Here is a 72,089-nt window from a genome sequence, read left to right on the forward strand (position 1 = left end):
GGTATAATTATTCCATTATGTTTTCCTGTGAAGTGTGAAAACTCTCTTTACCAATCCTCTTAAATTAGTAAAATATAATATTCAGCGAGACAGGAGACAGAGCAATGTTAATTGAAAGTGGAGAGGTGTTTATAGGTTGATGTGGTGCAGCCAACTGTGACTAAAATTAATGTCTGGGGGTTCCTGCAACAGCGGGATGCCCTCAAGTTTATCCTGCATTTCCAATAACAAATCCTGGCACCCAGAGAGTCTCGTTTAGTGTGTCATGATTCCAGCCTTGGAGAAGATTTCCTTAAACTAGGTCTGAGAATTTTAATTACATTCCATTTGTAAATTTCTTTTTTTGCCTGATGAGGTGTTGAGGATAATGTGAAATTTTTCTGAAACTTCAGCTTACACCTAGTGAGTTACCGGCGGAAACATTGCTCAGCCTGTTTGTGGACTTTTTCAGAGCCCTTCCATGCTGGGCCTGTTCTCATCACAGCCAAACCACAGTTGGGGTCTTTTGCATTATGGAAAAATTGGAATCATAAGACAAAGGCCAGTCAACGGGCTTGGTTCTGCCTCTTCCTTTGCCGTTGGCAATGCCCAGCAACTCCTTATGCTGTTTCTGCTTGACAGTGGGTTCCTTGACTGTGTGAACAGTGCAGAGTTCTCTTACCCACTTTGCTGAGAGAATAAATGTCAGGTCTGTAACCCCAGACACCGGGCTGAGCCCACCTAGCAGAGCTTGACCACATGGTCAGCCATCTCAGCAGTGTGAGCAGACCTGGTTTGATCCTTTGCTTTGTTTTGCTAGGACAGAAATTATGGGTCCTTGCTGGCTTCCAGTCACATGGTTGTTTATTTCAAGTGCCCAGCTTAATGGTCATGACTCTTTTTTAAAGAATGGCCTGACTGGTCTGGTAGAGAAGAAACAAAGGAGCACAGGAAATGGAGAGATGCTTTTATTCTCCCCCTACTGGGCAGATGCTTTTATTGTCTAGATTTGGAGAAGAAACCTAGTTATTAGCATAGCTGGCTGAGGTCCGCTAGCTAAAAATCACAGTACTTATACCATTTATTTCCATAAACAAGAAAATTGTTACACAGTAATGTCACTGGGTCATGTACCCAGTGGGTACAAAGGTATCAAGTGTCCCCAAAGGTGTCAAGGCCACATTGTTTCAGCTTTACACTGACTTTAGCTTTATGCTTAGAACAAGGGCATTTCTTTCCCTTTAGGAGGGTTAATAGACAGGTTACTGACGCAATCAACTTTGAGACATCTTCTCAGTCACACTTCTACTTCTGAAGCATTTTTATCCTTCAGACCCCCAAATATTCTCCTGACTACAGTTAATTCATCCTTTTCCCCCTGAAGACACATCTCACCATTAGTAACATAGTCTAATTCCCAATGCCACTTTTGAGTGCATTTTATTTTTATAGAGACCTTCAAAGGAGCTTTATTTCTTTGTTAATTTTTGTTTTCTTTTCACTAGAGTGCAAAGCTCTCTGTCCAAATGTGACCTTTAGTCATAGGTCTTTCAGTCTTGGCCTCTTACATAAAAATCACAGGATAATTGAATATGAATTTCACTGAGGAGCAAACAGGAAGAAATGGAGGCATTTAAAAAGAAAGTAAACTCCAGGGAGAGAAATGGGGAAGCTCTGGGATGACCTGAGAGAGATGCTGTGTACAATCCATCAGTGGAGGATCGTGTTAGAAGGTCCAGGTCTGGGCCAGAGACACGTCTACAAGAGCCCCCTGAAGCATGGAGGCGGGTACCCAAAAGAACATAAACACTAGACTATTGGAGGGTCTAATAACTCACTGAAAGAATGGCACTGTTTATAATTAATTCAAAAGCCACATTTTCCATCTGTAGAAATAAAGGCATAAGGACACAATCAGTTTCTTTTCACTCAGCAGTCTTGGATGGTGGAGTCCAGACAACTGTCCATAGGGATCTCATTTCATACAAGAGACCGAGTCATCTAGATTGCTAAGAGAAATCAAGAATTCCCTCCATCCGCTGTTGTCTTTATCAACACAGCTGACCCAACATTTATCTAGCTCTCTGCGTTCCAGGCCAACCCACAGGCACCTTTCTCTACCCCTATATTCCCAGGCCATTGCTGTAACCAGTGCTCAGTAGAGCAACCATTTGTAAAGATCTGTTCTACATTTTTGTCAATACCTTTGCTTGTTTTTCCCCCCTAAGCACTGGACAGGACACCACTCAGGCTCACTGTGCATTTATGCCCAGCTTGAGTAGTTCTTTGGGATTAGATCTAATGCCTCAACTCACAAGTCCACAAAGATCACAAGTATAAATGCATTGTTAAGATCTTATTTCATTCATTCATTTCATGCTCTTCCAGATGTCTTTGAGATTATCTTGGAGAATGCATTTGCATTGGCATGTTTAAGAATTCTTACTGTTTCTTGTCCTTGTATATTATGAGAATGTTCTGGGGTCTATTAAAGGTCTTCTCAGTAGCTTTTCTGTTTCACCGATGTGAAAGGAGAGGTCTGTTCATCCCTTGTTCTTCAGGGTCTTAGATACCCACCTCTTACTCCATGGATGTACTAATAAATGGAAAAGATTTTCAAAATCTTTTCCCAATAACTTCTCTATTGCAGGTATGTACCCTACTTCTTGTGAATTGTTTTCAGGTCCAGCCTCTATTTGAAATTAGATATGATATGAATGTAAACTGTTCAAAAGTCATTAGAAAGTCATAAATAGAGAGAGAGAGTTGGAAATCTGGATCATAAGACAAAGAAGTGACTCTGGAAGACTGTTAAGCCCTTGTCCTTCAAATGTGAACAGTATCTCTTGGGGTGAATAATGTGACCATTGCTCTGGTCACCAGAGGGTAAACATGCTACTTATACCTTTAGAATGCTGCCTTCCAAGGGCCTCTCTGGGTATAGGGTGGAGTTTGTTAGAATGGGAAGCAAAGTCTGGAGGTTCCATGGGTGTTAGAAGGAGCCTTTCACAATCTATACCTACAATAGTTCATCTTGGGGGGGGGGGTAACTTGGTTGGATTGATCCCTAAGACTTTAGTAAATGTCTATAGGTGTCTTTAAGGGTGTCTCCAGAGTTGATAAGCTTATGAGGCCTCTGACTTCATTAACAGTTTAGTTCCTTGATGCATTCAGAGTTTGAATAGATAATAAGGAGATGGTAGCCCTTTAGGAGGTAGGGCCTGGTTGGAGGAAGCAGGTTATAGGGTATATGTCCTCGGGATCTATAATCTTGCCCTGGTAGCTTCTTGTTGCAGTTCACCTGTGTTTCACCAGTTTCACTGGTGACAATGAACTGAAACATCTAATACCACAAGCAAAATTTATCTTCTGCTCATTAAGTTGTTCTTCTATGCATTGTTCTCAGCTATGATGAAAGTAGGTTTATCCTCTAACCCTTCATTCAGCTAAGTTCCATCTACACCCAGTTTTTCCTAAAGGTGAAGCATCTTCACAGCTCCCAGAGCACTTTGGCTACCTGGCCTACCTTCTTCGCCTCTCTTCTCTACAGCCTCATTCCTTATGAATTCCAGCTGCCTGGAAGACCATCTCATATATTTCCTATGGTGTTTGAATATAGTAGTTTATTTAGATATAATTGTTACCCTGTCAGCGAGCTATGTCTATAGAGGTTTTGGTATTATGAAGACAGGACTGACTGCCTCTGTCTTCAAAGCCTCATCTTCTCCAGTCTTGTCCAGCTGCAATTCCCTCCCCTTTTCCTGTTGGCATAGCCAGTCTTACTCCCCAAGCCTTTGTGATCAGATCAGGGGCTCCCATTTGGAGACAGGCCACTAGATGGAGTCTTGCTACCATAGAGCTGCCTGACCAGCAACTTAGATCTCTGGCATGCATTGAGCCAAGTGTTCTTTGAACTTTTAGCCATGACTCCGGCTCCATGATTGCAATAGTGACTCTTTTCTGTTTGGCTCTTATTCATATCTGTTCCTTGAAAACTGATAGGAAAAGCCCTCTCCTTGCACACTCCAACCCTGCCTTCATGCCTGTTCCAAAACCACGATCTAGAGTCTTCCAATAGTGAAGAGACCACCCTCAACTACTGTTCTCTATTTTCCTGGGAGCATTTGAGAATTTTCTTTGGATTGACCTACCTTCCCCTACACAGGATGATACAATATCTAAACCAGGCTTTGTTACCTAGAAGCAGGCTTATTACCCTGGGTTTGGTATTTTGGGAACCTTAGGGAATCAAGGAGAAACTGTTGCAAGGATGGAAGTAGGCATTAGAAAGATCTAGTTTCAAGTCCCATATTACAGAGTAACTTTGTAACCTCAGGGAATCTCCCCAAGCCTCAGTTTCCTTATGCATAGAATAGGAATAGCATCTGTGCACACTATAGCCTCGTGTGGTGATTAAATAATATAAAATACTTGGTATGGTATCTACAATTATGGTCAGGGTGGGGGAAAGATATGGTGTTGATGACAATAATGGAGATGGTGATTATGATGACGGAAGTAGTGGTGATAGTGATGATGGAGTGTTGATAGTGGTAATAATGGCGGTGGTGGTGATAACGGAGGTGATTGATGGTGATGACAGTGGTGATGGTGATAATGAAGAAGGCATGTCCTGTGGGACATGCTGCTTTGCTTATTTCTCTCCTGCCTTCTCTGTACCCGTACTTGGGCTTTCTCTATTGTCTGGCTCAGTTGTCCTAATTTGGGGCATGCCTTCATCAGCCCAGTGTCACACAGCCCGTGGTCCCTAGCTAACTCAGACCCTTGTGTAGGTGCACAGGTCCACCTTTTGTTCAAGGCCAGTGCCATTTCCTGCTCACAGCTGCTCTCCACCGTCACTCTGCTATGTTTGTATCTCCTTGTATCTCTGCCGCTGCTTCTCAGGCATTGCAACGGGAAAACTCAAGGTCAGAACAAACAAACACATAAAATCAATTTTACCTTGGGAACTAACTTTTTTCCAGAGCAGCTGTCTGATAGTCATCGCCTTGGCCCAGACTCTGTTCTCGGTGTGATGGCAGTGCCGTGAGGATGTGTGCTCCCTGGACCCTTGCAGGGAAGCGCATTACAAACGGACCCATCCACTAGAGGGTGTGCACACACACACACATCCACAGGGTGAGCATGCAGGGAATAGCTTGCTTTCCCCCTCTTCTCTCTTGCTCTTTGCCTCCCTCTGTGTTTCCCTCTCTGCTCTGATTCTTTGAGCCATCTCTCTGCTTTTTCTTTTGTTTTCTTTCTGTCTCCCCCGAGTTTTCCCCCTTCATCTCTTCTCTCCAGCTCTCTTTGTTTTGTGTCTTTCTTCACTTCTCTGTTCTTCTCCTTCTGACATTCCTGACCTCTCCTCCCCTCTTCTCTGGCTGATGTCTTTTTTTTTTTTCACGCCTCTTTGTCACAGTCTGTCTCCTGAGACATTAGCTGTTTCTTTTGCAACAATTATCATGATCTTTTCTCCTTCTGGAAATGAAAAGATTCCTGGATGTCCTGGACCTGAAACTGGGGCATGCTGGGTTGTCTTAGTTACACTGAATAGTTGTGTGTGAGATCACTCCATGGATAGCAGGGGGCAGACTCGGGCCTTGCAGAGAGGGATAGACATGACCAAAAGCATTTGATGCCGTGTGGAGACTTAGACACAGTGTAGATGGGTGGATGGCTGCCTTCTGGTACATTGTATCACACAAGTCAGTCCGCATGTGCAGCCATCTCCCACCTGCCAGGGGAAACTACTGTTAGCCTATACCATGATTGCTGCCCTGAAATTAACTTTGTTCCAAACAAGAGGTAGGTAGGACTACAGGAACTTTGAGATCAGGCGAATCTTTTAAAGGGTTGATTACCCTCTATACCCCTGTCTGCAAAATGGGACTCCTTGTCTCTGTTTCACTTCCTGGAGATTCTGCGAGCATGGCTGTTGATACTACAGTCTGTGTTCACCTTTCAGAATCTGTGATTCATTGGTGCGAATGAGTGATGTGTATTGGGGAAATAGGTAACTGAAATAGTCAGTCTTAAGAGGGGTGTTTTCCTCATTTATTTATTTTTTATCAAAATTAAACATGGCTTGTAAAAATATATGCTAATAAACATATATTTGTATACAAGCAGACTTTAAAATCTCTTTCTCCACATATATTAATATATAATTAATACTTTATGCATAGATTATATGTAGTTTGGATCTGTTTTTATAGTGTTGGGAATTATATTTAGAAATTTTATCTCTTCCAGGAGTGAGCCTGCTGGGCTGGAGAGAGGACTCAGTTGGTAGGTGCTTGTCATGTAAGCGTGAAGACTGAGTCTGAGCCCCATCATCCACATGAACAAAACAAAGCCAATGTGGCAGTGTGCAGTCATAACCAGTACTGGGGTCAGGAGGATCCCAGTGACTGCTGGCCAGGCCGACTAGTGAAGTTCATGTGCTCCAGATTCAACGAGAAACTGTCTCAAAATATCAGGAGGAGAGGAATAGAGGAAGACACTCAATACTGATTCAATACTAATCTCTGACTCCATATACACACACACACACACATATGTGCACACATGCATGAGCACACCACACACATACCACACACATACACACACACATACACAGAGAGAGAGAGAGAGAGACAGACACACTGTCTTTCCAAAAGCCACTTCATCACCACAGAAGAGGAGTTTATGTAAACATGACTACTAGAACTTTCTAAAGGTATATGCCCATGTTAGTGATACCCCTTCTCAAGAGAGGCAGACACAAAGAGAGTAATCAGTCCCACAGCCAGGTTTGACACCAAGTGAGCCTGTGTTCAAGTTGACGCTGTTGCCAAGTTGGCACTGACTGGAACTTACTTTGCAGGGAGACATGCTCTGGTCTGCCCCCTTTCTTGACCTGATTAAAGAAATCAAAGGGGAGTTAAGCTCCCTGGTTGGAGCACTTGTCCTTGTCCTGTTGGGAACCGGCTTGTGTCTCTGATATTCATTCAGAGGCTATAAGCTGGCAGAATTTCTCAAAGAATTTCTCAAAGTGTCTGGTGACCTTGCACTGCAGACACTTTCTGTCCTTCATGCCGACCACTCGCCTCTCCACGATCTTCTTACAGCCCTGAACCCTGGATGCTCTTAAGAACTGCGCATGTTCAGATCCCAGGGCAGACATGGCCGAGGACTTTACGTGGACTCCTGTGCCAGGACCGATTGCAGAGGATGCCAAAGCCCTGCTTCTGCTTCTAAGGTGAAGGAAACAAAACGAGAGCTAACAATGTGGAAGTGCTGGTGTCCTTACACTCCAGTCATAGTCGCTGAAACCAGAGAGCAGGGTGGGGCCTAGATTCAGCACAACAGAATCTGAGAGAGAGAGAGAGAGAGAGAGAGAGAGAGAGAGAGAGAGAGAGAGAGAGAGAGAGAATAATTTGCATGCCTGAATGTGGATTGTTCCTAAAGTGACACCCCCCAACCCTTACCCCATTTTAAGGCTGCCTGACATGGCTGGAACTCAGGATATGGCAGTGGCTGTGATGAATGGTTTATTCAATGCATTGGCTCATTTCTACTTTCCAGAAGCTTCAAGAAGGGGTCCTCTTGTACTCTGTGTTGAAGGTGAGGAAGTAAAAGTCCAGGGGAGGCAGTGGGAGCAAGGCAGAGCTGAGAAAGGAAGGTGCATTTCCTAAGGCCAAATTCCAAGCTCCTCACCACTGTCCCATACCATACCCCCCTACTACCCATCGCAGTGTGCGGTGATTCCACAGCTGGGGTTATCCAGGGAAATACAACACACTTAAGAACACACACATGCACACACAAACACACACACGCGCGTGCACATGTGTGCATGCACGCACACGTGAGTGCATTGATCTTTAATAGGAAGTGTCCCCAACAGGCTCAAATGTCTGAAAGTGAGGTCCTTGCCTGGCAATGCTGTTTTGGTAGGCTGTGGAAGCTTCGGGAGATGGGACCTAGCTGTCAGTCATGGCGGACAGGTTCCTGGTAACTGTTCTCTCTAGCCACTTCCTGTTTCTGTCTGCTTCTTGCCACTATGGTAAGACCTGAGCGTCTTCAACATGTCTTCCTCTATCATGATATCCCAGGTCAGCGCTGGTCACTATAAAGAAAGTAACTAGTACATACATCATAAATCACTTAATCTACTCTAAGGAATTGACTCATACTGTTGCGGGGCCTGTGAAGTTCTCCATCCTGCTGTCTACCAGCTGGGGAGACTCATGAGAGCTGGTGGCATAGTGTGAAGGCCCGAGAGTCAGACTAATGGCACTCACTGCAGCCTAACTCTAAAGACCCGAGAGCCAGGAATGACACGGGAGGAGATGGGTCTCCCAGCTCAAGCAGCCAGGCAGGTGGCAAACCCAGCCGCTCTAGCTTTTACCGTTTGGGCTTTCTGCCTTCCCTGCATTTGGCATTGCCAAGGTAAGCTGGGTGTCTGCTCCATTCTGCCCATTATTTCCAATGCTAACTGCACAGATGTGCCTGGGAACAATGGTTAAGCAGCTATCTTGACATCCCACAACTTAGTCAAATTGACTCCAATGGTTCAGGTCTGGAATGTTTCCCAGAAGCTCATGCGCTGAAGATTTAGTCCAGCTTGGCATGACTGGGAGGTGGTGGAACTTCTGAGACAAAGGGTCGTGTAGGAGGTTTGCAGGCCATTGGAGCAGGTGGGTGAAGAGGATTGTGGGATTCTTGTTCTCTCTTTTCCTGCTCTGCAATGAAGGGAATGACTTTCTCTGTCACGTGTTCCCACCATGAAGCGCTGTCTCATGTCTGTCACAGGCCTGAAACCAGTGGGGCTGCATGGTCATGACATGGATCCTGCAGGAATCTTTCTTTATAGTGATTTTGTCAAGTATTTGATACAGAGACAAAAAAAAAAAACCCGATGACCACATTCATGTACAGTAAGTAGCCCCTTCTCTTGCATTTGGCAGACTTTGAACCCCCAATGTATGTATGAGTTGAGTGACCTATTAGCACGTGGCTCTGGGGGGCAGGCCTGGGTTACATCATGAGAGTATGCATATATGAAACACTACTGAGGACACTGGTGCACCACAGTATACTGTAGGCAGCTAGATACAGAACACTGGTCTCAAGGGATAAGGTGAGGAAGGCACAATAAGTGTCTAGGTCTCTTGGGATGGTCCAGGTTACCATCCAAGTCCATCATGAAACTCTGATGTCCCATGTACAGATTTGCTATGAAATTGACTCCCAATGACCATCTATAAGGTCACAAATGTCCCTGCTGCTCCCAAGACACTGTAAGAGTGCCATCCTGGAACAGTGGTGATCTTTCCCTTCCTCGCCAGCATGCCAGGGAATCTCTCCCAGTCTGTGTATCCTTCCTGAGTTTTGTCTGGAGCCACCAGCCAGAGACCCCAAGGATGGTTTCCAGGGATCTAACAATGAATGCAAGCCACCTCAATCTCACTCTCTTCCTGAATTCTCCCTCTGCTTAGCACGTGGGGTTAACAAGGTCTCGGTGTGACCACCAGGGCCTTCTGCTTCCCACAGATACAAAAAAATAAAAAAGAAAGAAAAAAGAATCCTGAATGCTTCCCCTCTCTCCTGCCAGCCCTGCAGGCCTGTGGTGGTGCACTGAGTCGGCAAAGCCGGTGCACCAGCTTCTGCCGCTGTGCAGAGAGGCGAGAAGGTCAGGGGTGTCTATGGGAAGGAGGCGATGCCTTCCAGGGACATTAATTTTTCAGTTTGTGTGTTCAGATGCGTGGCAGCTTAAGGCTGGCAGGCTTGCAGGCTTCTGTCAGGCTCAGAGCTGAAGGATGGCTCTGGGTCTAGAATGTAATTTAGTTTCAAGCAGGTCCTCTGGCTGTCTGCTGAGGCCAGCACTGGCGGGTGGGCAGGCAGGTGGGCAGGCGGGAGAAGTGCACCAATGGGGGTCCCTACTCCCAGGGGGATTGCACACAATTTCACTGGGTGAGTCATCAGCGCTTCTAAGAGGTAGTCAGCATCCACTCCAAATTAGACCTGAGAAAACTTGAGGTTTGGGTAGGTCCTCAACATACTGTGTGACTGTGCTCATTCTTGTAGCAAATATTGATGAGAAATTACTTTATGCCAGGAAGCATGTCAATCACCGGGGACCCAGTCCTTGGTAGTGTGAATCGTTTTTAGTCTCCTGTGTTATGATACATGATCTTTGACATTTAAATTTTTTATTTACATATTTGTGGGTGTCTTTCTCAGTGTATACGCCTCCTACGTGGGGGCCCACGGAGGTCAGGAGAGAGTCAGCTCTCCTGGAGCTAGAGATACAGTGGTTGTGGACTGCCCCATGTCGGTGTTAGGAACTGAACACGGGTCCACTAGAAGAACAGCCAGTGTACTTCAATTCTGACCCATCTCTCTAGCCACACAAAGCCCGATTTGAAAGGTAAACCATTTAAAGGAGGAAAGATTTGTTTAGTCTCATCCATTTGTGGTCACTTGGTTCTGTTGTATCTGGGCCTGTGACAAGGTGGGACATGATGGCAGAAGAGCATGACAGTGGGAAACAGCCGAGAAGCAGAGGTGGGAGAAGCCAGGGGAAGAACACAGTCCTAAGAACATGTCTTGATGACATGGTACCTTCATCTAGGTCCTGCTTCCCAAACATCCACTCTGAAATCCCTGATGGCTTATGAGATCAGAGTTCTCCTATTTGCTTCTCCCAAACCAAACCTCTGGACAACGCTATGCTGGAGACTAAACTTTCAGCACAAGAGCCCTTGAGTACTATCTCAGCTAGGATCTTGGTTTTAGTCTTTGATAAGACGCCAAGACCCAAATCAACTTGGGGAGAATATGGTTTAGTTCGCTTCACAGCTGGTTCTATCATTCAGGGAAGTCAGGGCAGGAACTCAAGACAGACAGCTGAAGACAGGAACCGAAATAGAGGTCGTGAAGATTGCTACTTACTGGTTTGCTCCCCATGGCCTGCCCTACCTGCTTTCTTCAACAACCCTAGGACCATGTGCCCAAGGGCAACACCACCCACAATGGACCTCCCATTTCAATTGCAGTCAAAAAATACATCAGTCTTGCCTACAGGCCAACCTTAAGGAGCACTTTCTCAGTGAAGATTCTCTCTAAGCCTGTGTCTCTAGTGTGTGTCAAGTTGACATTAAACTAGCCAGCACAGCTCTAAGCTATGACATTTCCCCATGCAGATGTGCCCAGAAATAGGTGCTGGGCATAATTTGAGAAGCACAGCTTCTTGGGGCCAAGATAATGGGAGGAAATTTACTTTACAGAGGTCTCTCTGGCGGCCTCTGAGAAGGTGCTGAACTGGGAAGGGGCAAGCCCATGAAGAGAGTGATCTCCAGGGGCAAGAACATAGCAAGGGGAAGACTCTGAGAAGCCCAGCACCTGGAGGAAGATCCACGTGACTGTTTACAGTGAGCCCGTGGGAGACGGGAGGCAAGCAGGTTCTGAACACAATGTTTTACAGACAACCATGACCAGCTTGGGATTAGTTGGCACAGCATCCAGTAAAGCGGAAGATTTCACCCAGACTCGCTGATTTCAAAGCTATGCTTTTTCTCCACGACAGTAATAATTTTCAAAGCAGTAGATTTTCAAAGCAGTAGAGCCCTTTTATCGACGAAACCTTACAATCACCCTTCCAAAATGCAAAGCTCGTCTGAGAGACGTCAATCGGTTGAAGCATGGGTTAAGGGATCCCTGGATCTACCAATGCTTCCTCTGCCCGACCTCCTGTAATGGGCCCTGACACACCAGCGTCTGGTAGGTAAGAGGAGTAATTCATTCATTTGGTCGTTTATCCACGTATTCTGTTGACATGTTACAATGTACAAAGTGTGTATCAGGCATAGGCACGTGGGACAGTACAATGGACAGAGATTCCACCCTTGATGTCTTGAGGGCAGGGTTCTGGAGGAGGATCCTGCATGGAGCAAGGTGTTTCTTGGGGCTCAGCAGGGTGTTTAAAGGATTAGGATCCAGGGCTGACTAAAGTGGACTGGGGTCCCTAACCTATACTCCAGGGAAGGGAAGTCTGGAATCAGGGAGCCATGCCAGCTGCTTCCCTGCTTCTGCCTTTTCTTGGGAAGCCACCATTTCCTCATTTCCTGCCCCATTCCTGACTCTCTTTCCGATTCATCTTGAGTACCACCTCCTCCACAAAGCCCACCATGCTTTCCCATGCTGAGTGTACATTCACCTCTGTTTTGATGTAAGGTAACTATATCCATTGGTTGTTAAATTGTAACTGTGTCACCTGCATAGTCTGTCCAATTATTATTTAACTGTCGCAATAACTCAGGGAGGACAGCGAAGTCAAGAGAGGTGTCACTTGCTCAGTCTGATACAGCTTTAATGAGGAAACATTTTTGGTCCTGATTAATCCTCAGAGCCCATTACTAACTGCCCTGTCTCCTTGTCCTTTATCCTGCTTACTGTTTTCCCATGGTTCCATAAGACTGTCCTACCTGAACTCATGAGCATCTGTAGGCATGGATGTACCCTGTAGGCAGTATCTGTACCCTGTGACATTTGCCAAAACCCAGAATATGGTAAACTGTGCATAGAATTCTGTTAACACAAATCCCAAGAGTGATGTCTTCTGAATGCAACTTGGCCACTTAGGAGAACAGCCCAGTTCATTAAAAATACACTCCCAGGTTATGTTTTGATCCCCATCCATATCCCACCCCTCCTCACCCCCGCATCCTCATCTGTACCCTAGAAACTAACAGTGTGGATATGGTACCTGAATCTAGCTCCTACACTTTGAATGCTTTATGAAAGGAGCAGGAAAACATGGATTTTAGATGAATATTCTGAGAAGGGTTGGGTTTGCAGGGAGAACCTGAAGTGCATGTTGAGCTCGGCTCTCAGTACCTCTGGTTCCCAGGCTTTGAAGGTAGACTTAGAGAAGCCCTCAATTTGTGACGGTCTTGGGGTAGGAGGCATCAGAGCTAGGCTGTCTACGTGCACGGTACCGCTGATTTAGTAAAACGTGGGCAATGATCAGACATGGGACTTTTAGGTAAGGGCCTTACAGAAGGTGAACCTTGAGAAAGCTGCCACGGGCCATGCTTAGTAGGTGGCAGAAGGCAGCCAGGTCTGCTCTGGGAGAACATTGGAAGAATTAGAACCTTTGCTGGCTATATGTCTAATTAAGCGAGTGTGGCGCTCTGACTCCACTGTTGAGTGTGGGGTAAACACTAGGACACAGTGTACCCTCTTCCAGCCTCACTGTGGCCACATGGGAAATAGAAAGGGTCGTGTGCTTCACAGCAGCGTGACCGTGAACACGTGGTGCCACAGAGGAAGGAAGGCTGCTAGTTTCTTTTGTTCCCTCATTCCTTTCTTCCCTTCGTCTTTCCCTGCTTCCCCCCTCTGTCCAGCATGCGGATCAAGATGAGCAGATACAAACCTAGGCCCTGAGTCCAAGGACTGGACTCGTGGGTCAGACCTTAAAACCTTTGGTAGAAAGTAGAAAGGGCTTGCTGGGGTTCTGATTTCCAGAAACCTTGAGTCCTGGGGGCCTGAGCTGGGTCTGAACCATTTTTACCTCAACTCTTACTGCTTGGGGATGGCTTTTCATTCGGACCCACAGCCAGTCCTTCAGATCTCTGGATACCCACTAGGTGGCCCAGACAGTAAATAACCAGGACCAGGACAAACCCCAAAATTGCAGTCTCAGTCTTAGGAAACTTCTGTCACTAGCTGCACTTTTCAAGTTGCTGCGTTCCCTTTTCACCTTTAAGAACTTCATGCTGGAAGTCATGGATGAAGGCCAAATGTGGGCTTTGTAACATTGCGGGCCTTGAGACCTACTGTGACAAGAAAAGATGAAAGTTAGGTAGAAGTCGCAGTCATGGTCTGTACTAACCAATCAGATGTAAGGAGCAAGCCAGAGGCTCCAAAATGCTCCAGTGAGCTGCCTAGGGGCAGGCTTTCGTGGTTGATTGGCAGTAGGAACTTGGACTGAGTAGAGTTGAGGCCTGTGAGTTCTTCAGTCTGTGAGTTCCTCAGTCCACAGACCCTGTCACATTCTTTCTTGGAGGCTTTGCATTTTCTTTGCATCTCCCACGGATACAAGCTTTGGTGCTGGGGTAACCTGGAGAATGGGATGGAGCTTCCATGAGCAGCATAATCGAATCATTAGCCTGTGGGGTTATCAACTAGCCATGAAGCCGAAGCGCTGTGTAACTGAGATGACTTGGTGGGCGATGGCCTAGCTACCTGTGCTGTAGATGCATCAGCAGTGGTCCCTGCCTGTTTTCCGCTTTCCTTGGGAAAAAAATCTGAGATCACTGTGGTGATGGTGGTTGTAGGCATGACCCAGATTATCTTCTAGGCTCTGTGAGGAGACAGAGGTCATCCTTGTGAACTCCCTTACACCTCAGGCAGGACTTCATGGGCTGTGCTACCATCCTGCTACCAGCCTGGCTCAGTCACCAGCCTGCCTTCTCATCCTATTTTCACACTCCCTTTGCCACATCCAAACCATCCTCTGCAAACAGAAGCAGGGTGGCTTCTGGCTCCAGTCATTCATCACTTCCCCATCGACAAGTGTGCACTGCCCATCTCAATCTTTGCTCACACCTAGCTACAAGAACAGGTAAAATGCACATTTGGTCCCAGCCATTCACACAAGCACCTAAGAGTACATTTTACTCACAAAAAAATCCAAACACATAGAAATAGGCATGGGCCTCAGTCAGTCATGTGTAAAATGCCAGCCTGGCCTTCCAGAGAGTGTTTAAGACAGGGTGGAGGCCATTGATGAGATGCTGGTGGTATTATTTCAGGGAGCTCGAACACACACACACACACACACACACACACACACACACACAGCCTTTCCAGACAGTGAGACTCTTTCCTCTGCAGCGAAAAATACAAAAGCATGATGTTTATTAGGTGGGAAATATAATAACCCAAAGCATATTATGCTGGGGAACCAGTCTGCCTTTGCCATGTAGCCAAGCTGTCTGAAAACCCTATTTCTTGTTTGGATTTCGAGGGGGGATCAATCTCCCTTTTGTTTGGAGAGATGAGGCTGTGCTTTCTCTTGTGCCAACATGGAGATACCCCCTACTGAAGGCCATCAGCAACACCATTTATCCAATTCCCTCTTCCAAACACAAAGTGCCTTTAGCATTCAGTTTGGCAGTCTTCAACGCTAATTAGCACCAAGTGCTTGGCATAGTTTTCAGCATTGTACTTTGTTGGTCTGTGTGACTTTTCCTGGAGAGACATAAATGTCTAGTCACCTGAGATGGAGAGGGTAGAGACAGACCAAGAACAGGATCCTGTCCAAGTCCAACTAAGTGAAGCAACTAAGTGTGGCTCACTGGGGCCACATACAGGGGTATAGGTGGCTCACAGACACCCCTGAGAAGTCCCATCCCCGTCAACTGTTCACTTCTTGTATTATCTTGGGGAGAGGGTTAGATGCCTCATGAGTTTTGGAAGCTTCTCTCTCCACAATGGGGTGTTAACTGGCCTGATCTTGTAAAGATCCCCTGTGGTCCTCACAGCTTCTCTGCCTCAAGACAGCGATGACCTTTTCCAACCTGGAAGGAACAGTCATACTACAATTGCATTAAGTCATTTCGCCCTGCATCATCCCTAGGTTATTCCTATGATTATAAATCCATTCTGTTTGCAGAGAAACCGAAGTACAGAGAAATGAAACAGCTTTGCCCACAGAAGCAACAAGGATGGAAATCGACTCTGAGAATCTGGCTTCAGCATCTGAGTTTTTCAGTGTGCTATAATGTCTAGATGGATAGGGGGAGCTGTATAAAGATTGAACATCTCCAGGGGTGCAGAGACAGGGCTTCTCTAAAATTACCCCTCGGGACTCCTGGACATGCTCAGTAGAGACATATATATGAATCCCTCTCACTCGCCACCGGACATGCGCGGTAGAGACATATAGATGAATCTCTCCCGCTCACCAGGAGGTGCTTGCAAGTGTCAGCTGGCAGTTGGAGGCAGCAGGTGAGTCCTCTTCCTCTGCATCTTCTTTCTCTCATGAAGAACCGTTCCAAAGAAACCCACATGTTTATATTACAGCATCTTGGAGACTCCAGTTGTCCTGTTTTCTGGGAAGGCCACTTTGGATGAAGTTCTAACAGCGTCTGCTAGGGCCCAGGTTTGGCTCACTTCTGCTTTTCTCTGTTTCTGCTGGGCTCCTACTGTTGCTTGTATGCATCCTCGGGAGTCCAGACATACTCACTCCTGATGACCCTGTGAAACAAAGTCTACAAATCACCTTTAAGAGCCTCCCAGTTTGACAATTTTACTCATTGTGCCAAAAAGCACTTTTTGTTGTTGTGGTGGTGGTGGTTGTTAGCAAAATTGAATCTTCTTTTCCAGTCAAACTTTGCAGAAGACGATGGTCAAGGGATGTCAGGGAAGCATGTGTTGCTCTGTGTGGCCCTCAGCACTATCTTTTAAAAAGAACACCAAAGACATGGGGTCTGGAGAATAGAATCATAGGCTCAAGGTGTCTATTGCTCTTGCAGAGGACCTGAGTTCAATTTCTCGTACCCACACTGCTGGCTTAGAACTGCCTGTAAGAAGTTCCAGGGAGATCAGATGCTTTTGGCCTCCAATAAAGTACATATACCCAAACACACACACACACACACACACACACACACACACACACACACACACACACACTCATATACACATGTGCATGATTAAAAATAAAATAAGTGTCAAAAATAACCCAACAATAAACACTGCTGCTCCCTTGATCCCAGGCTGCCTGATTCCACATCCTCTGTGTATGACATGCATCATGCAGATGTTACAGTCCTTTGGCCTCATGGACCTGGTCTCCTGTTAACTGACTCCTGATCTGTAGTTGTGATGTGGGAGTCCCATCTGTTTGCTGTGATTACCATTAATGAATAAAGAAACTGCCTTGGCCTGTTTATAGGGCAGAAATTAGGTAGATGGAGAAGACGGAACTGAATGTTGGGAGGAAGAAGGCAGAGTCTATGAGAAGCTATGAAGCCGCCCACCAGAGTCAGACATGCCAGAACTTTAGCTGGTAAGCCACTGCCACGTGGAGATACAAAGATTAACAGAAATGGGTTAAATTAAGATGTAGGAGTTAGCCAACAAGAAGCTAGAGCTAATGGGTCAAGCAGCGTTATAATTACTATAGTTTCTGTGTGGTTATTCAGCTGGGACAAACAAGTGGGCCTTCCTCCTACATAGTTAAACCTGGCTCTCCGTTATACAATACACTAATGCCAAAGGGATCCCTCTAAACTGTGTAGCAGATCACGTCTCAAGTCTAGTTAAGAAATTCACACTCACCCATCATTTCTCACTGGTTCTTGAGGTTCAAGAAAAAGTCCTCAGCGAAGTTGAAAAGATGCATTTGTTTGGGACCAGATTTTGTTGTATCACCCAGGCTGGTCTAGAACTCCAAATCCACATTCAGTGGTCTGAGTGCTATGATTATTAAATTAGTCCTGGGCTGTGTCTTTGCTAGAGCATGCCTGCTTCGTTGGGAAGCATTTCTGATCATATCCAGGTCCTGGTCAATTACCTGGTCTTGGAAGACAGACCTTAGTTCCTGATGCTGTGTTCTGCTCCTCCACACCCCAGCAGCCATACCACAGGTCACTTGGGAAACTTCAGCCTTCTGCAAGAGAGAAGAGTTCAGCTCTAAGGAGGATTTATTGCACAGATTAGATGCTGCCAAAACCTTCAATATCAGCTCCCATCTGAAGGCAGCCAGGAATAGGAATGCGCTCAAGCTGACTCTTTAGGAGCTTTCGTGAGCTCCTGGAAGCTACTGCCTGTCTGAGAAGATTGATTTGAAGGGCTGTGGCAAGGAAGCCTGGTCGTCCAGTGATGAGGCATGCCCTTACCAAGTGTTTTCACATCACAAAATCCACCAAGACAATGTCATCTGAGTCACCTTTGTTCATAGTTGCAGAGTCTGAACTATGGTGATTCTCTATTATTATTTCCTGTTTAAAACCATTATTTCCTACTTAAGATGAAGACAGCTTTATACGACTGAGCTCATAATGATGAAAAAAATATCTTTTTAATGATAAGATATCTTTATTTTTTAAAAAGAGAAACAATTTGTAACGTGTGTAAGAAATGTAGCTAAGAATTAGGGGGAGACTGACAAAATGAAATGACCCACAGGTGCCAAGCAATAAAGTTCCCGCAAGCAGGGTGAAGTGAAAATAGAGGAAAAATTCTCAAAACTCAAGCAGTTGGAATTGAACCATTCTCAGCAGAGGGTGAGAGAGAATGAGTCAGAAGAGAAGTTTAACTGTGACCTTGAACGTCGTGGCTCTAGGCTGCCTCTGTGCCTATCTGTAAGGCAGGCCTAGACATTGCAGTGTCCTTCTGACTTCCCTGCAGAACTTCCCTAGGTAAAAATCCCCACTGTGTTCATTTCTGGAAGAAGTCAGTTCCTGTATCCCGGACCATGGTTATTAGTCAGACACAGAGCAAATGATTGGAGTCTTTTTTTTTCCTACCAAGGTTGGTACCCCTGTTGCTGTTGAACCTCTGCCATCATCATTGACAACCTGCTTAGGCTGGGTATTGGAGGAAGAGAGATGTAAGCAGACCTGGTACACTGTCATTGCCTCAACTTCTAGTTAATCGTGTTTCAGATACGCCAATGTCACCCCATTAAGACTGGCAGAGCAACCGGCTGACCCTCAGCTGGCCAGCAACATGATGAGCCTATGTATTTTTACTGCAGTGCTGTAGCCCGATACCTTTGTGACAGCAGGCTGCTGGTGCGCCCTGTGACTACATTTCCTGCGCTCAGAGTTGATATTGGATTCTTCTGGAACAATCAGCACAGAAAATGCCATTTCTTTTTCTGCTAGTATTGTTTTGATAAGACTGTAGCCAAGAACAACAGAGTGCCCTGTTTTAGAGAGAACTCAAGCCTGAAGCCAGGCCTGAAGAACTGAACAAAGATGCGAGGGGAAATCCCAGCCAGGTCTGAAACAATTAGAAGTGGCTTTTCTAGGCAACATAAATGGTGCCTTCTACTTTTTCTTTTCTCCTAGAATCAACTTACTTTGGAATATTTTGAGGGTTTATAAGTTGTATATGTGCCTCAGTTAAAAGAGCAGAGTCTAGGGAAGCACCGCTGTCTCCCTGAGGTTTCACGCAGCAGAAACATTTATTTCCATAGTTAATTTCTATGGATACTGGGGCCCATGTGAGTTCACCTGTCACCGTGTTAGTCATAAAGTGGCAATTATGACTGTTGCCCCCACTAGATCTCAGAATTCTTAGAAGTGGGTGACTCATTCCTTACTCAGACTTGGGGAACACAAGGGCATAGTGATTCTGAGAAAGATGTGGCAGGATGTTCCTCTGAGCCAGAAGCTTAATTTATGCCCTTGAAGAAAAAAAGAAAAGAAAAGAAAACAACCATTTTGTATCTGATGAGATGGCAAATATAATTTCACTAAAGACTCAGTGACTTATCAAGGAGGGAATGGAAGCCGGAAAGGGTGTGGGGAGAGTACTGGTGCCATTCTGTGTGTGGGGAAGGGCCCTGGAGGTAGAGAGGCACAGAGTGTATTTCTGAGGTATTGTCTATAAACTTAGCTACCTGGGATTCAGAGCCCCTATCACCTCCATTCCCACTGTTGTAAAATGGAAAAGGGGTACCATACAGGAATAGAAGAATTCATTTGCAGCTGTTTTAGGAGCTGCCATGGCAGACTGCACTTGACAGTTTTGTTCCAAAAAATAAAGTGCAGGAGGGAAGAAATGCTAACTCTGTACACAAGACCCTGGCGGAGGGGAGAAACCCTAACTCCTTAGAGAAGAACCTGGGAGACCACCTGACCCCTGTGCTGGATGTTAACATGTCCAGTATACTGTATGATCACCACATATATGTTATGATGTGACAGGGGGCACCCCATCTTCGCAGTGCTGTCCCCTCAAACCATGAAAAATACTCCAGTGAACTCGGATCCACAGTGCTCTGAAGAGCACTGGTTGATGCTGACGAAACTGACAACCCACCCAAGAACGATCAGAGGAGATGAGATATGAAAGATCAGAGGAGATGAGATATGCCACAGTTTAGTGAAATAGGGTGCCTTTAAGTGGACCCCAGAACACAGAAGTGATGCTAGCAGAGAAGTAACAAGGAAGTGTAGTAGTGAATTGATAATTCTGGACCAAAATCACTGGTTTTCCAGTTGTGATTCCCAAGGTCACGTATGATGTTGACAACAGGAAACTAGGTGAGTGAGTGTATATGGGAAGGGTCTATGGGATGCCTAAAGCCATTTTACACATCTATAATTATTTACAAAGAAAAAAGTCATATGTTTTTAAAAATAAAAATTCAAAATTACTTGGACATATTCATTGCACAAAATGACTAGCTTCGTTTCAGCATCTTTACAACTGTCTGTCACGTACTTAGCTCATACTTATCCCATATTGATCTCTCCTTTCGACTGTCTATAATTTGTCTTGTTCCCTTTCTTCCCAAATAATTTTCCATCTACTTTGACGTCATGGATATAGTAGTACATTATGTATATGCACATAGAGACACACATACATATGAATGTAGACTGCATGTGAGAGAACATGATTCTTCTCTTTCTGAGCCTGGCTGACTTGGCTTTAACATGACAATGTCAATTCCAGACATTTTCCTGCAAGTGGCATGATTTTGCTCTTTACAGCTAAATAAAACTCAATTATGTATATCTACAGCACATTTTTGTGTACTTAAACTTGCAAGACAAAATGTTGAGCTGAATGTGATCCAATTACGGTGGTAGATATTAGTTCCATTTTCTAGTCACACACGCTCACATCCTCTGTATCTCCAGTGATTCAACTCAGTGGCTGCACTTGTCCTGATGTAGCTGTTGGAAAATCTCTCTGTGCCTACTCTAACCTAGACAACGTTCCTCCAGCAGGATGTGCAGCCAGAAGGTTGGCCAATGACTTGTTAGCTTTGGGTCATTTGGATTTATGGACAAAGCATGCCATTAACATCGCTTGGTGAAAGCAGAGTCATAATGATTGCATTGTTGTAAGTCCCCAGGGTCATGTTTTATGCATATAATCCCATGGAAATCCTTGCAGTGTGGAACATCAGGGAGAGGGGGCCTGAGTCCCTGAGAGGATCTTGTTGACTTCACAACCAGAAAGGAGAGGACAAAGCATGGCCCTCATATGCTCTGTGCCATACTGTTCGAAGAGAACACCCCAGAACTTGGGGAGTCCCTGAGATATCAATGAATACAGAGATCTTAAATTGTGACTTATGAGCTCCCTATACTCCTGGCTAACACCAGGTTCGATCCACCATCCTCAGATATTATATGGTGCTATATGGTTGATTTTATTTGGCTTATTTTATTGCTACTGCTGCTTCCATTTTAGATGGAATCTATTGCTATTTGAAAATAAAGATATTTGATTTTCAAATTTCAGACAAACAAGGCGGAAAATGGGACACCGGTCACATTAGGTGTCCATTGTTGTCTTAAGGCAAACGTGACTCCCAGTTAGGAGTCCAACCCTCCACAATTCCCCATCCCAGTACACTCTGGGTTTCCTTTTTTAACCTGGCCCCTGGCATTCCCAGACCTGAACTTTGGTTAATTTATTGTAGAGAAAATTGCCCATTGGTGGGGTGGTGATGGTCAGAAGTTACCCAACAGGCATGAGTAGACAACATTCCAGGAGATCCCGCTAACATTGGTGGTAGATCCTAGGGACAGATGAGCTTCTGTGATCTCTGGCTTCCTGTCTTTGGGGTCCTTCTGCTGTCTTTGCTGCTGACTTGCTTAGTTTCCCATCACAAAACTTTAAGTCACATCTTTCTCTTTTGGGCACTCTAAGAGGGGCTGCCTGATTTCAAATATATCCCCAACAAGCAAGCGGAAAGTCATCCCCATCAGGAGGATGGGGAACTAACTAGGAAATTTGAAAATTTCACTCTATCTTAAAGCAACGGATGGGAGAAAGAGGGTGAAATAAAGGGAAAGAGAGAAATGAAGGAGGAAGGGAGGGAAGAAAGAAAGAATTAATAAACGAGTAGAGAGAGGCAGAGAGGGAGAAGAGACCAGAACCTCAATTGAGGGCTGCAGAGATGGTTCCTCACTGGCTGCTGCTCCAGCCAACAGGCGTTCAGTTCTCAGCACCCAAAACAGGCGGCTCACAATCACCTGTAACTCCAGCTCCAGGGCAGCCAAGACCGTCACACATGCCCACAGGCCCATATGATCTGAGCAGTTCCTCAACCGAGATTCCTTTCTCACATGATTTTAGGTGGTGTCTAGCTACAGTTAACTAAGATGACAAGGACTGTGCTCACGCATGCCACACCTAGTTCCCGTGTCATTCATTCGCTTCACTGTTCCTATACTTTTCACTGCTAGAAAACCAACGTTAACCTTATTCTTGGCTAAGTTATTGCCATTATTGGGATTCTCTTAGTTTTTCTCTAATATGCCTTATAGTGGGGATGGACGTGGAGAGACAAGAAGGAGAGGTGGGCTGATGGGGAAGGAGAAGAAGGGAGACAATCCCTGATTTGATGCCAAGCAGGTACCATTGTCCTGTGTGTCTCGCTTTCCATTACTTAAGGCTGGGCTCAGTAAAATTGACCCAATCCTACACATTAATCTGTGATATTGAAAAGATTGCATTATTACTTTTTCTTTTAGACTGTAGCTGAATGAGTTTCCTGGCATCATTAATTTCAGCAGGATTCGCTTAGCAAAAGACTGCACACATTGGATTCAAGACATTTCAGAATTTGGATGCTTTTACAAAGTGTTTGATTTATCTTTGTAATGACCCAAGGTTTAATTTCGGTTTCCCAGTTATTCATTTTTTAAAAAGTAAATGGATTATGCCATTAGCACACAAAGTAACACATGGATAATGTTTTTTTCTGGAAGTTGGTACACACACAGAGAAAGAGAGAGACAGAGGCGAGAGATAGGGAGTCAGTGAGGGGATAACAGTGAAATCTTTATTAGACCAATCCCATCCTGCTGATTTCACTACTGTTCCACAGTTAGAGAATACATAGAGTGCAGAGCCAGCTGAAGCACACACAGGACAATCCAGTGTGGTTTCTTTGCAACTTCCTGTGAATTGATATCTCAAATTAACAGTTTAGAAAAATTAATTGGAATGATTCAAGTCCTGGATTTTGTGGCCAGGAACACAAAATAAAGAAAGGAGTTAAAATTTTATAAAGGAAGAGATCCAACAGCCATTATTTGCAGATAACATGGCTGTCTACACAGAAAACTGGATAAAACATGTTTGGTGCTCATATAAGAATTCAGCAAGGTACAATATAAAAGATTAACAGATGCTATTCCCAGTAACAGTAGCAAAAACAAATGGAGATATCTCGAAACACATTTAAGCAGCATTGCACTGGACTTTAAGAAGAAAATAGTGCTGTTCGCTCTGCGCCAGAAAGACAGCGCACGCGGAGAGCAGGAGAGGAGGCGGCAGTGCCATCTATTATTTAGAGTTTTAAAGGATAGCCACGTATCAAAGGACAGTGTGAGATAATTGACTAAACCTGAATAAAATCTGGGAGTTCGATAGGAGTGAGATACTATCTAGTTGCTTGATTTTGGTATTTGTAAGGTGGTTTTGTGGGAGAATGCTCTGGTTATTAGGAAAGAAAATGTGTGTAGGATTAATGGGTCATCTCATCTCTGCCCCATCCCGAAGGGTTTATGGACTAGTATGCCTAACACCCAGTTACATGCCTGTCTCTAGCCACACACATGTTATATCCATGTGTCTGTCCCTTACGTCTATGTTGATGTTTCTTATTGGGTAGTCTTGACTGCCTTGGCCTCCTGGTAAGTGGAAGGCACGGACGCACCTCCATGACTGTTTATAGCTATATATCGGACAGAGTGATGATGCTATTTGGGAACTCCAGGTTAACAGCATGCAGAAATTCTTTTAAACCACGTTTACAGCTTTTCTGTAAAATTGGAATTATTTCAGAGTAAGACTGTGTGTATTCACGCATGCATGCATGCATATGAGTGTGGTGTATGCCTAAATGCATTGTGTAGAGGGATATGATTGCCTATGTGGGTGTGGGTAGAGGACAGAGGTCAATGTTTGCTGTATTCTCTACATCACTTTCCACTTGATTTTTGGATTTATTTATTTTTATTTATGTGTATATGCTAGCCTGAGTATACAACACACATGTGTAGGTACCCACAGAGGCCAGATCCCCTGGATCTGAGTTACAGGGATGAGCCTCCTGATGTGGATCTGAACCCAGGGCCTTTGGAAGAGCAGCAAGCACTCTTGACCACTGAGCCATCTCCCCAACCCCGTCACCTGGGGCTACAGCAGGCAGTGCTGCCCCTTTTGTGTGAGTGTTAGAGATGGCACTCGGGTCCTCAGGTTTCCACAGAAGACACTTTACCATTGAGCCATCCCAAACCCGGAGACACATCTCAGTAGTCAGGAGAGCTGGAGGGAATATAATGGGACTGACACACTGATCCCAGGACAGAAAAGACGGAAACAAAGTGTAAGCAACACAAACCTTGACACAGGCAGAGGCACAGAATTACCAGACTCCACAATGTGGCCTGGTGGTTAGAGGAGTGTGTGCCTCTTTCTGTCTTGTGGAGATAACCATCAGATTCGGCCCTGAGCATTAAGGGGCAAGCCATGGGATCCTACGGTGCAGAGGAAAGGATAGGGAGTGGGCTTTTTGCTGTTAATTCTTTTTTTTTCCATGTTGGGGACTGAATTTATGGCTCCTAAGCACCAGTCAAGTGCTTTACTATGTGCCCACATGTTGTGTCAAATAAAATGACTATGGCCTCTCATTTGAGGGATATTGCAAAGAGATATACAATACATACAAATAGATGGACGTATGACCTCAAGACGTCATGAGTGTGGCCATGAGTGGAGCTGTACCCAGGAACAAAGAACACGGTGATAACTGAAGGGGAATGGAGCATGCTCATCCCAGCCACACCCAACTTGCTTTTGTTGCTAGATGGCTCAAGCAAGGGCCAACCCCAGGGTCTTTGCACTTGCTGCTTCCCCAGGGATACTTTTGCCCCATCCTGCCTGGTTCCTCATTAGATTACATCTTTGTTCAAAAGTCACTTTTCCAGAGATACTTTCACTGGCTATGCACTCACAATATCTGTCTGCACTCAGAGTTGGCTGGCTGTGCCCGGCTCTGCTCTCTCCTTCACAGCATCTGGTGCTTTCTCTAAGCATGTGCTGGTGTTGTTCCTTTAAGCATGTGCACACGTGTTTTCCTACATGGGCACATAGCTGTATTCTCAGGAATAAACTACACATGGCCTAAGGAAACACTTACCGAGAATTATAGGAGTCTACGAGGTTAGAGGGTGAACAAATCACCTGCTTCACACAGTTTCCTTCTAGTTCAGGAGCACAGCTCACTGATGGACTTGGTGAATTTCAGGAAGGGTGAGCATAGAAGGTGATCAGAATAGAACAAGCACTGTGAGCGAAGGAGGATCTGTGGAGCGCTCATTGAGAAAGGGGCCAGGGAAGGCATGAAGGGTGGGGCTCTCTCTGGAGGGCGCTAGAAATGGGGAGATCCCGGTGCCTCGCATAAGGTGGCCTAAGGAAACAGCAATGGGGCTGTAGCAACTTTCTCAGAGACTCCGGGATTCATTTTGAATGACATGGAAAATCTTACGAGACGAACAAAGGATTTTCAAGTCAGTTTTACTGAGGTATAATTTAACTTCAATGACATGTTCTCATGCTGAATGCTCAGTTCAATAATATTTGACAAATGAAGATGACTATGTAACTGCCACTCAAGCTGATAGAGGATATTCTCATCAGACCGAAAGTTCCTGGGTGCTGTTTTTCAGGTGTTCCTCACTCCACTTCCCACAACCACTGGTCTGATTTCTGTCTTTATAACTGAAATTGTGTTTTCAGATAAACAGAATCATATAGTGCATAGATCATATGTGTAAGGCTATACGTGTGTGTGTGTGTGCTTGTGTATGTGCATTTGTGTATGTACACAGGTGGTGTTTAAAGATGGAAGCCAGAGAAATGCCCACCCCGCAGTCACCTCTCCATCTCAACCCACTCCCTTTCTCTCTTCTCTTTGCTTCTGTCTATAGAACCTGACCCATTTTCTCTCTCTCCCATGAACCACCATACCAAACCTTTGCTCACACCATTAGTGTCCATCTGGCCAGTGCTGTAAGGTACCAGGTGGGCCTGTGTTCTCCCCTCTGAAGTCTGCATTGTACAGCTCTAGACCTGTATGGTGGTCTCCTTGTCCACTCAGGTCACCTAGGAGGTGTACTGGGCTATGCTTCCTCATCACATAAAGATCATCATGGTGGCCTATGGCACCAGGCAAGCTCCTGGGAAACACATGGGAAAGCTTGCCTTGCACTTTGTCTGGATAGCACAGCTGAGATCACTCTGTGGATGAGAGCACAGCTGCCCAGGCCCAGACCCAAGCATAGGACTTGGCCTGCTTTATCATCCACCCCATCTGTGATCTGCTGGAGCATGTGAAGGGACCTGACCTGCAGACCCAAAGCTGCAGGATCTCTAAGACACAGGGCAACAGCGGGATATCCAGGAGGAGCCCAAGCAAGTGCTAAGAATCGGTAGGGTAATAGAAACAACAGACCTTGAGCCAGACCAATGACTCTCTGTAATGAACACTTGCAAGTCAAGATACATGGAAAGGGGTACATGGAGTAATTCATGGTGTCACACTGCAACTCCCATGATGAGATTTTTAAGTTTTTCCCATTTTATTTTATTTTACTATTCTTATCTCTTTTCTTTTTTTCTCTTAAATTTTGTTTTATTTGGGGGAACTGCAAAGGTGGAAGGAAGATGTGAAGGATCAGGGAAATGAATGGGATCAAGATATATGATGTAGAAGACACATAAAATAAATAAAATTTAAAAAAATAAAATCAAAATCCAGGGCCTTTCATGTGCTAGGCCTGTGCACTGAGTAACACTCTAGTCCTAGTATGCACACTTTTGTATCTGACCTCTTTCCTTCATATTTCTGAGATTCTTCCATGTAACACATTTAATCTTTGTTCTTTATTACTAGAAGTATTTCATTGTAGGAACACACCATAATTTGTTTTGTGTTGGTAGATACTAAGTATAGGAATATTATAAACAATACTACACAAAAAAATCAAGAACTTGCCCAATGGAGCAAAGTTGGTAAAGAAACAAGAGGTGAGCCCACTAGACTGCTTGCAGTGTCTATGTGCAGTACATGGAGCTGAATATAGGTATTTTCCTGACCTGTTTTAATTAGTATGTGTGCATATATGCCTGTTTGAGCAATATAACATCAATATAGCATAACTGCCTGGAATCCATCAACCCATCAGGTATCTATTACTTACCCATCTATAATCTGTCTCTTTATCTCTGTTGATCCATCCCCATCAATCCATCCATCTATCTATCTATCTCCCTATCTATCTATCTATCTATCTATCTATCTATCTATCTATCTATCCATTCATCTATCTATAATCTGCCTATCTTCTATTTATTTTATCATCATCATCATCATCATCATCATCAATCTTCATCCACCCACCCATCCACCCATTGATCCATATAACGTATGGAGTTTTTTTAGGTGTAAAAAAAATCTTCTCTTTCAGAAGTAATTTAGTTCCCTGTATTTCATAAATTCACTTGTTTGGAAGCTGTCATCTAGTTTAGATGTTTTAATATATTTTTATTAATTCTTTGAGAATTTCATAAGTTCATGTAGAGTTTAGAAATTTTAATCATCATGGCATCCTGGGTTCAAAGGAATACCAACAAAATATGAGTTAACTTGCAGGATGACACCCTTGGAATGAACATGTCTATCCTTCCATGTGAGGTCTGACTGTTAACTTATGTTCAGTCAGGAGCTTGGGTGTCCCCTGGCTGATCTCAACCCTATGCCCCATCCAGACTTTCTGCCTCCCTTTTGCAGTCACAGAATTGGGCCCTAAAGTCCAGGAAGAAAGTAGAAGAGGGGTGATGTAGTTCTGATTACATTGTTTCCTTTCTTCCTGACCACACAGCCCCATCACACTTTTCTGCTTTCCTTAAGGATGGTTAGGTCCAAGAAATGAAGTTCTGTCTCCTAGTGTGAAAGATGATCTGGATATAGTGGGGTTATCCATGGCGTCTGGTGAAGAACAAGGAATATTCTAAGAGGCTAAGACAGAAAAGACCAAATCCCCAAGGACTGTGTGGGGCAGATCCTTCTGCTGATCAAAGTAAAGTAAACTTACTGTGGCTGTTAGCTAAGGCTTTGGAATTGCCTGTTCCAGTAGGGCATCCACATTGACTGACAGACCCCATCTTCTTTCTGGGAGGTCTTCAAGTTGGTCTTTACCCTTGAGTCCTTTCAGTTGACTCGAGGGCTTAGCCCGTGTCTTCCTCTTGCTGTGTGTGTTCAACACAGACAGCATGAATAACAGCAGGGATTTAAACACTTTCAATCTTGTTTATGGGTTCCATTTGCTTTAAAATGGATATGTTGGAGAGACATGAGAATATAGCCTTTAATGGAGTGTCAGATAACCAAGAAGTGGAGACAAGAATAAAAGAGATCCCTGCTACCCATTGCATTACATCCCTTGTGGCTTTGAAGTCCGGGACCACATAACTTATTTTAAAATCCATGTTTTTAAAGCGAAAATGCCACTGCTAGCCTCCCCGCTGCCACCACCACTTTCAGCTTTCAGTGGGTAAGGATCTCATTAGTTCACAATTGCCTCTTAGTCCTTCAGCAGACTCTGGCATGGAGAAGGTCATGCTGCCCAGTGGTTAGGATTCCCACGTCAGGGAGACCTCTCCTGAATCTGCCACTCCCCATCACCACCGGTGTGGCCATGAGCAGGTTTCTCTTCTTCAGGCCCAAGTATCTACAGCATACTATGATTATAGGACTGATGTCACAGCTGGTTAGAAGGACCGCATGAAGACACTGTGTGTCCACATGTCACATCTCAGTATAGTGCCTGCATGAAGTGGCTGCATAATTGTTAGCGGTCACAATTAGACACTGAGTAAATGCCTTCTGAATTGCTACTGAGCCCAACAGCCAGATCCTGTTCAAAATTAAACAAACAAACAGAAATAACTCAGAGATCCACACCCTGTCTAGGTTAGTTTGTCTGAATTTATTTGAACTGTAATACAATCAACAGCCACAAAACAGTCTTTGACTGAGCTAGCTGCCTTCCTCTGTTCTTTCTATTTTACTTGGCATGTATTGATGACCATTCAGAAGGAATGTTTATTCCCTGTGCAATCGCATTTCCAGAAGGCTCAAACAAGGAAGGACAGTGGTATGATGAGGAAATTTTATTAAGAGATTATTTAATGTTATTGATAACATTGCACTAAGAGTCAAGGAAAAGCACTAATCAATAGAAGCCCACATCAATGTTTAATCTACTTTCAGCCCTTTGCTGGAGTATTTAATTAGCCTGTGATTTGGAAAATTGCATGGCGTACACAAGACACTGAATGTTCTGGAACTAAAGGCAGAAGTCATTATTTTGCTTCCAGTGTCTGGTAAGAAATGTCTGGAAGAGACAGTGATGGGTACAGAGCACAGAACAGACAGGAGGGGTATGGTGATTCCAGAGGTCCTTGCTCTGGGATTTGTGCTTATGTATTCTATGTGTGTAGCCTTTAAATCTCATCCTCACCCTTTGGGGCTGGTTTCATCCTCATTTTGTGGACAATGAAACACACAGTGGGTTTCAAGAGCTTGCTCTCAGCTTCACACTCATTAGTTTTGCCATCTGAAAAAGGTTCCTCAGTGTGACTGGTCTGTGTTGCCCATGACTCAAGGGAATGGTAGAGAGATAAAATGACTGCTTGGTGGTCAAGGAAAAGAACAGGCAAGATAGTAAAGCCCCTGGTCCCTGGTCCCAATAGATGTATCTTTACCAGAGAAAATAGGACACATTATATGACCTAGCAAAGGGGATTGAAATTAAAGATAAAATTGCGGTTAGTTATTTGAGACCTGGAGATGGAAGCAGCCTGGGTGGCTGAATAGACCCTAAATAATCCCAATGTTCCCTGTAAGCGTAGTTAGTTCGGGGAGACATTGAAAGGGGGAGTGGATGCAAAGGATACATCCAGAGTTTTTTTTATTTTAAAGAAAGGGACCATAAATCAGAGAAAGACTACTTGGAAAAAGGCAAGAAACCAGATTCTTTCCTAGAGCCCTTCCAAGAACACAGCCCTGTTAACACTTGGATTTTAGCCCAACAAGACCCATGTAGGACTTCTGACCTATAAAACCAATAAATTGTGTTGGCTTCAGTCCTTCCATTTTGGTGGCTAGTTAGGGCAGCAACCGGAAACTTAATGCTTGTATCATAACTTATCGTACACAGCCGCATCTTTCTCTTACAATGAGAAATTTCCTTGTCTAGGGCAGCAACTGGGGCATGTTTATCAATAGGCGAGATAAAAGGTTACAAGTTCACTCTGCCAGTGTGTGCGTCTTCTCCTGACCTTTACTCCTACAAGGGAGAATCTGTGCTCGGCTGTTCTCTGCTGTGCTGTGTTGTGCGCATGCACACCTCTGTCTGCTGTTCCTTCGGATGGCCAGGTGGTGGTGTCACATGTTCAAGCATCCATTGAGGGGAAGAGGAAAAGGGAGGGTCTTAGTGAGAGCAAAAGCCTAAACTACAGGCTCTGACTAGTTTATCCACAGTTATGACGTGGAATCTTAGAATCCTGTCCAATTATTATATTCAAGTTGTTCTCCTACTTCTGCTCTCTCTCTTCCCCTCCCTCTTTCCCATCCTCTCCTCCTTTCTCCCTCCTTCTCCCCTCTCCCTTTCTCTTTCTGCCCCTTTTGTGTATGTCTGTGTGTGACTGTGTGCTGTGTATATGAATGCAGTCTAGGAATACAGCTCATGATAGTATGTAATAGTGCAGGCGGAGGGCAGAGGACAGCCGCGGGTGTCCGTCAGTCCTCACCTTCCAGACTGTTTGAGACAGGTTCTCTTGTCTGAGGCTGCTAGCTGACAGACAGGCTTCTGGAGATTTGCCTGTCTCTACTTCCCGTCATCCTATAGGAGTGCTGGGATCATGATCATGTAATATCATACCTGGCTTTACATGGACTATGGGGGTTCCGTCTCGGGTCCTCACATTTGTTCATCAAGTGCTTTGCCCACTTTTCCTTTCTTTTACTTCTGAGGTACTGGTAGATGCACCATGCCTCACACCGCCTAGGAGGATGCTCTGCTGCCGAGTTGCAGGGCCAGCCCTGCTTACTTGTTATTTTAGACAGGGTTTCCCTAAAATGTCCAAACTGGCTTTGAACTTGCTCCGAAGCTCAGGCTAACCTCAAATTTGGAATCCTCCTACTCAGTCTTCAGAGTAGCTGTGACTGGCAGCCTGTCTTGTAAAACTTTTCTTGTTTTTCTTTATGCCCTGTGTTTAGGGTTCCTTTGGGGCTCTCCTGTGTGAGGAATCTGGCTGTCGATCACGGCTCAGTAACTATCTCAACGTAAACTTACAACCTCACCTTAACCCTAAGACGTTCCCACACCTGTGTCTGCCCCACCCCCACCCCCAGACCAGACAAGGTCAGGGGCTGTCTTAGTGTCACAGAGCTGGCTGTGTGACACAGCTTACTTCTGATGAACTAACTCACCTGTTGATGGAGGCCGCGAAGTCCCATCTACTGCCTGCAAACCGGAGACTTGAAAGCCAGTGGCACAGCACAGGCTGTGTGGAGTCCTGAGATCAGCGAGAGATGTGCAAACCAGGCCAAAGGAAGACAGCTATGTCCCCATCAGTAGGCAGGACACAAAGGGCACAGTTTGCTTTAAACCACTTTTTATTCTACTCTTGGTCCCCAGAAGATCGAAAGCTGCCCATTCCAGTAGGGAAGCTTATGCGGCCATCAAGTCAGATGCTTGTCTCATTCTGAAGGGCGTCACAGACACACCAAGGGATCGTGTCTTAACGGGATACTCCAAAGGATCGTATCTAAGCTGGACACTCCCCGGTGACATCAGGCAGACTCACTCCTAACCCAACGGCCATGTCCTTTGGAACAGATTCAGGAAGATCAATACATTTCCCATGCTATTCCCGTAATCAGCACTGTTGTACCCACCACTAGGACTGCTCGCCTCCAACCAGGCTGATGTGCTGGCTCTGCTGGGACAGTTCACCACGCCTCTGAGAAGATACGGCAGCAGTTAAGAGTCAAAAACCCCAAGCCACACATGAAGAACAGGTGCTGCAGTCCCCTGCCTTGGGGATGACACCTGGCCTGTCAGCCACCAGCTGTGTGCAGTTGGGGAAGTCACGTGATGTCTGCAGGCATCGGCTCCCTCCAAGGCAGAGAAGAGCATGGGTTCTGTGAGTGTGAGCTACTGAAAGCTGAGTGCCTCCTGGATGCCTTGGTACTCGACTGTTGCTCACCGCTGAAGCACATCTCTTCCCAGAGAGCCTGAAAGCAGTAAGCCTTGCTGTGGCTTCTCTCGGCCAAGTGGAATATTTAATTTTTTTGTTAAATAACCTTGGTATTTTGAGGCAGGGTCTCACCGTGTCGTCTGGACTGCTCTCAAACTTGCAGCTCGCCTTAGCTCAGCCTTCTAAATGCTCAGATGATAGGCACGTGTTTCTGTGTTTCCGTATCAGCCTTCAATTATTTTTGCACAAATGAATGAGTGACACGCATGTCACAGTTTCCAAGTCACATCTAATCTTTCCCAGGCACCTCAGAGCGCCTGCCTGCCATTGCCTTGGGCTCCTGCAGGGCCTCTTCACCACTGAGCCTTTTCCCGCCTTTGTCCTAGCGCCCCTCCTCCCTGCCTGTTGGGCTGTAAGATTGCTGGTGCGATCGGCTGGCTCCATCGCTGTGGTGAATTACCTGGTTCCTGCTCTGTTTGTCAGCAGGAAGGATTTATGGGGGGAGAGAATTCTTCCTGGAGACTTTCATCTTCTGTGTGCGCACAGGCTCGCCCCCAGCCCTCCTCCCGGACCCCATCCATCAGCTGCCCTAAGTACATATATATTATCCCACCTGCGCCCTCCGATGCCTTTTCTTCCTCCCTTGCTTCCTTTGAGGCAAACGCGGGTAGAGGTTAATGGAGAAGATGTGTAACCCGGTTGGCTTTGGCAGCAGAAATCTACAAGACGCTTTAGGAATGTGCCTTCTTCGCATTCATGGTTGTCCGGCACTGAAATATGGTCACAAGGAGCCCAGGAAATAGGCCCCATCCTCTTTTCCTGATAGAATTGAGCCATCTTTTTCCTAGTTGCTGCCTGCCACCCGTGCTGGAAGGTTAATCTCTTCCTCCTCTCAACTAGTGCATTTATCATAGGGAAGTGGTCGGTGGTGCAAAATATTGATCAAAAGCCTGCCAGGTCCTCTGCTGGGTTGAAATTGAGTGTTGCAGTCAATCAGTTCCCTGGCATTTGGTGGTGTGGAGAGCACGGTGACCGGCGAGCGGAGAGTGTGGTGAGGCTGACAGATGGAGCGAAGGGACTAGAGACTGGGGGGAAGGGTGCGGCCTCCTCTGACTGTCCGTCAGCCCCCCCCCCCAAAACAGGTGTGGTCAGTGTTGCTGGGCAGGATTGGGAATCACAGAAGGGTGATCTTACCAGCTTCAGTGTCGTCATGGAAAAGACACACACACACACACACACTCCACAACACTGTATGAATAAATATGCGTCAAAGTGTCAACCACTAAACATGCAAAAAACTAGTCAGAAAGAATAGGGGTACCGACTTAATGTGTAAGTGGCATGCGGGAAATTCAATGTAATGGAGATGGCAGAAGGGTCACATTCTTGAATCTGTTTTATTTGCAGAAACACCGATGCCTCTGTGCACAGACTATGCTGAGTAACTAATTCTAGATTCCCACCTGCAATTTCCCTCTCTCCCTGTGTCCTCCCTTTCTTTCTTCTCTTGTTCCTTTTCTTCTTCTCTGTGTGTGGCAGGGTGTGTGTGCCTGTGCTTGCCAATACTTGGAGGCCAAAAGCGATTTCTCTTACCACCGCCCACCACAGTGTTGACACAGTGGTCTCTTTCTGAACCCGGAACTTAAGGTTTCAGTGAGAACAGCTGACCAGTATATTCCTGAGATTCACATTTCTGTTCCCCCGTGCTGGAGTCATGGGCACACACAGCTGCATTCAGGGTGCTGTCAGGCGTGTCATTGAGTACCTGTAGGAAAGAGAACTTTGGAGGACATTCTGTCTCCTCAAGTGGTTCCCAGTCTTCATTCTCGCAAGCAGGGACATCTCTGGGATGGTTCTTTGCAGTTTCCTGCCCCTCAGACTGAAACAACAGAGAAGACACACACACTTTGCTTAGGGGAAGCAGCATAGCCAGGTGGGCTTCAGGGAGGGGGTGATTTTCAAACAGTGGTTTGAGAAAAGATTAAAAGGACACCATGAAAGGCAATATGCGTGCAGAATGAATCACCTCTGCAAAGGAGCCTGAGGGTAATTTGGTATGGCTGATCTAACAATCACCAGCCCAGAGAGCAAGAGGAACCATGTCATTAGCTATGTGCCAAGTAAAGGATGTTTGTTATTGCAAGAAGTGAATAGGATCATGTAAGCAACGGGCTTACTTACCACAATGCTTGGCAGGAAGTATGCTCTTGAATGATATCAGTCCCTGTAGTAACTGGGATAATTGGTTGCCAGCAACAGAGAGCTGTCTACATCATCCAGACTCTCACATGGACACTGGATTGGGGGTGTGAGAAGGAACTACTTACTAAAATGTGAAGTGGCAATAAAGGCAACCCACAAGGCACACACAGTGCAGCAGCCTGAGGAGTGGCAAGATTGGGAGAGCATTACTTCATCAAGCCTGGAGGAGAAAGAGGAGTGAGCTGGTGTCAGATTCCAAAGAGAAAGAGGGGGAAAGGGAGAGGGAGAGAGAAAGGGAGAGGAAGAAAGCAGGAAGGGGGGAGTGCCATGGAATAATCCTCTTGTACATTGTAAAGATTTGTCACTTGAAGTGATTTAATAAGGTGCTGATTGGCCAGTAGCCAGTCAGGAAGTATAAGTCAATCTAACTAAGGGTTATGGGAAGGAGAAGGGTGAGGTCAGGAGTCACCTGCCAAAAACAGAGAGAGCAAGATGAGTATGCTGTAATGAGAAAAGATACCTCCATGTGGCAAAACATAAGTAAGGAATATGGGTTAACTTAAATGTAAGAGCTGGTTAATAATAAGCCTGAGCTATTGGTCAAGTATTTATAAGTAATATTAAGCCTCTTTGTGGTAATTTGGAAAGTGGCTGCCAGGTAATTGGGACTGAGCAGGCCTGAGACAGGAAACTTCTACCTACAAGAGAAGGAGAGAAAGAGGGAGAAAGGAAGACGGAGAGGTGGGGGAATGAGAGCTGGGCTGATCCTGAGTTTCAGGGTGGTACTGTGGCAGCTCACTCTTCATAACACCATAGTCAGGGCCAAGAAAGAAGTCCCTTTCTTTCTTGCCTCCCCCTTCTCTCTCCCTCTTGTCTCTACCGGTGCTTGCTATTGTCGAGGGAGGCAGGGAATATGAAGTCTTGGGAGCCGGAACCTGAAGTCGTAGGGCCAGAGCAAATGGATGAAGAAGACACCCTTCAGCCTTCCAGGTCACTTCCAGGTGACACAGCTGGGTAGTTGATGCAGCAAGTGCTTGTCAGGTGGTTTACATGTTCAGTAAAGTCAGGGGTGCTGCATGAAACTGGTTGCAGGAAATGTCAGCTCCCAAGTTTCCTTTTCCTCTGCTATCTGAGGTGCTGGCTGCACTTTCAGACCACGTACAAGGTCCCATGATTCTAAATAGATCATCTCTATTCAACCAGCTCAGCGACTATGTGGAGAGAGAAGGTATATCTCCCAGCCTGAATTGGGTCTCACTTCTCTGTGGTCAAACCACCCTCACTTAAGTATTCTGATCGGTTTCCCTGTCTTTAAAGTAGAAGCACTCCCTGGTTATAGAAAGAGGAAAACAGAGCAGGTAGAGAAGGGACTTTGGAAGTACACTGCCTGGTTTCAAGTCCCTGGTTTCAACGTCCCTTTAGATGTATCCTGCTGAGCCTCACACCCCACACTTGGAAGGTAAGAGTTGTATGAGTAGCTACTGTGTAAGGTGGTTAGACGTTAGAGTACGTGAAGTACTGCATGAGGATTCTTAGCAGAACAAACATAGTAAGTCTGTTAAATGCTAACTGACATGATTTTTATTATCATTAAAAGCATAATAATCACATCATCATTGTCTCTTTGCTTTTGAGTTTTAGAAGGAGGATCCTTCTATATCCCTAGAAGCTCTCCTCAGCTGTGCTGAAAGTGGTAACCAGGTACACACTTCCAGCATCTAGTCACGGGAGGGAAGAAGTACATCAATTTGTCTCACATATCCCATTCATTTTTCCTCCTCTGTGATTTTGTTTCTTGTTGATTGCACACTCTCCTGAATTGCTGTTCAATTGTAATAACCAGTTTCTCTAGGTCTGTGGAGATCAGGTAGCAGCCACTCATTGCTCTTACCCGCAGAGCTCAAACTCCCAGTGCCCACTGGTGGAGATACAGCCCTGACTGTGCCTGGAGAGCCAGAGGGTAGATGGCAGGCTTGTTGACGTGGTTAGGGACAGGGGATGTGGGCTCCCAGGACAGTCTCCCACATTCTCATTCCTTTCCCAGAAAACATCTATGCCGAGAAGACAGGGCAACAAACTGCTTTTTATTTTCTTTTGCTTTGTGAAACAGCCAATTGTCCATGAAATCAAATAAAGGTGAAATACATATGGAAATACCGTGGGCCTGCTAAAATCGGTTAGATGAAAAGCTGAAACTCAGAAGTCCTGCCAGTCCATGCTTCTAAGATTTATAATCATATTACATTGCTTGTAGTGTGGCAGCCACAGCCACAGGAACATAAGTGTGTGAGTTTAAAATATGATTCTGGGCAGCCTAGCGTGGTGCAGAAACCGCTGCAACAGAGTGAGGTGACCAGTACACACCACCCACCTCCAAGCTGAGGGAGCTCACACTGCTGGAAGATCACATCCTACAATAATGGTGCGGTGTGTGATGCTTTTTACATGCTGGCTGTCATTATTTTCATTGTCAGCGATTGGCTGCCGAGGACATTCAATTGCATTTTCTATTTTGAAATGGAAGCGATGATGAAAACTTGCTCAAAACTCTGCCAGCTACTGAGACTTCAGCGATTCTCACAGGTCTTACGCCGAAGAGAAAAAAAGGCAGACGCTTGCCGCTGGTGCTATATGGGGACTATGTAGCCTGGTACTTCTCCACACACACAAAAACAGGCACACAAGAACATGTGTGTGCTCATGATCACACGTGCACACTGCTTTCAGGTGCTGCCTGTCGGATACCCAGGATGTTCTATCTAGTCCTTAGAGGTGAGGTGTGGGAGGCCCCTGGATTGTGAAATGTTCTGAGCAGACAAATCAAAGGGTGGACTCATGGGGTAGATGGTGGCAGCTCTGTGAGATGCTTGGTTGACTGACTGCTGCTGAGAATGGGACATTATCTCTCCGTGCCTCTTGTTTTATTCCTGTGATAAAAACACCATGACCAAAAGCAACTCGGGGAGTAAAGGGTTGATTTCAGCTCATGCCTCCACATCACAATCCATTACCAGAGACAATCGGGGCAGGAACTCAAGGCAGGAGCTCATGGCAGGGATCTAGAGGCAGGAACTAAAGCAGAGGCCATGGAGCAACACTGTTCACTGGCTCGCTCCCCGGTGGCTTTCTTTGTTTGCTTTCTTAGCACCCAAGACAACCAGCCCATGAGTTTCACTGTCCACCATGGGCTGGGCCCTCCCCCACTAATCACAGCCCTCTCTTTCGAGATGGACGGTCCTCTAACTTCTGACCCCTCCTCTCCTTGGAGTTCTTTCTAGTCTTGCTCTGATCCTTGCACCCATGCCCTCTCCTCTTGGATTAGTTTCCTACTGTTGCTCTGAAAAACAGGCCCAAACTTGTTACATTAAGAAACCCAGATTTATTATTTCATGGTTCTGGAGGTCAGAAGTCTAAAATGGCCCTCATATGGCTCAAGTCAAGCTGCTCACAGGACTGCAAGCTCTCTGAAAATTCTGGTGAAGAATCTGTGCTCTGGCCTTTGCTAGCCTGAAGATTGCTTCCTCCACCTTCAAAGTCAGCCAACACAGCCTCTGACCTCTGCTTTCATCACCAGACGCAGATCTTTCATTATGGGATCCTTTTTATAGGGACCACCAAAATGATCCAAAATCATCTCTCTCTCTCTCTCTCTCTCTCTCTCTCTCTCTCTCTTTCTCTCTCTCTCTCTGTCTGTCTCTCTCTCTCTCTTATTTTTAAATTCAATTAAAAATCTTGCTTAGTTTTGAGAATGTCATGCTTGTATACAAAGAAATATTATCAATCTACCCCTCATTTCCCCTAATTCCCTCCATATCATCTCCTACAGCCTTCCCTCTTTATCTTCTTTCCTGTCAGAAACATCTGCTCTTGGATGTTTAGGGTAAATGGAACTTTTCCAGGTATTAGAACCTTCCATAACCTCCAAGTCTGTGCTCTAATGTCTTCCCTTTTGGCTCTTGATGTTGACTGTCTGTCCTCATACCCGGAGTGTAATAGTGTAATAGGCGGGGAAAAAGTAAATGTGCTACCACACCCTCCCAACAAGGGGCACACGTCAGTCCTGTTTGATTCCCCTCTGTTACATCTGGAGAGAAGAGACCGGAGTCCGGAAGTCCTGGCTGATAGATCATGAATCAATCCAGCATCTTCAAGTCACGGTCACTCAATCATTCTTATATGTGCAAACTGTCTGTCAACAAAGGTGGGGCATGGTTTCAGGTAAGACAGATTTGACTTGCATTTTTAAAAGAATAGAAGACCACCACACACTAGAATGGTATATCCAGAGGTTGTCAACCTGTGAGTCATAAGCCCTCTAGGGGTTGAATAATCTTTGCATAAGACTTACCTAAGATATTGGAAAACACAGATATTTACATTACAGTTCACAACAGTAGCAAAATTACAGTTTTGAAATAGCAGTGAAAATAATTTTAAGGGTTGGGGTCAGCACAACATGATGAACTATATTAAAGAGTCACTGCAGGGGTTGAGGATTTAGCTCAGTGGTAGAGTGCTTGCCTAGCAAGCCCAAGATCCTGGGTTCAGGCCTGAGCTTTGAAAAAAAAATAAAGGGTCACAGCATTAGGAGAGTTGAGAACCACAGGTCCAACCCAAAACGGCAGGAAATACCAAGTGTTGCTGAAAACTCTGTCATGTAGGGGTCTCTGTCACAGCTGGAGTGTGCATTTGCTCAAGAGTCACTGCAGAAGCTAACATGATGGTACACACCTGTATTCTCAGCATTCAAGGGGCCAAGAAGGCGAGAACAGGATTTTGAGATCAGCCCCCCTCAAAACAGCAAGACCTATTTCAAGCTTTGCCTGCTTGCTCCATGGCCTGGCTCGTTCACACGGATGAGTGTACATGACCATCAGAAGACACATTCGGGAGTGCTCACAGTGGCAGTGTTTATAGTGGGCCAGATATAAAGGACTGCGTGTCTGCTCTAGTGCCATATATAAGGATACCGTACAACACCAGAAATGAACAAAATGTAAAGACTCACAATAGCATTAGTAAAGCTAATGAAGCAGCATGAGACAAAGGTAGCATGAAGCACACCCTACACTTCCTACATTCACATAAATCCCAAGAGCAGATAGAACATCTTCCGGGATTGTGAGATTGACACTCTTCCACCGATAGGTGACTCCTTATTGTTCCTGACTCCACACAAGCTGTGACTGTGCCGGGACAGATGGTGAGTGACTTCTGACCTGGGTCACAGGCAGGCTGCAGTTTCGGCCTGGGGTTCCTCCTGGGACACAGACCATGGAATTCTGAGCCCTCATGAGGAGTTCTCTTACCAGCCCAGGCTGGACTGGAGAGAGCACACAGGCATGGAGGTGTTGGAGGGCCCCTGCTGTTGTTTGACTTTCCCTATCCTAGTGAATTCTGTGCTGAGCCTTTGAGTTGTCCCCACCAAAACAACAGAACAAGGCTTGCATGCCCAGACTGCAGGGGCTATAAATACAACAAACCAACCAACCAAGAAACAAAGAGTCAAAACTAATCAGTGGTGTTAGAAGTAAGGAGAGTGGTTCACCTGGAGAAACAGCCAGGAAGCAGGGGGTTCGGAGGGGGGGTTGACTAGAATTCAATACTCTGCCTTCGCCTGGAAGCTGGCTACCTAGGTGAGCTCATGGGTGAGTTTGTGGACATTTACTGGGTTGCACACCAGTGTTTCTCTTCCTTTGCCCCCCTCCATATCTTTCTCTCCCTTCCACCTATCTCATTCTCTTCCTAGACAGACATTTCTATATATCATGCTTCTATAAATGGAACATGTGTGATTGAGCAGGAGTTAAGTTTTGGCCCAGATCTGCTTAGACAGAGAACTTGAGTTGTTACCTGTGCTCCTCAGAGCTAATTTGTTCCCAAGGAACACAAACTTACAAGTCAAAAGAGGCTTCTGGGACTCTCAAAGGAGTGAAAAGACCAGGGGTCAAGCATGACTGTGTTCAGAGGCTCAAATAATGCATCCGTGCTTTATACTGGCAGCCATGACTCTAGTCTGACTTCCCCACGGAGCGGCTACTCCTAAGTCCTCCCATCCCACAGATGGAACAGAAAGAGAACTTTTCTCCCAACTTGTTCTCACGAAAGAGGTGAAATCTCTTGTCTCATAAGTCAAAGTGGGCCGTGTGCACATTCCTGGGTCAACCGGTTCACCAAGGAAGATGTAACGCTGTGATTGGCCAACTCATTGTCAAACGCCGATCCTGGGAGCCGGGGTGCTGTCACCAACACTCCAGTCACACTGATGTAATTGGGGGAAAGCAAAGTATGGAGGGCACATGCTGGAAAGGGGGTACAGGGCCTGAGCCCCACTGTCTCTACTTGTAAATCGAGTTGAATACTGAACCTGCAGTGTCTCCCTGAAAGTGAGATTGCATGCATTTTTTTTAGTGAAATGTAACTCATGTATTTTATTTCAATGAATAATTTTATAATTCTAGGAATACAAAGGTATCAAATTACATCTTTTAGGGTCTCAGAATTTTGAAGGCAACGCTGAAGGATTTCTTAGGCAAGATGGAGTTTCTCAGGGATGTGGGTCCTTTAACTAGCCACTAGGCTTCTCTAGGCTTACTAGGGTTATAAACTTCTAGATGTCTACGTAATTGCTTAGAAAGGAGGAAGCAGGGAGGGAGGGAGGGAAGACGGATGGAGGGTAATGGAGAGAGGGCTTCACATTCTCTTTCACATTTGTCTCACTTTCTGTTTTAAAGATGATGACGACAAACAAGGCTCAGAGAAAATGAGTGACTCTCCTCCAATCCCCTAGCTGTGGCCAGGCCTGGAGGTGCAAAGGCTTCTCGTTCTAGCTAACCATGCACACCTGGGTTTCTGAAGCTTTTTAGGAAGATGATTCTGTATCCCACATAGTTCTGTGTGATGGGCTGCCTTTTGCATTGTAGGAGTTTACCAGCATCCTGGGCTTGAATTTGGTAGTCGCCAGGAACTCCACCTCCATAGCCCTCAAGCTGTGGCAGCTGAACTGTCTGTGGACCCTGTTGAAAGTCCCCCCAAAAGCAAGCATCCCAGTCAAGAACTTTTGTTTCCACAGCTTCCACTGTCCCATCTTTGTCCCTCACCAGCCCTGTGATTGATGGAGGACCTTTTCATTTCCTTGAGCCTCAGTTTCCTTATCTGTAAAGCAGGAACCCAAGCCACAGAGGTATGGGCGTGTGGCTCCATGGCAGAGCATGTGCCTGGCATGAGTGAGACTCCAGCTTGGCCAGAACAGTGTCTGCCTATATCCTATGAACAGGACAGTCAGCAATTAGCTGGTATCCTGAGCGCTTCCTAGCTGGCAGGTGAGGCAATCTCTCACCATGCTGCATGTGATTTTCCAGAGAGGATGTTTTATATTTGGCAAATTAGAGACATGCTGAATTGCAAATGAAGACAGGCATTTCGGGACACTCCTGTTGCCTAATTAGTACAACTCCATTGACAGCCCTGGCTTCTTCAAAGGACGTTCCCTGGGATGTGGGCTTTCCGCAGAGCTGGCTGAGAACTTGGAACAGAGTCAGATGTCCGATATCAAACGCTTCTGTGTTTAGAAATGAGGCCAGGTTCGCCAATTTGGAGCTCTCTCGGTAAATGGTCCCTTGCTTATTAAATTCCCTCAGTGGTCACTTTAATTGGAACCGCCTCCCCTACTTCGCTAGTCAAGGCTGTACAATGCTGCTCTGGTTTGGTGGCCAGAGTTGGATTCAAGTTGGAGGTAAATGCCTCTTGTTGCTCAAATTCCTCAGAGATGACTGTCTGGACCCTCACTGACTTCTCCCACCATGAACACATATGGAGGAATAGTGTCAGGTTTAATCCCAGTGTGATTAGAATAAACCCACACCCAAACAAACCCATATCTGTGTCACGACTGTGACTAAGACTCATATCTCTATTCCTGGAATAGCTGCTCACTAAGAAGCGATGGGGAGCCGATCGGCTACCCCCACCTCCCCGCAGGAAGGGGCCCTAACAGGCTGTTCTACCTGAAGTCCAAACATTCAAAGTGGATCCTAAATATCCACACTGGTCTCATTTTATCTGGCCTGAATCCTCGTCCTGGCCCATTCATCCCCTATGCAGCTGGATCCCACTTTCTTCCCATCTGTCCTCACTAGCATTCTGGCATCTGATATAAAAATAAAATAACAAATAATATGAAAATAAAGTTATAACAGCTTGGCCTTTCCTCTTGACTCTGTCTCTGGTTCTATTGGAATTCTGGATGGGGTTGGGAGCTTCCTGAGAGAATGATTCCAGTCACCCAAGTGCTGAGTACTGATCCAGCTCAACAGAGTTCTGCTCCTCCCCCAACCAGGTCCAGGGAGCTCAGCCCCCAAGCAGGTCTTGTAAAATCACAGTGCTGTGCCATATGACCTCATTAACCTTCAGATTCTGGTAAGTCAGGTGTGACAGAGAGATGCAGAATACACACAAAAGTTCCCAGAGATGCTCTGGTTCCTGCTGATGTCAAACACAAGCAAATTCTCTGCACCACATCTGAGAGGCTCTTATTACATAAACTAAAGCTAAGACTGTAGAAATGCTTGGAGAACACATGTCCCAGAGAGAAAAGGCTTTGCTTCAGAGCAGGTAAACACAGCTGAAATCTCATTTCAACAAACCTGAGGAATGTGGAATTCTGTCACCGAGAGTGCCACGGCTAGGGAAACAGTCCTTGGTGTGTATGGAGAGCATGGTCCGTGCCCAGCAGGTGAGTTACCTAGGTTACAGAGGCAGCCGTGTTCACAAGGCCCCTGCATTCCAGTCATTTATTTTGAAACTAGGGTAAATGGAAGTATGAGGCCTCCAGGCAAGCATGAACGTGGGAAGAAGCTGGGAACCCTGCGTGGCCACATTGCTCTATGACCTTGGGGGAAGAATGTCCTCCCTCCATGCCTCCATTTTCCCATCTGTAGAATGTATACAGAACAACCCAGGCTCGGAAATTCTAAATCATAAGTAGCATATTGTATTTGTCCTACTGACCTCTTACTGTTATTAATCTTTTTTCTGACAATTTCATACTTGTATACAATATACTGTGATGACACTTACCCTACTCAACTGTCTTCTTCTGTTCCACTGCCATCAGCCTCCTGCTTCCCAACTACATCCTGTTCCTGCTTTTCTCTTCCTCTCTCCCTCCTTTCTTTCCTCCCTCCCTCTCTTCCTCCCTCCCTTCCTCTTTTCTTCCCCTTCTCTTTCCCTACCTCCTTTCCTCTCTTCTTCTTGATTCCCATTTCTTTCTCTGCTAAGTGAACTTGAAGACAGCTGCTTGCTGAAGTGGGATTTTCTTGGCAATAGCAGAAAGTCACCCGTTGGTAAGAAGCAGAGTGCAATGAACTAACTCCTTAGCCCTCTCAGCATGTTCCTGCAGGTGGTTTCCTGGTGACAGGGCATGGGTGACTGCAACAGACACAGCAGAGGTTTATGCAAAGAGCCTCCACGGGACTCTAGAGGGACGAAGGGTGAATGTCTGCAGAACCTTTGCTTCCTTAGACCTAGTCAACTTTGCAGGAGCACGTGGTTCCTGGGTTACAAAGGGACAAGACAGAACCACTCAGGAATACTGGACATGGAGGCGATTCATGGGGGAGGTGATGGGAGAGATCTGCAGAGTGGTTCTTGGAGGTATTAAAATCACAAACGGCTGATTCTCAGCAGTAAGATGGACAAAGGGAAAAGGGAAAACGAACCAGACCAGGGAGAGGCCAGCAGGCGCTCAGCAGATGACAGAGACTGAATACAAATAGGACAGTGTGACTTGAGGGTCAGGCACCAGTCCCAAAGGGCTGAAATTTTAGAAAATCACAAGTCGTTTCTGTCCTAAGGATATGTAAGTCCTATGAGGTGTTTGCTGTGTGCTGGGAGCTGCATCAGGCGCCACCCAGACAGCAGTAGACACTGTTGACACCTCTTTATAGTCTTCTCCTGTCCTTTCTGATTAATACCGTTGAATTCTAAAGAATGGCAGCGGAGCCAAAGAACAATAACCCTCAAATTCCTGTGGCTAATGGTGGTCAAATACCAAGACTCCGACCAATGAGACACAGACAGAGATCTATTTGACGGAGCCACTGAGAAAGCTGGCCATTCATCTTTCCTTTTGCTTTTTCACATCTTGGAATGTAGATATAATAGTCCGACAGCAGCAGCCACCTTGTGATTCAAAGGGAAGGAAATCCACACTAAGACAACAATGTGGGAAAACAAAATAATTGGCTCTGGTTTTCGTGGCACCATGCATGCTCATCAAAGCACTTCCTCATTTTACGAGGGAAAATCTTCTACTTTAACTAAACGGCTGGGCTATACACATGAGCATCCTCTTTAAAGATACACATCCTGTTACCTAGTTCTCACAGCACACTGGGGAGCTTGGCCCTTGTTCTAGGCTGCTTTCTGATCTATGGGTTGGGAAATTTATATAAGAAAGGTTTTTTTAGCTTATGATTCTGTTTTCCTTTTATATTTAACTAAAATATAATCGCATCATTTACTTATTTCTCTCCTCCTTTCAGTCCCTTTCACATCCTCCCATTCCCTCCCAAACTTATGATCTATTTACCTGAATTATTGTTGATACACATGCAAATAAATATATAAATGCAACCTACTGAGTGTGCCGTCTGGTTTTATGTCAACCTTACACAATCTGGAGTCATCAGAGAGGAGGGAGCCTCGGTTGAGAAAATGCCTCCATAAGATTGTAGACAAGCCTGTAGGATATTTTCTTAACTAGTGACTGATAGAGGAGGTGGCCCCAGCCCATGGTGGTGAAGCTGCCCTCTGGCTTGTGGTCATGGATTCTATAAGAAAGCAGGCTGAGCGAGCCATGGGAAGCCAGGCAGTAAGCAGCACCCTTCCAACGCCTCTGCACCAACTACCTCTAGAGCCCTGCCCTATTTGAGTTCCTGTTCCGACTTCCTTGGGTGGGGAATAGTGATGAAGAGACCTAAGCCTAATAAACTCTTTCCTCCCATTCTGCTTTGGTCCTAGTGTTTTATCAGAGCCATAGTAACCTTAACTAGGACACCGACTCAGACTAGTGTTGCTTGGATGTCTATGTGTTGAAGGCTGAACCACTTGGTATTGGATAAACAGTTAGGGTGTTCACTCCTGGGGGAAGTTTGATCACCCTCTTTCAGTAGGCACTAATTGTCTATAGCTCTTCATTAAGGAATGGGGTCCTATGAACTTTCTCCAACCTATGTTGGGAGGTCAACTGCTGTTGGAGTGTTTCAGGTCTTGCTTAAGCAACCACGTTTCATAGGTGCAGCTTCCTTACCATAGCTAGAAAGCACAATCTCAGAGCAGTCTGTCTATAGTCTTTTGGCTCTTAAAATCTCTCTGCCTTCATTTCCATGGTGTTCCCTGAGCCTAAGAAATTACGTTGTAGAAATTGTGTTGCAGATCTAGCAGCTGGATCTAAGCAGTGGCGTCTTTCTGTAATGGTCTCTGCTTCAAAAAGAAGCTCCTGAGATGAGGGGTGAGAGTTGCACTTATCTGTGAGTGTGAGGACACGTGCTTAGTGCTTAGAATGAAGTTAGAAGCTACACCAGTTGAGAAAAGGGGCGGTAGTAGACTCTCTTTTACAATTCATTATCTCCCTAGCCAGGTGTAGTTGGGTAGTGTTACAGTAACAGGCATGATTTCCTCTCCTGTTGATGCAGAAGAAGGTCTAAAAAGCCCAACATGCCTTCTTGATAAAAGTCCTAGAGAGAATATGACTGAAGAGAGTATACCTCAACAGAATAAAGGCTGTATATGACAAACTCACAGCCAACACTATCTGAAATGGCAAAAAGCTTGAAGCAACCCCATTAAAATCATGAATGAGATAGGCCTGCTCACTATCTGTTCCTCTTCAAAGTAGTGTTCAGAATGCTAGTTAGAGCAGTAAGGCAAGAAATGTAATTATAGTGATACAAATAACAAAAGAGTCAGATTGCATCTAGCGATACATGCTATTATACATAAAAGGTCTAAAAAAATTCTACCAGAAAATTCTAGAAATAACCAAGAATTTCAGCAAAATGAAAGGAAACAATCAGTTTACAAAAATCAGTAGCTATTCAATACACCTACAACAAATGTGCTTAGAAATAGATCCTGCATACATTCCCATTCACAACAGTGTCTAAGAAAACATGTAGGAATAAGCCCAATCAAGGAGGTGAAAGACTTCTATAATAAAAACTTTAAACACTCATACAAAGAGATTAAGGAATACTCTAGAAAATGGGACGACCTCCCATGCTCATGGACTGACAATATTAATATTGTAAAAATGACCACTCCACCAAAAGCAATTTTACAGATGCAAAGTCACCCTGATCAAAACATTCACAACATTCTTCACAGAAATAGAAAAGAATACCCCAATTCACATAGAACCAGAAAAGATCCTGGGTATCAAAAGTAGCCCTGAGCAAAGGGAATGATGCTGGAGGGATTAACATTTCGTATTTCAAGATATAGTACAGAGGTACTGTAATAAAAATAGCATGCTACTGGCACGCGCACGCACACACACACACACACACACACACACACACACACACGCACACCAAGACAAATGAAACAAGAGATAGGACCCAAACCTGAGTACACACAACTATACCCACCTGATATTTGGTGGTATAGCTGATGGAAAGAACATACTCTGGAGAACAAGCATCATCTCCAACAAATAGTGCTGAGAGAAATGGATGTCCACATGCAAATACTGAAATAAACCCGTGTCCACCATTTTACATAAAAATAAACTCCAAATGGTTGAAAGTCCATAAATGTGAAAGCTGAAACCCTGAAAGTGCCAGAAGAAAACAGTCAGTCCCCGAAAACTGCAGTCTTAGTAGAGAACTTGCTGAATAGGACTCCATCTGCCCAAGAATTAAGACCAGCAGGTGACAAGTGGGACCTCACACAATTACTGTGAGGTTCTTCAGACTAAGCAAAAGCATGGTGTGAATCTTGCTGGGCCTCTGGTGAGAGCCTCATACTGGATCCGTACCGTGGAGGTGTCACATGTAAGAAAGAGCAAGTGGCTCTGCTCCGGTGAGTCCTCCTTCCTCTTCTTCCAAAGTCACGGATGTCATCACAGGGGCCGCATCCTTGTGGTCTCATCTGAGGACTGACCTCCAAATGCCATTAATGAATGCACTGGAGGGCTAAGGTGAATTTGGTACATAGCAGGGTGAGTCAAACTATAGCAGCACCTGTAACCTGTCCACTTCACAGGCGCAGAAACTAAAGACCGGAGAGCTCCAACTAGCAAGGAGGTCGTCTCAAGTTAACTTTGTCTCTTTTGTTCTGTGTCATCCTGTCTCTTCAGAGCACATGGGGAAGAATTCTTTTCTAATTCTCATTGATTAATTAGGTCAACAGAGTCAATGGGTGTGGGATGGAGGACGGTGGGAGAAAGGCGGCCATGTTGATTTTCTTGGTTTAGTCCTGAGCGGCATAGCATTGGCATCGCAGGCCTCCTGTACTTCTTTCATTCCCTGGTCAGCCCAGTGGGTGGAGAATGACCTCAGAAATTCCACAGAAAGGGGGGTGTGGTGGGAGGTCTGTGCTAGACAGCTTTCCATTGCTATAACAAAATATCTGCCAAAGCAACCTGAAGGAGAAGAGGCCAGTGCTGGCTGGTGACATCGGAGATTTCAGTTCACACTCCACTGCTTTAAGCCTGTGGTGAGGCAGAAACATCCCGCAGGAAGGACATGACAGAGAAAAGCTGTTTGCCTCATGGTGGCCCAAAAGCAGAGAGCATTTGAGAAAGACACTGGAGCAGGATATTCCCCAGTGAGTCACTTCCTCTAACTCTACCCACCCCTAAGGTTTCCATTGCTTCCTGGCAAAGCCATCACATTACCAATCCATCTGTGCATTCACCCATGGGTCAGAGTCCTCAAAATCCAATAATCTTCCCAAAGTTCCACCCATGAATACTTGCTGGGGGAACCAACCCTTCACGCCGTTAGGGGATACTGTACATGTAAGCTCTAACAGGGTCATGCTGAGTGCACAGAAAGCAAAGACCTTAACTTCCCTCTGAGGGACTTCAGATGAGAAACGGAATTTCTCTGCCTCCATTCTTTCTTTCAGGAAGAGTCACGTGACTCTCAGAGCAAACATAGTGGTCTCCCAGACATGGCAGAAATCAAATGTTTTGCATTCTCAATGGATTTAAGGTTTTCATAAGGTCTGAGAGGTAGGATTCTTATCTACCATTAAAGCATAAATCAAAATCAAGGCTCAGGCGGTCTGGGTGATTTGTCCTTAGGTGCAGAGTAAGAAAATGGTGAAATTGGACTCAGATTCCAGTCCTGACCTTCAGCCATCTTGGTAGTCAGCTTCCTATCAGGAACCTAGAAATTGGGTACCTAGGACAATTTAGATACCAGGATCTCACCATTGATCAAAGGGGCAGCAAACACACTGCTCTGTTTGTTACTGTCTGAGAAAAGACCAGAGAAAAGTGATGATGCCTGAGACCCTGCAAGTCCCAGTCTCACAGAAATTACACTTGTGCCATCTCCTCTTACTTATCTCCTCTCGTCTGTCATGCTTCCCTTCCTTCCATCTCTCCCTCCCTCCCGTCCTCCCTCCCTCCCTCCCTCTTTCCCTCCCTCCCTCCCTCCTTCCTTCTTTTCTTTTTTTCCTGTCTCTTTATCTCATGTCTATCACTCACAAATATTTAGAAGCCCCTTCTGCTAGGTTCCAAGGCCAGTGCATGGTGGTTATTATCTTTCAGATGTGAGGCACTACTTTGCAGAATTTAAAAATTCTCTGGGTAGCAGGACACAGCATACAGATACTCAGAGAGATAAAAGGAAGAACTCTAATATAGCTCCAGACGGGTGAAGTCTAGGGAAATGTGTGCATTTATGCATGCCGAGGTCAACATTAAGAATCTTCCCAACATTTCCTATCTTATTATTAATGCTGGTTTTGAGACAGAGCTCCTCACTGAACCTGGGGCTCATGCATTCAGCTGCACTGCCTGATCAACAAGCCCTAGGGATCTTCCTATACCTATTTGCCTAGTGTGTGTTGCTGCTCCTGACATTTTTTTTGAGAAAGTAATTTTATTAAATTATAAAAGTTTCCATTTCCGCCCCTCCTCCCAACACCCTCCCACTCCCCCCACTCCCTCTCCTCCTCCCTTTTCGTCCCTAAGGGCAGTCAGGGTTTCCTGCCCTGTGGGAAGTTCAAGGTCCTCCCCCCTCCCTCCAGGTCCAGGACGGTGAGTATCCAAACAGACTGGATCCCCAAAATCCAGTATATGCAGAGGAAACAAGTCCCAGTGTCATTGTCAATGGTTTTTCAGAAAGACTTCGGGCCAGCCACATTCAGAGAATCCGACCACATTCAGAGAATCTGGTTGGATCACGTCCTCGTTCAGTCCCAGTCCAACTGGCCTTGGTGAACTCTCATTAGATCAGTTCCCTTGTATCAGTGGGTGATCGCATCCCTCGCAGTCCTGATTTATTTTTTCATTTTCTTCCTCCTTCTGCTCCTCATTTGGACCTTGGGGGGCTCAGTCCGGTGCTCCAATGTGGGTCTCTGTCTCTATCTCCATCCATCGCCAGATGAAGGATCTATGGTGATAAGCAAAATATTCATCAGTATGGTTATGGGCCAAGGCCGGTTCAGGCACCCTCTCCTCTGTCCAGAGAACATTCTGGGGATCTCTCCTTGGACATGGGATCCCATATATAATCAAGTCTCCTGTAAATCCTAAAATGACTCCCTTAGTTGAAATATATTCTTCCCTGATCCCATATTCATCCTTCCACCCTCCCCCCATCCCAGTCCACCGAGCTTTCCCCATTCCTCCCCTACTCCCTTCTCTCTAACCCTCTCCCCTTCCAACAACCCTCTCACCGCCCCCCATGCACCCGAGGTTACCTGGGACTCTTGTCTATTTCCTACCTCCTGGCGGATAGCTAAATAATCTTCATCAGGTTCATCTTCTTACTTAGCTTCTCTAGGATCACGAATAATAGGCTCAAAGACCTTTAATTATGGTTAGAATCTACTTATGAGTGAATACATACCGTGTTCCTCTTTTTGGGTCTGGGTTACCTCACTCAGTAAAGCGTTTTCTATTTCCATCCATTTGCGTGCAAAATTCAAGAGGTCATTGTTTTTTACCGCTGAGTAAAACTCTAATGTGTATATGTTCCACACCTTTTTTAACCATTCTTCTATTGAGGGGCACCTAGGCTGTTTCCAGGTTCTGGCTATTACAAATAGTGCTGCTATGAACATAGTTGAACAAATGTTTTGTAGTATGTTAGGGAATCTCTAGGGTATATTCCCAAGAGTGGAATTGCTGGGTCCTGAGGGAGGTTGACTCCCAGTTTCCTGAGAAACCGCCACACTGATTTCCACAGTGGCTGCACAAGTTTGCATTCCCACCAACAATGGATGAGTGTTCCCCTCATTCCACATCCTCTCCAGCATAGGCTATCATTGGTGTTTTTGAGTTTGGCTATTCTGACAGGTGTAAGATGATATCTCAAAGTTGTTTTGATTTGCATTTCCCTGATCGCTAAGGAGGTTGAGCATGACCTTAAATGCCTTTTGGCCATTCGAAGTTCATCTGTTGTGAATTCTCTGTTCAGATCAGTACCCCATTTTTTAATTGGGTTAATTAGGGTTTTAGTGTCTAGTTTCTTGAGTTCTTTGTATATTCTGGAGATCAGACCTTTGTCTGATGAGGGGTTTGTGAAGATCTTCTCCCAGTCGGAAGGTAGCCTTTTTGTCTTACTGACAGTGTCCTTTGCTTTACAGAAGCTTCTCAGTTTCAGTAGGTCCCATTTATTCATTGTTTCTCTTATTGTCTACACTCCTGGGGTTCTGCCTAGGAAGTGGTCTCCTGTGCCTATATCTTGTAGACTACTTCCCACTTTCTTTTCTATCAGGTTCAAAGTGGTCGGATTAATGTTGATGTCTTTAATCCATTTGGACCTGAGTTTTGTGCATGATGATAGATATGGATTTATTTTCATTTTTCTACAGGTTGACATCCAGTAATGCCAGCACCATTTGTTAAAGATGCTATCCTTCTTCCACTGTATACCTTTAGCTCCATTGTCAAAAATCAGGTGTTCATAAGTTTGTGGTTTAATACCCGGGTCTTCTATTCGATTCCATAGGTCGACTTCTCTGTTGTTATGCCAATACCAAGCTGTTTTCAACACTGTTGCTCTGTAATAGAGTTTGAAGTCAGGGATGGTAATGCCTCCAGAAGTTCCTTTATTGTATAAAATTGTTTTGGCGATCCTGGGTTTTTTTGTTTTTCCATGTAAACTTGATTATTGTTCTCTCAAGGTCTGTGAAGAAGTTTGGTGGGATTTTGATGGGAATTGCATTGAATCTATAGATTGCTTTTGGTAGAATTGCCATTTTTACTATGTTGATTCTCCCAATCCAAGAGCAGGGGAGGTCTTTCCATTTTCTGGTATCCTCCTCAATTTCTTTCTTCAAGGACTTAAAGTTCTTGTCAAATAGGTCTTTCACTTCCTTGGTTAGAGTTACCCCAAGATATTTTATGCTATTTGTGGCTATCATGAAAGGTGATGTTTCTCTGATTTCCCTCTCTGCTTCTTTGTCCTTTGTGTATAGGAGGGCAACCGATTTTTTGGAGTTGATCTTGTATCCTGCCACATTACTAAAGGTGTTTATCAACTGTAGGAGTTCTTTGGTAGAGTTTTTGGGGTCGCTTATGTACACTATCATATCGTCTGCAAATAACGAAAGTTTAACTTCATCCTTTCCAATTTGAATCCCCTTGATCTCCTTATGTTGTCTTATTGCTATTGCTAGAATTTCAAGCACTATATTAAAGAGGTATAGAGAGAGTGGACAGCCTTGTCGTGTTCCTGATTTTAGTGGAATAGCTTTGAGTTTCTCTCCGTTCAATTTGATGTTAGCTGTCAGCTTGCTATATATTGCTTTTATTATGTTCAGGTATGATCCTCGTAAACCCAATCTCTCCAACACCCTTATCATAAAGGGGTGTTGAATTTTGTCAAATATTTTTTCAGCATCCAATGAAATGATCATATGGTTTTTTCTTTCGGTTTATTTATATGATGAACTGCATTGATAGATTTGCATATGTTGAACCAATCCTGCATCCCTGGGATGAAGCCCACTTGATCATAATGGAGATTTTTCTAATGTATTCTTGGATTCGGTTTGCCAGTATTTTATTGAGTATTTTTGCATCACTGTTCATGAATGAGATTGATCTGTAATTCTCTTTCTTGGTTGTGTCTTTGTGTGATTTTGGTATCAGAGTAACTGTAGCTTCATAAAAAGAGTTTGGCAATGATTCTTCTGTTTCTATATTCTGAAGTACATTAAGGAGTATAGGTATTAGCTCTTCCTGGAAATTCTGGTAGAATTCTGCATTGAAACCATCTGGTCCTGGACTTTTTTTGGTAGGGAGATTTTTGATAACAGCTTCTAATTCTTCACGACTGACAGGTCTATTTAGATTGTTCACCTGGTCTTGGTTCACCTTTGGTATATGGTACTTATCTAAAAAAATGTCCATTTCTTTTACATTTTCCAACTTTGTGGCATATAAATTTTCATAGTAAGATCTAATGATTCTCTGAATTTCCTCTGTGTCTGTGGTTATGTTCCCCTTTTCATTTCTGATCTTATTAATTTGCATGTTCTCTCTCTGCCGTTTGATTAATTTGGATAGGGGTTTGTCAATCTTGTTGATTTTCTCCAAGAACCAGCTTTTTGATTCATTGATTCTTTGAATTGTTTTTTGTGTTTCTATTTTATTGATTTCAGCCCTCAGTTTGATTATTTCCAGTCTTCTAGACCTCCTGGGTGTATCAGCTTCTTTTTTTTCTAGAGCTTTCAAGTGTGCTGTTAAGTCTCCAATGTGTGCTTTCTCCGTTTTCTTTAATTGGGCACTTAGTGCTATGAACTTTCCTCTTAGCACTGCTTTCATAGTGTCCCATAGGTTTGAGTATGTTGTGTCTTTATTTTCATTAAATTCAAGGAAGACTTTAATTTCTTTCTTTATTTCTTCCTTGACCCAGGGGTGATTCAGTAGTTGACTGTTCAACTTCCATGAATTTGTTGGCTTCCTGGGGGTAGCACTGTTGTTGAATTCTAACTTTAATCCATGGTGGTCTGACAAGACACAGGTGGTTACTAATATTTTTTTGTATCTGTGGAAGTTTGCTTTGTTACCCAGTATGTGGTCAATTTTCAAGAAGGTTCCATGAGCAGCAGAGAAGTAGGTATATTCTTTCCTATTTGGGTGGAATGTTCTATAGATATCTCTTAAGTCCATTTGATTCAATACCTCCAATAATTCTCTTATTTCTCTGCTAGGTTTCTGTCTGATTGACCTGTCCATTGGTGAGAGAGGAGTGTTGAAGTCTCCTACTATTAGTGTCTGTGGATTGATGACTGCCTTGAGTTCTAGAAGTGTTTCTTTTACATAAGTAGGAGGCTTTATATTAGGGGCATAGATATTCAGGATTGAGACTTCCTCCTGATGAATTGTTCCTGTTATGAGCCTGAAATGTCCATCTCCATCTCTTCTGATTGATTTTAGTTTGAAGTCAATTTTGTTAGATATTAGAATGGCTGCACCCGCTTGTTTCTTAGGTCCATTTGCTTGAAAAACCTTTTCCCAACCCTTTACTCTGAGTAGATGTCTGTCTTTGTGGTTGAAGTGTGTTTCTTGTAAACAGCAGAATGTTGGATCCTGTTTTCGTATCCAATCTCTTAGTCTGTGCCTTTTTATAGGTGAATTGAGTCCATTAATATTAAGTGACATTAATGACCAGTGGTTGTTGACTCCGGTTATTATTATTTTTTGTTTGTTTGTTTAATAGAGTTTGTATGTGTCCCTTCTTTGAGTTAGGCTCATGAAGGGTCGCTAGATGTCTGAGTTAATGTAGGCAATGTTGGATTCCTTGGGTTGTGATTTTCCTTCTATTACTTTCTGTAATGCTGGGTTTGTGGCTACGAATTGTTTAAATTTGTTCTTATCCTGGAATATTTTGTTTTCTCCATTGATAGTGAATGATAGCTTGGCTGGGTATAGCAGTCTGGGTTTGCATCCATGGTCTCTTAGTTTCTGTAGTACCTCTATCCAGGACCTTCTGGCTTTCATGATTTCCATAGAGAAGTCTGGTGTAAGTCTGATAGGTTTACCTTTATAAGTTATTTGACCTTTTTCCTTTGCAGCTCTTAATATTTTTTCTTTAATCTGTATGTTTTGTGTTTTGATTATTATATGGCGAGGGGATGTTTTTTTTTTTTTTTGATCAAGTCTATTCGGTGTTCTGTATGCTTCTTGAACCTTCATAGGAATATCATTCTTTAGGTTGGGAAAGTTTTCTTCTATAATTTTGTTGAATATATTTTCTGGGCCTTTGATCTGCAGTTCTTCTCCTTCTTCAATCCCTATTATTCTTAGATTTGGTTTTTTTATTGTGTCCCAGATTTCTTGAATGTTTTGTGATGAGAATTTTTTGGATTTGCTGTTTTCTTTGATCTGAGCATTTATTTTCTCTATGGTATCTTCAGACTCTGAGATTCGTTCTTCCATCTCTTGTATCCTATTGTTTATGCTTGATTCTGTAGTCTCTGTTCGTTTACCTAGATTTTCCATATCCAGCCGGCCCTCGTTTTGTGTTTTCTTCATTGCCTCCACTTCAGTTTTCAATTCTTGAACTGTTTCCATTACCTGTTTGATTGTTTTTTCTTGGTTTCCCAGTGTATCATTCACGGATTTACTTATTTCTTCAATCCTTTTGCTGTACTTCTCATCCAGTTCTTTAAGGGAATTATTCATATCCTGTTTAAGGGACTCTATTGCTTTTATCATGGCATTTTTTTCCAATTCTTCTGAATTAAGAGGTTCAAGTCCTTCTATTGTAGGGTCGTTGGGATCTGGTGATTTCATGTTGTTTTTTAGATTGTTGGAGGAGTTCTTGCCTTGGCGTCTGCCCATCTCTTCCTTCAACTGGTCTATATTGGATCTTCTGGTACCAGGTCAGGTTCCCTTGTTGGGCAGGGACTTCACTGACAGAAGGTCTACCTTTCCTCAGGAAGTCTATTGAAACACAGGCACTCCCTCCTGCCGGGTTGCACTCACAGCCCCGGCCCAGCGCGCAAGAGAGCTGCTCTGGGGAGATCTTGTGGCCCCAGGGGGAAGGGAGAAAGAGAGGAAGGTGTACCTGGATGAAGGCTGGGATGGGATTCGGGAGAGCTCCGCAGGGTGTAGCCACCACTGCAGGGCGAGCAGAAAGTCGAGGGGGGGCGGGGAAAGTCTGAATTCCTCCTAGCCAAAGCCGTCAGGCCAGGAGGAAACTCACCCCTCCTCCAATGGATGTCTGCTAGAAGATCACTGTCTCTTGCTGGTCAGGAATGTGGCTGAGCTGATTCAGGGCCTGCCTGTCAGTCAGGCTCTCAAAGCACAGGAACTGCCCCCTGCCCAGCTGAGCCCACAGCCCAGACTCAGCATGCAAGGGAGCAGCTCTGGGGAGATCTTGTGGCCCCAGGGGGAAGGGAGAAAGAGAGGAAGGTGTACCTGGATGAAAGCTGGGATCTGCTCCTGACATTTTTAACATGGGCTGTAGTCACTGAAGTCAGGTCCTCATGTTGGCATGGCAAGCTCTTTACTGACTGAGTCGTCTTCATCACAGCATTGCTTGTGCTGAGCTCTCAAGTTTTCTGTGTCTCCATTTGGCATCTGTGTATTGGAAATGATGGTAACAATTGTCTCCGTTTCATTGATCAGAATTAAGAAGGAAATGAATGAATGTAGCAAAATATTTAATAGAGTTCCCAGGAAAATCTTTCTATTCAGTAATGTAGAACTACTACGATTACTATAATTGCCCCTATCATTAAGGTGCAGAGCTTGCTGTGGGAGAAAATTACAACAGGTTTGAAGAGCACAGAGGTTGGACCAAGAAGTATTCACTATGAAGTTGTAAAACCCAGCTTACCATTATAGAGTGCGCTGTACGATAGACGTATCTGAGAAGAGGAAAAGGCAATCTCAACAGAGAAACTGCCTCTACCAGGATGACCTATAGGCAAGTCTGTGCGACCTTTCAATATTTTCGAGACAGTATCTCATTATATATCCTTGTCTGGCCTGGAACTCACAGAGATCTGCCTGCCTCTGTCCTGAGTGCTGAAATTAAAGGCGTGCACCGCCATAATTATCTTAGGGCATTTTGTTACTAATGATTAATGAGGGAGAGGCCAGCTCTCTCTAGACAGTGCCACTCATGAACAGGTGATCCTGGGTTGTACAAGACAGAAAGTTGAGAAAGCCATGGGGGAGCAAGCCAATAAGCAGTGTTCCTCCATGACTTCTGCTTCAGTTCCCGCCTCCAGGTTCCTTCCTTGGCTTTTCTCAATGGACTGTGACTCCAGACATGTAAGCCAAATACCCTTTCTCCTCACGTTACTTTTGGTCATAGTGTTTACCACAGTGATAGAGACCAAACTACGTCACAAGATGGTACCAAAAGAGCATGTGTGGGTCCTTCTGGTGTTGGATGGGCTAGCCTTCTGGGAAAGGTGAAGTTCATCCTGCCATAGGAAATTCAGGGCAGCTGTATGAAGTGGCCTAGCAGGCCCTTTGGCAGCGTGGAAATGACCACTGTGGGAGGGGACTGAAGATGGGCTTTGGGAAGATGCACTGCCATGGACCAAAAGCAGGGCTACTCTCCACAGAGGCCAACTCAGGGGCAGTTTTTAGAGGGTCCTTTATGGGAACGGAAGCCCACTGAGCTATGCTGCTTCAATGCCCAACTTCAGCATTTCTATGTGATCACTCCTATAAGCAAGTGTATTTCCACAGGAACAGGCACACATAACCTTGGAGGGACTAAGTGACTCCCCAAGAACAAACTACAGGGATGACAGGGGTCCTGACCTTCTAGGCTTCCACTGTGTCACAGTGATTGCCATTTATAGTTGGTGGCACTGAAGAACTTGATCTGGATGGATGCCCAATTGTCTAAAGCATTTCCAGCACATTGAGCCTGCCTGCTTTCACCCAAACTTTCCAGGGCAGTCTTTAGCTGTTCCTTCATTAACTAATTGAATGTTTGATTGATTGACTCAATCAATCAGAAATGCCTATAAAGAATTTTAATGCACTAGGCTTTGCACATAGCACAGTTCTAAGCATTCCTGCTCATCTGGTAGGGGAGATGCACATCCTATAGCCAAATGAGGGCAGCACAAGGTTGCAGGCTGAGACTGTGTTTGTGCAGGGCTTCATAATTTTGGATCCACATTTTGTAGCTCTGCTTTGCTCTGAGATTAGCTTCATTCTTGGTCAGAGGCAGGGCCTCCTGGTGGTACAGATTTTAATGAAACTAACTAGACCAGCTGTCTTGGGAAGGAACTTTGCTCGTTCTCACGAAAGGCTCCTTGATTGACTGAATAGACCATGGTTGAGTTCCATGGCTTCCCATGCTGCTCTGGAAGGGGTGGAGTCAAATATGCCTACATTTCCAGAGTACATTTGAAAGCCGGTTCCTAAAACATGGGGTGCTCATTACTAGTAGCTGAGTGATGACACCATACAGCTATGGGAATAGAAATATTTTCTTTGTGGAGAGGGAATATTAGAGACTAGAAAAGTAGAAGGGATGGCATAGTAGTTCACGAATCATCTGGATCTTACCCTCTGGGTCATCCATATCACAGATTATAAGACTTTAAGAGATGTATGTTTACTACAGTGTCAGGGAGAGAGGGCTTGGGTAACATGATCAGTGCACATTGCATGTATACATAGTTTTGTTACAGAGAATTCCTTTAATTTGCACAATTTATTTATTAATACATTTATTAATGCCTGCAATAATAATGCAGAGGAAAGAAAAAACAAATCTCATGGATTTCTGGCAGGAGTGAGAGGCTGTGACAGTCCTTTGTGAGTCCCCGACTGCTATAGTGTTAGCTCTTCACAGGCTAGCTCTACAAAGTGGTTCTTACGTCATTCCTGTATCAGACTTGTAACTCTCTCCATCCCCTGTGGCTTATTAAGGTACCGAGAGATGTGCTGAGCCATACCTTGCTCAAGAAGCCCGAGTATACAACCGCAATTACAGCAACAGGAACCAGGATGACACTCAGCTTCTAGGAATCATGATGCAAATTATTGCTTGGTATTACCTACTAAGTATTTCATTGGCAAAGTGTGACTTGGGATATAAAGAGTAAGGATATGACTTAACTTCTGAGTACTTTGAAAAAAGTCTCTGTTTCCACACAGGGAAAAAAAAGGCAGTGACACATGCCCTGATTGACATGTCAGAAAGTGGGGAGTACTTGGCCACTGCTAAGGAAACTTCAGCTCTAGGGAGGAGAAGAGAATGCCAGTGATGTGAGAAGGAAAGAAAAATAACAGATCAGGAAGGGCTAAATGGGGTGAAGTGGGGCAAGGTAGAGGAGGGCGTGTGGGATAAGTAACACCAGAGACCACTGAAAAAGTCACATGGAAAGCCACTATTATAGACACTTTCTATAATGTATACAGATATAAAAAAGAGTTTAAATAGAGTTATCCTATATGGGGCAGGGCAATGCCTCTTTCAAATACCATGGGATCAAATAAAGAATCCAGAGCCAACTGTGGATTGTCTCTTTTTAAGTTGTTGGTCAGTGAGGTCCCATAGATTTTTCTCAACACTGCAGGCTGTTGCCCTTGCTCTTGGTTGCCCTCTAGAGCTTGATAGTAAGACCATATTGTTGAAGATACTATATACCTGAGTCACAGGACATGAATATATGTCAAGCTGGTACTACCCTGGAAGCTTCATCACTACTGGTTAGATGTCACAGGGTTGGAAGGTGCTATGCAAATATGGAAGCAAAAGTTACCTAACTGTGAACCCTGCTAAGTACAATAACAACTGGTCTGGTAACGTATGTTTACTTGTTCAATAGTGGCAAGGAAGTCAAGGGAGCAACCACTTTCTGACTGGATTGCACAATGCCTGGTACTGTTAATTGAGTCAAGAACCCATTGTCTGGGGAGTTCTTGGCCCTAAGTGGGACGTCTGGGTCACCATGACTTAGAAATACCACGGCAGAGGAAAGAGCCTAACAGTCAGAGATGGTAGAAGATGGCAGTGACATATTTTTTTTTCTGGCATGGCACTGCCACTGTGCTCACGAATTCACAGCAGCCATGACTGCATGTACAAATCCAAGCCAGCCAGAAACCCAGCATAGCCTGGGGAGTGACTCCGGAAGTCTCACTCCTAGCCGAGGAGCTATTGGCATTCGACAGCTAGGAAGGGCAAGTCTAATTTCTTCAGGAATTTGGCTCCTGAGAGGTTGCCCATGCTCCAGATGAGTGGCTAATACTCGTGAACACATGGGTAGCACTGAGTGGAATGGTACTGAGGTAGCACTGTGTTTGGAAAAAGAGCACCCAAGTTTGGAAGAAAAGGATGACTGTGAGTATGGGGGAATAACTGAAAGGGAGGGGATTAGCGGTGGGTTTGATCAAATTACATATACATGTATGAAATTCTCCAGCAAAATGACTAAAAGAAATTGCAGTTGTAACATGGAAAGTATAAAGTGATTCATTTGAGATTTTTGAGAGTCTTATGTAGTCTCAGATGGTCTCCAACTTGATGTGTAGCTGAGGACGACCCTTGAACTCCTGACTTTTCTGCATCAACCTCTCAAATTCTGGGATTACAGGCATGAACCACTGTGATTGGTTGTAAATTCTCATATATGGGAGAAAACATGTGACATCATGCAGCATTTGTCTTTCTGGGCCTAGAATATTTCACTTAACGTTATGATCCATGCTTCCTTGAGTGACAGGAATTTATTATTTGTATGGCTATATGATATTCATTTTATGTTTGCATTCACAGCTGTCCAGGCACGCACACACACACACACACACACACACACACACACACACACACACACACACCCCACAGCTGTTTTACACATTCATTTGCTGATGTTTGACATTTAGCTTGAGTCCTTATGTTGAATGGCTTTTTACACTGTGCTGTAATGAACATGCGGTGTGGAATCTAAAACTGCTGAGCCCGTAGAAGTGGAGAGTAGCTGTGTGGCCACTGGAGGCTGGAGAGCAGAGGGGGACACTGGTGAGAACAAAGCCATGGCTAGACAAAAGGAATGTGTCCTGCTGTACACAGAGGGGAGGTGGTAGTCAACAATGGTGTATTCCATACCTTAGAAAGAGTCACAGAGTAAGAGTTTGAGTGTTGCTATGCCAAACAGATGATAAAAGCGTGAGCTGAAGGGAGAGCCTGAGCATGCTGAGTCGATCACCACACAATGAACACACATGCTGAAATGTCACACTGTGCCCCATAAATATGCACTAATTGTGCCTATCTGTCGAGTAGCATTTTAATGAAAATGCATCAATGGCATCACAGATGCGAGCTTCTCTTCTTCAAAGAAGCTTGTCCTTGATGTCTGCCTTGCCAATCCGATTTGTTCTTAGAAATGTACAAGGTATTTTCTTTTAACCACACATCTCTCCCCTATTAATAGAAAGAAGAACATTTTGTAAATATAAGCAGGGACTTTTCCAAGTTTTCATAAATCCCTAACAGATAACATCTCCTCCCAGCTTTGGTTTCTGCACAAAAGTCTCAGTAAAGAGTCTAGTAATTCTTGGAAGTCAGGAGTGTGGTCTTTTCTTTTTGACATGCCTCAAGGAACATCAACAGTGATGTGGCTAAGATGAGATTCTAGGATTTTTATTGAGGCTAACTGTCCACTAGACATGTAGCTCAGAGGTCACACTTGAGGAAATCACCTTTTCTCTTCTATCCTATCTGTGACCTGGTCTGCTGTGGGAAATACTCATCCAAGGAACAAACCCCTCTATCATTCAATAGACTATTCTAAAGCATTAACAGGGGTAGAGTGGCCTTTAGTTCAACTGAGAACTAGCCAAATACCGTTTTATCACCAGACTCCAGATGACTAATGAATAACCCAACTTCTGGATTCAGATTTGGATTTGTGTTAAGAACCAGTATGAGGACCTAGCAATTGATGTATGCACTTGATAGGATTGGATGCACGCTCATCTGCATTCGATTCTCTCTGAAAATCTACAGTAAAGCTTTGCCTCATCCTAAAATAAATGGTGTTTCAGAACTAACGAGTGTGATATTTTTGGAGCAGTCAGGATGGTGCCCTCTTAACTAGATAATATTCTGATGTTTATCTTCTTCGCATGTTGATAGGGCCCGTTTTCAACATTGCCAATCTCTGCGGTCTTAATACTACCTCCCACTTCCATTCCCGTGATTATTCACATCCAAGTCTCCACCTGGGCACAGGGCCTCTATCTCTGCCTTGTTTTATTTGGCATTGTCAACCCTCCCAGTTCTGCAGAGTCGGTCACATGGGTTGATGTTAACAGAGAGGTGGTCTCAAGCTTCCTACCCCTGGTCTTTTACGCTCTTCTCCAGCAATGACACAGTTATCACAAACTGGTTACTCTTTGAGGAGAGTAAGTCTTCTGGGCATCCCCTGATGCTGTGCTCCTGATGCTAAATGTAAATCACCCCAGTTCTTCCTGCATCTATCTAGGAAGCGAACTCCAGGAGAGGACAGGGCTGTAGGTGACATTTACTAGTGATGACTCACTCAGTGCTGAGTCATACGTCTGGCACATGGTGAATATTCAACGAACATTTGTTAAATGAATCTGTAAACTTAATTTTTGATGGTATGTATGGGAACTTGTTCTTTTCTGAAGTTAAGTAGCATTTTGGATCTTGTTTCTTCTAGAGATTGTTTGGACTTTAAGTTTTCTAGAAGGTGAGTGAAAGTAAAAATTTTCATGTCAGTGGACATAAAAGTCCACAGTGTGTGCAAGTACATACGTTTATACCCTCTGTGCACACAATGAGAGGGGGAGAAATAATCTTCTCCAAGAATTTGTTATCCAGTATCCAATGGTCCAAATATACACACTGTGTGTGCATGTATGTAACAATAATAATTGAAGAGAAGAGATCATATATTGGAGGGGAGCAAGGAGTATATGGGAGGGGATGGAGGGAGGGAAGAGAAGGGAGAGATGATGTAATTACATTTCAATTTTAAAATTGAAAATAAAATAAACAAAAAGACAATGTAAAAAGTACTTTTTCCCTTAAGTTGTTTCTGCTGGGTGTTTTGCCATTGTAGTAGCAAAGAAACAAGGCAAAAACAAAAGCAACAACAGCAAACCAAAAAAAACCAATATTTCTATTCCATGTATTTAGGGGAATCAGATGCCAACAGAGCACCTAGAATAGAGTCAGCCATTATGCGGATTTGGATATGGTGCCCTATGTCACGGGTGTGTCTAAATGTGTCTAACTTCATCTGTTGCCCTCTGTTGACCACTTCTGTCACTTCGAATGCCTGACCACTCAGAACAAAGATTCTCTTTATTGTTTTTCCGACGAGGAAATAGAGGGAGGCTTAACTTGTTGAAGAGGTTGGTCATGGTCAGAGGGTAGATTTGTGACTGACACCCGCTGTTTCCATCCCATGACAATGCTTGGCGCCAAGCCCAGACTGAGCATCCAGAGGCCACTGGCTACATTGTATTGTGACCACTTCGCTAGAGATGGGGTTATCATGAAAGAATATTTGGCAAAGTAATTTTTTTTTATGAGAATGACCGTTGTAAACCATTCTAAGCTCCAGAGAGCACCTTCATCCTGGAGAGGCGAACTGAGTGAGTCAAGAGTATTTCCTCAGGGGACCCAAGGGCAAGAGATGAGACAGTGAGCATTCCCTGGCCAAACACATATCAATCTCACTTTTGAATTTGAGTGAGGTTTCTTTTTTTATGTTTTTATTTATTTATTCTCATCTCATATATTATATCCAAACTGCAGCTTTCTTTCCCTCCTGCCTTCCCAGGTCCTTCACTCCACTCCCCCACCTCATTCATTCCTCCTGTTTCTCTTCAGAAAGAGCCAGGGCTCCCAGGGAGAGCAACCTTAATACAAGCTGAGGGGACCAATCTTATTACCACTTAAATTCTATTTCAGATCATGTGACGAAGGATAAGTCCTCGTCTCTCTTAGTCCGGTTTCCTCATCCGTGAACAAGCTCTACTTCCCCTTTCTCTTTTCTTCTCCCCTCTCATGTACTTCATTGTTGTGAGGCCTGAAGGAGGTAACCGACCTAAATGTCCAGCCCAGGTGTTCAAGGCGGGCATTAGCATTGGTTTCTTGCTATTACTTAGGGAACCTCTAAGGAAGGTTTAAATAATTTTTCGTCTTTCTGGTCTGGAGAAAGAGCAGCCCTGGGAGCTAAAAATACTGCTCATCAGAAATCTGAGTGACTTCTGGTACTCTCTGAGGGGCCAGAAAAGGTAGGAATTAAAAACTACTTCTACAGTTGGGCAGGCGTAAGGAAGACCGTCCATGAGAGCTGACTGCTAACACTCTCCTTCCACAGACATCTCCTTCCACTGATGTTGGGCACTCAGGACTATCACCCTTCCCACGTGAACAGTGTAAGTTGAGGCAGCAGGAGGTCACACAACATTGAGGCTGCCGCTCTGACACATGCGCGTCCATGCTGTAGTCGTCTCTACTGTTCTCCACATTCTCATCTGGAGTTGCCGGTATACTGCGTCCAGTCACATCCAGGGGTAATTTCACCTCTGTTGGACTTAACCTCAAAGATAAAGACTAGTTCTAATCTCTATAAAATGAGTTTAGGCTGCTAGCTGCCCATTTTTTTTTTGACATATTTCTGCATCATTCAGATTTTGCTTTTCTTTTTTGCCATGGAGGTTAATCACTGTGTCCAAGTGCCAATAAAAGGCTCCTGTGTTTTTCTGAGGACAAAACCCTGCTTTCTTTTCTCCTTCTTTTATTTCCCCGGTCCTCTTGCCTTCTCTTCTTTTCTCTCCCCTCCATTCTTCTTCCTTTCTCTCTTCAGACATACACTGTTAAGTCATGTGTCTTGCCAGGAATATGATGTTATATTTTAGGGGGGTAGATTCTATCCTTCATCTACTCATGGTTTCACTAAGGACACATGAAAGCAAAAATATGTATGTCATCTCTTGCCACCCAGCACTGTCTAATGAGCTGCTTTATAATAATTCATTGGCCTGTAAATAATGTATATTGACTTACGACACCGTCTCCAGCTTGAGTTCTGTGAGAACACTCTAGGTTTAAGTTTGAAAGTGTAATTTATATAGACTTTTTCTTTCTTCTTCTTGCCCGGACAGTTAATGTCACATCTGAGTCCACTGCCAAAATTAAGATAGCGAAGGTTTATCTTGATGCTTTTTTTTTTCCTGAGAGTTTATAGTTCCCACAGTTCTACTAGACAGCCAGACAGGAATAAGAAATTTTCATGTGCTCTTGCACAAAAGAATGACTATGAAAAATAATGTCATGCTGGATCTTCAACAAGCTGGAAGAGAGAAATTGGAATGTTTTCATCATAAAGAAATAATATGTGTTTGCAGAGATGCATATATTTAACTGAATTTAAAAACTATATGATGTAAATATGTGTGAAAATATGACATGATACCCTTTAATGATGTAATTTCACATATCCATTAAAATAAAGTGTTGATGGTGGTGATTTCTATAAGAGTATTGAAAAATTGCCCCAAAGCTATGTAAGCTTCCGCTGTAATTTTAACCCTAAATAGCTTACTTCTGATTTCCATTACCTGTCTCTGTGACTGAGGTTCCCCACTCTGGAAATTGCCATGAGTTCTCTTACCCAGGCCTGGAAGCACTACCATTCATGTTTTTCACTGGGTTCCAGAGCCTCCCTGGTAAATCCTTCTGACATTCATATAACCTCTTCCCCAAATGATGTGGTATTTGGAGCAAGCCAAGTGACAAATGGTCTCCACACTCAGGGACTACTGCATCCTTTTTTCTCATTTCACAACTGCTTGTTAAGTGTTACCTGTGTGTCAACCCTTGTTCTAGATGCTGGACGGGACTGGTGTTCTGGTGCATAACCAAAGACTAAAGGTAAATAAATAGTGGAGAAAAGGTAACTGTAAGCTGACTCCAGACCATGGGAGTTGCTCTGTGTGAAAATGAGACAGAATGATGTGTAGGTTACTTGAGATGGGGTGGCCGAGAAAAGCACACACAGAGAGGTGATGCAGAGACAGACCTGGATGACAAGGGCTCGGCTGTGGGAAGGTCAGTAGAGAGTGATACAGGGGTAAGAACCTAGAGAGCAGCCAGGTGGTGGTGGCACATGTCTTTAATCCCAGCACTCGGGAGGCAGAGGCGGGCAGATAGATCTCTGTGGGTTTGAAGCCAGCCTAGTTTACAGGAGCTAGTTCCAGGACAGGCTCCAACGCCACAGAGAAACCCTGCCTTGAAAAACCAAAATAGATTGATAGATGATAGATAGATAGATAGATAGATAGATAGATAGATAGATGATAGATAGATAGATAGATAGATAGATAGATAGATAGATAAAAGACCATATGAAGCAAAGGACCGACCACAACAGAGTCCCATCGAAATTCTGCCCTGAGTTTGTTTATACCTCTGTGAACCCTGCATTCTAGTGCATATAATAGACAAGAAATGTGTAAATAATAAGCCAGGCTACACTAGCTGCTATAGAGGTTATGAAGTAAGCAAAATGGGAGATGTGAGGAGAGGGGAAGGGATAGCCCTTTACACACACACAGTCACTTGTAAAACTCTCTTAAAGGAGGCAACTGAGCTGTGTAGTCCCTGCTGTGATTGGAATGTCACTGGTTCCCCTCAGACTTACTCAGACTGTCTGTGATCTCAATTGATGGTGCTCTTTGGGAAGGTTTGGGAGCCCTTAGGAGGGCCAGCCTGGCCGGAGGGAGTGGTTCACTGAGGGTAGACCTTAGCTGAAGGTTTATAGCTGAGCTCCTCTTCCAGTTGGCTCCCTACTTCCTGACTATGGATGCAATGCAGCCGGCTGGTCTCCTGTTCCTGCCACCCCACCATCCCTATCTACTGCTGTGTCTTCCCTGCTATGTCTAAACTCTAAACCAGAATAAATCTCCTCTCCCTTAAATTACTTCAGTGACCTCCAGAGGAAGAACATGAAGGAGGGTGGGGAACAGGGAACACCTCAGACATGTTAGGAAAGAGTTGTGCACCCCCATCATCATTGCTTTTGGTGTCTGAGAATGCTGAATGCCAGCAACTTCTGATGAGCCTATTTCCTCAGCCAGCATCCTGCTCAGTAGGATTGGATGTATAGCTTCCAACCCTGAGAGCCTGTGGATTTGATTCAGTCAGTAAGAGTGCCTGAGAGTTCTGTGTTATCACTGGCACCATCTTTCTTGAATTCTGGGCTATAGCTGGCCTCCTGCTCCTCCCTTTTATTTCCCATAGACTCTGGGGTTTATTGCTTCTTCCTTTCCCTGGTGTTGTTTCCTTTCCTGAGTTTATTCTTTTTAGGTATCTGGAATCCTCTTCGTAGCCCAGACCGTGGTCCTGGCCAGAGATAGCTTCTCCTCCTTTGAGCCCCTCTCAACCTGATGTCAAAGAGTCTGTTTCAAAAGCATCCTGGTTTCTATCTATGATCTTCTCCAAAATCACCCTCTGGCTCTTCCTCAATTTTTTTCTTCTTTCCAAGGTTGCTGGGGGTTATGCTATCAATGAAAAATAAGCTTAAAATGCGAGGCTTTGGCAGTGTTTCCAGAATCTTACAAACTTCCAAGCTGCCATTAATGGCCCTTCACTTCTTCCCCGAGTGAGTCACAGAAGTCCTGTTGAAATCAAACTTGCTTTATAATTGCTGTGCATCTTAAGCACCACCCCCAAAGGCTATTTGAAGCTATACCTCTACATAACAGCCAGAGTCCTCTCGACTCAGCTGGGGGCAGTCCTATTTTCTATGCTTTAATGGAAGAAGAATTATTATTAGAAACATTTGGGTTTAATTCACATCTAAATTATACTCCTTAAAAGTTTCATGAAGCAGGTGGTCTTTGCACTTCCCTAAAGAAAGGCAATATCTGTTTCTTTTTGAGTTTCCAGTTTTGTGGAATACAGGTTTTTTAATCATTTTGACCTAATAATGCTTTGGAATTCCTTGGTGTCTGTTGTTATGTCCTCCTTTTCATTTCTGATTTTGTTAATTTGGATATTCTCTCTCTCTCTCTCTCTCTCTCTCTCTCTCTCTCTCTCTCTCTCTCTCTCTCTCTCTCTTTCTCTCTCTCTCTCTCTGCCTTTTAGTTACTTTGGATAAGGGTTTGTCTATCTTGTTGATTTTCCCAAAGAACCAACTTTTTGTTTCATTGATTCTTTGTATTGTTTTCTTTGTTTCTATTTTATCATTTCAGGTTCAGGCTCCTGTTTGTTTATTTCCTGTCCTCTTGGCTGTGTTTGCTTCTTTTTGCTCTAGAGCTTTCAGGTGTGCTGTTAAGTCACTAATATAGGATTTCTCCAATTTCTTTATAAAGGCACTTAGAGTTATAAATTTTTCCCGTAGTACCACTTTCATTGTGTCCCATAAGTTTGGATATGGTGTGCATTCATTTTCATTGAATTCTAGTCTTTCTTTCTTTCTTCCTTCCTTCATTCTTCCCTTCCTTCTTTCCTTCCTTCCTGTCTTTTTTCTTCTTTTCTTTTCTTTTCTTTTCTTCTCTTTTTCTTTCTTTCTTTCTTTTTCTCTCTCTCTCTTTCTTTCTTTCTTTCTTTCTTTCTTTCTTTCTTTCTTTCTTTCTTTCTTTCCTAATCAAGCAGGCATTCAACAGAGAGTTGTTCAGTTTCCACGAGTTTCTGTTGTTTTTGTTATTGAAATTCAGCTTTAATTCATGGTGATCTGAAAAGATATAGACAGTTATTTCAATTTTCCTGTATCTGTTGAGGCTTGCCCTGTGACCAAGTATATAGTCAAATTGGAGAAGGTTCCATGAGGTGCTGAGTAGAGGGTATATTCTTTTGTATTGATGTGAGATGTTTTGTAGATATCTGTTAGGACCATTTGAGTTATAGTGTCTATTGATTTTATTATTTATCTATTTAGTTTCTGTCTGGATAAGCTACCCATTGGTGAGAGTAGAGTGTTGAAGTCTCTCACTATTAATGTGTGAGGTTCAATGTGTGATTTAAGCTTTAGTAATGTTTCTTTACAAATGTGGGTGCCCTTGCATCTGGGGCATATATAGATGCTCAGAATCTTGTTAGATGTTTCCTTTGGTGAGTGAGAAGTACCCTTCATCATCTCTTTTGATTAATTTTGGTTGGAAGTCTATTTTTTTTTTGGAGATTAGGGTGTCTACACCAGCTTTCTTCTTGGGTCTATTTGCTTGGAAAATCTTTTTCCCACCTTTTACTCTGAAGTAATATCTATCTTTGATGTTGATGTATGTTTCCTGTATGCAACAGAAGGATAGATACTGTTTTGCATCGATACTGGGGATATGGAGCCTGAACTGGTCAGGTTCTGTAACCACACCAACCCAATCACAAAACCTTTGACCTACAATTTATCTTGCAAACAAGATATGCTGAGTAAATGTGGGGCAGAAGTTTTGAGATTGACCAATCAATGGCTGATCCAACTTAAAACCCATACCATGAGAGGGAACCCAACCCCAATGGCCAGGACTCAGAGACCGGATAGCCCAGAGACCTAGGCTAGAACCAAACATGACTGGCGAAAAAAGTCAATGAAATAATTTCTAATGATATTCTACTATACTCAGATTGGTGCCTAGGCCAGTTATCATCAGAGAGACTTCACCCAGCAAAAAGATACAAAGACTCACAACCAAACCTTAGGTGGAGCTCAGGGAATCCTTCAGAAGATGGGGAGGAAACATTGTAGGAGCCAGAGGAGTCAAGAACACCATATGAAAGTACACAGAACCTAGGCTCATAGGGACTCATAGAGATGGAACCTCCAACTAGATATCCTGCATGGGGTTGTTCTAGGCTCTCTACACATAGGTTACAATTGTGCAGCTTGGTCTTCTTGTGAAACCCACAACAATGGCAGCAGAATCTGTCTCTTAATCTGTTGCCTGCTTTTGGAACCTTTGTCTCCTACCAGGTTACCTTTTCCAGCCTTAACAAAAGAGAAAGTGTCTAGTCTTACTGCAACTTGAAATACCATGAGTATTGATGTCTGTGGGAGGACTGCCCTTTTCTGAAGAGAAATGGAGCAAAATTGGATGGGGGGGGTTGTGGGGAGGTACTTGGAGGAGAGGAAGGAAGAGAAAATGAAGTTGAGATGTAAAATAAAAATAAAAACAAAAACAAAACTATATATAAAAAAGGTAACATTACTCACCTTGCAAGATTGCTGAAGAACTCAGAATAATGAACAAACATAAGTTGTGGAGAAGACTAGGGTGCCCTATGATCCAACTTCATGAGGGTCTCCCTTTGGGGGTCGTTGTCATCTCTGACCTCCTAGGCCTGGATTAGAAGGATCTGACTATTTTAGATTACCAGCCAAAAGCTTCTAGAACTAATCATAACAGTGTAGACTGAGAGTGAGTAATTCAGACTATAAACCAAATTCTGATGCTTGAAAAGTTGTCTGCAAATGGCCTTACCAGAAGTCCACCTTCCCTCACTCCTTCTTCCCTATACTAGGCTCACTGTGCAGAGGATGTGCTATGGAACTGAACCATCCCTGCAAAGCTTTATGTGTTAGAGGCTCCGTGCCCAGCTGGTGACATTATTGGGAGCTGGTGGAAGTATTAAGAGGCGGGGCCAATAGAAGGAACCAAAGTCACAGGAGGTGTGACCTTAAAGAGGAAGCAGGGAGCTCATTGCTTCCTCTGCTTCCTGCTGTCTGTCACAGGTTAATCACCTGTTTGCTACACCACATGTTTCTGTTAGCAAGTTCTGCCTCACACTAGCCCCAAAGCCACGGACCCAGCTGGCCCCTGATGCTGCTGGAACCAAGAGACAAAGCAAATATTTCTCCTTTAAAGGTGTTCATTCCAGGCGTTTGTCACGACACACCGCAGATTAGCATCATTGTACTTCTCCCAAGGCAGCCTTAATGTGCTTGCTGATTTAATTGTTGGCTATCACAACACCTGGAGTACGAGCTACACAAGAGAACGTGCTGGATTTCTGCCTGCACTGTATTTCTGGCAAACACACATATTGTTACATATGTTTTTCAGATTGAGGTGAGTGGAAGCCGTGAACCCCTAAATTTTCTTCAGTTCCGACATTTTTAAAATAATCTGCTCATTGAACCAAGACACGAACAACCTTGCTTTCTTCATCCAAACCCAAGTGTCCAGGGAGTCTGTGGCCCTGTCTTAAGCTATAATTGATGTAACTGGGACCTCAGGCTCTACCCAGGCCTTACCATGCTTTTCCCTTAGGACCTTGGGGCCTAAGCCCTCACACTGGAGTCTTATTGCACCTGGGGTGCCAAGGTGGAATGTCCAGCTCTTCTCTTGAGTTCTCTCTGCTCTGCCTTAGCTGCATCCCAACCGCAGTCAAAGATCACACTGGTGCTTGCCTAATATATAATCGCCAGCTGCCTTGATAGGGTCAGCTTTCGCGGAAAGCTCAGGCCTTCCTGATGCTCTTTCGTTGTCATCATCATCATCATCACCAACATCATCAGCAGCAGCAGCATCATCATCATCACCATCATCATCATCACCAGCATCATCATCATCACCATCATCTGGTGCAGGAGAATTATCTGTATTCTGTCAATCATATTTTGATAAAACGCTGATTGGCCAGGCAGGCAGTATAGGCGGGAAAGCCAGACAGGAAGTAGGGGTGGAGCAAAGAGACTGGGAGTATTCTGGAAGCAGAGCTCCCTCAGCATTCCTGTGCAGACCACTGAAGAGGCAGCATGTAACCTGCCCAGCTGAGAAAGGTACGGAGCCATGTGCTAACATAGATAAGGATAACGGGGTAACATAAGTTATAAGAGTTAACAAGAAGCCTGACCTAATGGGCCAATCAGTTTATAACCTTATGGAGACTCCGTGTGATTTTCCTTGGGACTTGCTGGCTTGTTGGGGTACTGGGTGGGACAGAAACCCCAACAAGCCGGCCCTCATATTACAATCATCACCATCATCATCATCATCATCATCACCACCACCAGCAGTGCCACCTCCTTGTCACCAACATGTCATCAATATCACTCCTACCATTGCCACCATCACCATCATCGTCATTTATAAAACAGAGATTAACAGTTCAGTTTCTTGTCCTCATCTGTGTCTTGATTCGTCACAAGCCTTACAGCATGGGCCCACAGCTGAGCCTCTCTGACTCTTGCTTTCTCATTGACTAAGTGGGAAATAGAATAATTTTGTA

The sequence above is a fragment of the Myodes glareolus genome, chromosome 7, assembly GCF_982192425.1.
Source record: "Myodes glareolus chromosome 7, mMyoGla1.1, whole genome shotgun sequence".
NCBI classification, from domain to species: domain Eukaryota; kingdom Metazoa; phylum Chordata; class Mammalia; order Rodentia; family Cricetidae; genus Myodes; species Myodes glareolus.